At 43.5% G+C, this 72,089-nt stretch overlaps 2 long non-coding RNA genes across 7 annotated transcripts; one reads left to right on the forward strand and one right to left on the reverse strand.

The window, feature by feature from the left end:
* Positions 1-18,834: 18,834 nt before the first annotated feature.
* Positions 18,835-47,157, reverse strand: LOC140639108 (uncharacterized). 6 transcript variants are annotated; one of them, XR_012035961.1, is made up of 7 exons: positions 47,008-47,157; positions 41,170-41,341; positions 40,921-41,080; positions 37,503-37,687; positions 22,522-22,642; positions 22,204-22,289; positions 18,835-19,764 (listed from the first exon to the last, which is right to left on the reverse strand). It is a non-coding gene; the product is annotated as an uncharacterized lncRNA (long non-coding RNA). The 6 variants fall into 6 exon arrangements; XR_012035964.1 differs by adding an exon at positions 42,783-42,968 and having other exon boundaries at positions 22,204-22,642; positions 47,008-47,148; XR_012035965.1 differs by adding an exon at positions 43,209-43,338 and having other exon boundaries at positions 22,204-22,642; positions 47,008-47,148.
* On the forward strand, positions 35,631-37,763 carry LOC140639109 (uncharacterized). Its single transcript, XR_012035966.1, has 3 exons — positions 35,631-36,133; positions 37,350-37,419; positions 37,512-37,763. It is a non-coding gene; the product is annotated as an uncharacterized lncRNA (long non-coding RNA).
* Positions 47,158-72,089: the final 24,932 nt, after the last annotated feature.

Below are 72,089 nucleotides of genomic sequence, written 5' to 3' on the forward strand. Positions count from 1 at the left end.
CATCTGCTTCCCTTATTTTGCAACCCCCCCCCCACCTCCCCTCTGGCAGCCTCCTCTCTGTTTTTAAGCGTCCGTTGGGGGGTGTTTCTTTGTTCTATTTTTTTATATTTCACATATAAGTGAAATCAGATGGTATTTATCTTTCTCTGACTTATTCCCTCAGCATTAGACCCTTAAGTTCCATCCATTTGCTGCAAACACCTTAACTTTTAACCTAGGGGCGCCCGGGTGGCTCAGCAGTTGAGTATCTATCTGCCTTTGGCTCAGGTTATGATCCCAGGGTCCTAGGATCGAGTCCCACATCGGGCTCCCCGCAGAGAGCCTGCTTCTCCCTCTGCCTATGTCTCTGCCTCTCTCTGTCTCTCCTGAATCAATAAAATCTTTTTTTTTAATTTTTTTTATTTATTTATGATAGTCACACACAGAGAGAGAGAGAGAGAGAGAGAGAGGCAGAGACACAGGCAGAGGGAGAAGCAGGCTCCATGCCCCGGGAGCCCGACGTGGGATTTGATCCCGGGGTCTCCAGGATCGCGCCCTGGGCCAAAGGCAGGCGCTAAACCGCTGCGCCACCCAGGGATCCCAATAAAATCTTTTAAAAAAAACTTTTAACCTACCTGAATCTCTGTATTAAAAGTGGCTTTCTTGTAAACAGCGTAACTGAGACTTTTCTTGTTTTATCCACTGTGACAAAACCGTCTCTTCATTGGTGCATTTAGATCATTCACTTTTTAAATTTTTTTTGGCCATTGGACATTTTTATTTTCAAAGTTCTTGGATTACATTGCCACATTTTTCCCCCAAAGATTTTTGCCAATTAATACATGCATCAGCAATTTAACATAATAAGTGCCTGCCGCAAGCCAATCCCTGCGAATAAATGATGGGTCCTTGTATAAAATCCGGTTTCTCCACATCCTTACTGGCATTGGGTTTGGGTTTTCTTAGACTAAATAAATATAAGATCCATTTTAGTTTGTGTCTCTCTGACGTTAGGAAAGCAGAACTTTCATGCATGTCCGCTTACTACTTGGAGCATCTTCTGATTGTATGTATGAGTTGTCCATTTGTATCTTGAAGTGTTGATGGTTTTCTTACCTACATTCTTTGTATTGTAGAGATAGTTGCCCTTTGTCATTTTGTGCCAGAGACTTTGCGAACTGAGCAAGGCCTGGAGTTCATTTGGTCTAAATCCCTTGTCAAATGCTGGCCTCAAAAAAGATATGTCTATGATCTAATCCCCGGGACCTGGGACATGACTTTCCTTGGAAAAAGGGTCTTATTCGTAGACGTAATTAAGGTTAGACCATCACATTTAAAGGGGTTATTGAAATAGTTGGATTATTGCCATGCTTGAACTATTTTACTGTTTTTTATTCATTATATTTGTTCTTCAGGTTTTTTCTTCCCTCTTTTCTACCTTCTCTGGTTTTAATTGAACATTTTAGATGATTTCATCATATCTCAGCTCTTAGCCTATCAATTATAATTTAAAATAAAAATTTTAGTGGTTGTCCTAGAGTTTCCCGTTACATTTTTAACTATTCTAAATCCGCCTTCAAGTCACACTCTATCACTTCACATGTAGCCAGAGTGTGCCCAATTTGTCCCTTACGTTCATTATGACATTGCTGGTATTCATTTCACTTCTCTGTATGCTGTGTTTACCCAAAGAGTCTCTCCACTCAGGCAAGTCCACACTCAACCTCCAGCGACTGGTCAGAATTACCACTGAAGCGTCCCCTTTCATGGCTCCCAGTGGCTTCAGGTTCAGATGGATAGGTCTTGACCATGACCGTCTGGGCTTGCCTGTCTCCAGATTTCAAGGTGATAATTTGCCCTGCAACCTCAGTTCTCTAAGGGCTCCAGGAAAAGTCATTGGTTTTCAGTTTGTTCCACTTTTTCTTGTGGTAAAGCAACCAGAGCAATGGCTTCCAAGCTCTTTACATGTACGGGCTGAGCTAGAAGAAGCCCAGCAGGTTCTTTCACATCACGGAGATGATAGCTGTGTTTGCTGGTTTTTGAAAGCATCCAGCACCATCAGCTCAATGATGCTCTAGCCAGCTGGCCAGTTCTGTACTAAAGACAAAAAGCAGTTCTTAACCCAGATGCCAAGGGATAGCTCCATCTTCCAATCTGATCTGAGGACCCCCTGTGCATGGTATTACTGCACAAAGCAAGAACAAGTAAGTTTCTGCCCTGTGCTAATTTACAATCTTAGGGGCGCTGGTATGATTATTCCAGGATGTGACTGCTATCTTTCCATGCCCAAATGTCAACTGCCCTCCATACATAACCAGTATGTATGCAGGAGCTCATCTCCCAGAGAACCACTATTAATTATACTCTCGTCCACCCAACAGCTCACCAGAATTAAACTGCTCTGTCAAAAAAAAAAATCTTTTTAATCAAGGATTTGATTATAGTATGTACTTTTCAAACACTTAAGCAAATTGTTGCTTTAAAAAAAGAAGAATTCTCATTTCTCCAGAACTATCAATCTGAACTTCCCAACTGGCAGCTCCATACAATGAGAATTGTGCTTGTATGGACGATCCTGCAGCACTACAGGATTCTGGAGGGCTTTTGAATCTTCCAAAAAAGATTAAATTATGTTCAGTAGCGCTTTCATGTTAAGTGCATCTTACTTATACCGTATTCCACATCGATGGGATCTGACCATTCATAGAGGCACAAGGTGACTCTCTTCTTGCCCAGAAGCCAATTCACTTTAGTTCAATTTGAATTACAAAGGTTTACTGAATACCTACCTCACATCCTGCAGCATGGTACACAGGGAAGGTATTTCCATTTATTCACAGGGCTCACAATCTCATGGCTAAGGAAAAATAAACAACTAAGCAAATAAACAAATGAACAAACAGACCCCAAGACTCAGCACGTACAAGAATTGATTGAGTGAGTGTTTACACAGTGACCTGTAGACAAAGCCTACATACTGGCAGAGACCTGAGCCATCTGGGAATGTGACAAAGGGAAAAAATATTGAGCCCAGCTATGGAAGATTCTCATGAATCTGGCAGTCAGTAAAGGGGAGGATAGTATCTAGCCATGGGGAAAGTGATGAGAACTTTCAGGAAATGGAAGGAAGTCCAGGATTTCTGGAATAGGTAGGTGGAAAATGCCAGGAGATGATGCTAGGAAAGTAATCACAGAAGGTCTTGACCATCATGCTAAGAAATTTGAATGTTTTTCCTGTGGGCAATGGGACGTCAGCAAGAATTTTGAACACATGTGTTTGGTTGGGGATGCTTTAGAAATATCACTCCAGGGGTGTCTGGGCAACTCCATTCGTTAAGCATCTGACTCCTTTTTTTTTTTTTTAGACTTTATTTATTCATGAAAGACACACAGAGAGAGAGGCAGAGACACAGGCAGAGGAAGAAGGAAGCTCCTCGTGGGAAGCCCAAAGTGGAACTCGATCCCAGGACCCCAGGATCACGACCTGAGCCAAAGGCAGATGCTCAACCCCTGAGCCACCCAGGTACTCCGTGCATCTGACTTTTATCTCAGCTCAGGTCTTGATCTCAGGAATATGGGTTCAAGCCCTGCATTGGGTTCTGCACTAGATATGGAGAAAGAAAGAAAGAAAGAAAGAAAGAAAGAAAGAAAGAAAGAAAGAAAGAAAGAAAGAAAGAAAGAAGAAAGGAAAGAAAGAAAGAAAGAAAGAAAGAAAGAAAGAAAGAAAGAAAGAAAGAAAGAAAGAAAGAAAGAAAGAAAGAATCACTCCAGAAGCACCTGGGAAGCTGGAATGGATGAAAGAGGGAGATGGAACACACTCCAGTCAGAAAGCTACTGCACAAGGTTAAACAAAAAGCTAAGGGACAGAAGTAACAGAAAATGGAAATAGGTACAAGGTTTGGGAAATAATCTGCAGAAGTAGCGTCAATGGCACTTGGCAACTCATTGCATGTGACAAGTAGGAGTAGAAGATAGCCCTGAATAGTTCGTAGAAAGAGCTGTGTTCTCCCCTCCTATATCGCCAGGTGATGTTGCAGCTCCTACCATGACCAAGAGGTGGAGTCTATTCCTTTACCCCTTAAAACCAGTTCCAGCTCCACACTGTGTGGGTCCTGAGCCAGAGCCGTACAGTTAGGCTGATGAGGGAGAGGATGCTGGAACCAGGTACCTTAGTTTGTGTTCCCCCAGCAACAGGCCTGTCACAAGGATTCAAATGTGCATAATCCCATGAGGAGGTGGTATCAGGAAGCATAGGTAGCAGAGCAGGAAGCCAGACCACAAAGGAAACCTTTGTTTGCAGACGGCTGTCTTCTCCTTGTAACCTCCTGTGGCAGAGAGACCGGTTTCTTGTCTCTTTCTCTTCTTATAAAGGCATTAATCCCATGATGGGGGCCCCATCCTCATGACCTCATTTAATCTGTTAAAACCCAAAATTCAACCAAGTAAATTTGAAGATCAAATTGGCTTTACGAAGCAATTCATGAATCGGGCAGCGTGCCATCTAGCAGGTGGTGAGCTGCTCCAAGGAGCAGTACACACAATGGAAGGTTTATGGAAAGAGAGTGGGAAATGCAGGGTATTTTATCCTGTAGATGACCTCTCCAGTGGAAGGAAATTTCAGATTGACCTCGCTAAAAGTCACATTCCTGGGAGTGGTTGAAACTGTAAATAAGTCTTGGTTTACTGTCATGAGGAATAAACGACTCCAATTTTGGCTTGTCTCTTCTTTTTTTAACAAACCGTAATCTTGGGGATCCCTGGGTGGCTCAGCAGTTTAGCGTCTGCCTTTGGCCCAGGGCATGATCCTGGAGTCCCGGGATCGAGTCCCGTGTCAGGCTCCCTGCATGGAGCCTGCTTCTCCTTCTGCCTGTGTCTCTGCCTCTCTCTCTCTCTCTCTCTCTCTCTCTCTCTATCATGAATAAATAAATAGAATCTTTAAAAAAAAAAAAAAAACATGTAATCTTACCTCCCACAGGTCTTGCCTACAAATACCATCACCCTGGAGACTGAGGTGTCAACATGTGAATTTAGGGGACACACACATCTAGTCCATAGTAAGCCCTCTCCTTGAACTCCACCACCATAGCTCCACCCTCCTTACCTAACATTTGCCAGACCCATATTTCTGAAGTCAGGACTCTGCCCTGAACCTTACTACCACCTACACCCCTGCAGGTGGAATAAGAGTCCTCTATAACCCAAGCCCCGCCACTCACCCAACTTTGAGAAATGTCACTCTCCAGAGATTCCTCCTACAGTCCCACAGATCCTGCACATGAGCATTTTCGGGAACCAAGAGGCAGTTTTAAGGAGCCAGCATTTCCCCATGTCCCTGTTGCTCTGTCATTTGAACCTCAGGCTCTCCGTCCCCCACCTCCATACCCAAGTGGGGCCAGTTCTGTGGTGGATGTCTCACAGCTAACCCTCTCCCCCAGTGGTCTCCACTGTTTGCATCTCCACTGTGGTCTGTTTGTCAGTGGAGCCGGTGGTTGTGCACACGTCCATCCAACCAAGGGGCACTGGCACCTCTCCCATGCCAGGCGCTGCTTTGGATTCAGCAGTAGGATAGCAGAAGCCCCTGTCGCCTGGACAAGGCAGGAGAACGCACACAGGAGCATTTTCTGCATGGAGAGAACCTGCAGGCTGGCTCTGCCCCTCGCTAAGCAGCTGGCTCTGGGCAATTGTGTCAGCATCCTTACCTAGCAAAAAATTAAAAAAAAAAAAATTGAAGCCTTTCTACAACCCAGGATTGTAGGAGACAAAACGAGGGGCAAAACTAGCCCTCGACTTGATCATGATTCCAGGCTCATTAGTGGTTCTGGGACACCAGAGGTGGCAGGACAGCAGGGTCCGGCTTCCCAGCGCCGGATCTGAGGACAGGCGCGCCTGGGGAGCCTCCCGGCGAAGTGCTCGCAGCACCGGAGCGCTCTCAACCGCTCAGTGGGAGCAGCTGCCAGGTCTTATCTCAAGGGCCATGTGCTTGGCACTAGGTCTGGTTCATAGGAACCGCCGAGCGCTCTGGACAGGGGCGTTTACAGACCCAGAAAATCCTCCACACTCTTTTGGATTTTTTTCTTCTCTCTGGAGAAAAGCAGGAGTTAAGAGATTTATGGGGCCCCAGCCAGGCCCTCTCCCCGCTCTCCTGGCGATCCCATCGGCTCTGGCGCAGTCCTCATCCCTGCCACCGTCCACAGCCAAAGGGCAAGGCTCACAGGGGAAGGCAGCCAGAGCTGCCCGGCCAGTTCTCTGGAGAGAAAGAAGGCGCTCCCCGAATGGCCAGAAATCATCGGCGGGCTCTAAAGCCACAAGCAGTGGTGATAGCACCCCGGAGCTTTGGACAAGCGCTCCAGCCATCCGGGATCCCCCCTGGCCTGAACCAGCCTAGCCCGGCCCCTGCCCTGGGGGTGCTCGAGTTGGCTTCTCCTGTTCCTTAAGGAATCCCCCACTTGCCGCCCCAGCTTAGAACATCATCAGGCCCGATTTGCCTATTCCCAACCTCTGGAAAGAGCTTAGAAATTAGACAAAAGATTTTGAGCAGCATTTGAGTTTGCTTCTGAACAGCAGAGGTATTGCCATCCGGGACCTGCAACCTTGAGGCAACCACAGGCAAGTCTGGAGAACAGAGGAGGGCATCCTTTTATGGAGGGGCGGTGGGAGGTGGGAGGGCTTGTTGGGAACAAATTTCACTGGAAGAAAATGAGGCCTTGAAGTGGCTGCTTCTCACTGGCTGCGGAGCTGCTGGGCAGAGAGGAAAGCGCACCTGTCCCTTTGGCGTCCCATGGATGGTGGTGCGTGATGCTCTCTCTTCACCACTTGTCCACTCTCCAGCCAACAAGGTTTCCTTTATCCGCTCTTACAGGGCCAAATACACACAGGTGCCACGTCAGCCTGTGAGTCCTACCTCCCCTTGCAGATGCCTGCAGAGGCACAATGTCAGGCAACACAGAAGCTCCCACCACGAAAGACCCACATGGGACTTCCCTGACTGTGACAGCAAACATGCTCATACGTCTGGCCCTGCTCTCATCCATCACTGCTATGCTGTAACTCACTTTTTCCTCACAAACACCCAACGGGGGATGTGTTGTTACTGTGATGTGGGAAAGGAAGCACAGATGGTTCTGGTTGGTCTCGTCCAGTGTCACTAGCAAGTACAGAGTGGGGATCCCTCTGCGGTCCCTCATTTCCCATCCAGAACCCTGTCCCCTGCTCTGCAGGACGATGAGTCCCAGGGCCCTCACCTTAGACTCCAGTGAGTATGGGTCTGACGGCTTCCGAGGGCTTGCAGGATCCCCTTGCTAAGGCTGTGGGATGAAAGGACTTGGGCTGAGCATGAGCATTTTTCTCTGGTTAGACTGTCCATTCTTCTCTTTCAGCACATACCCTGTTTCTGTCTTTCCTCTTCCTTTCCAGACCCCCAGGAGCCAGAAATGAACACACAGTCTTTGCACCGATGTAAATAACCATTGGTTCTATTGAACTCATCTGCTCAGGCTGTTGGTTGAAATCACAGCTCTGGAGTGCTCACCAAGCCCCCCTCAGCCATCAGGAGGTCTAGCTGCTTCCCTATCCAGTACGTTTGCTGTGCTCCCTTCCAGAAGGACCCACACTACAGAAGCTGTGTGTTCATTTTCTTGGTAGCCTTAAAACCCAATGTCTACCTATCTTGTCCTCGCTAACAATCACTTTCTCTCCTCTTCCCTCCCCCATCACCCCAAAAAGCTATCTCCTTCCTCCCAACCTGGCAGACCGCGTGGCCCCATCATTCTGTCCTGGGACCTTAGGTTTGAAGGCAGATAGAAACAGCAGGTACAGCCCGTAGCCATCACCCTTGGAGCCTGCCAGCCTCCCCCTCCCCCCTTCTCTACCTTGAACTGGAGCTCCCCTCACTTCTAATCGCTGTAACAATAACAGCTCAATGGACCAGGCACTTGTTATGTGCTAGGTATTTCTAGAAGCCTCTGCAAGTATTCTTTTGTTCATCCTCATAACCACCTCCAAGAAACAGGCACAGATAGAGGTGAATAATCTGCACAAGATCATACAGCTGGTAAGAAGAGATAGACTCTGGGGTCTCATGTGAAGCTTGCGTGGCAGATCTTTTGTCTTCTGGTTGAGTTGCGTTTTGTTTTCTGGGCTTTGCTGTGTTCTGTTTACATCTCTCCCTTATCTCCAGTACCCCCAGTATTGCTCATGATTTGATGCTTTATTATAGTTAGTGGCCTTAACCTTACTTTCTCTTCTTTCTCTTTCCCCCCGCATCCACTTAGTAGTCAAGTCCTGTGGATTCATTCATTTCAGAAGTATTTAGTGAGAACCTACGATGTGCCAAGCATGTAGTAGGTGAACATGATAGATGGAGTCCCATGCAAGTGGCTCTTTCAGGCCAGTTGTTCTGCGTCTAACCCCCAAATCTCCCACCCTCTGCCTAGGCCCTCATTCATACTGATTTCCACGCTCATCTGTGGAATTGCTCACTACCCCTCCCTGCTGAGCATTTTATGTCCCTCTGCTCATGACTGACAAATCTCACATAAGCCTACTTCAGATCAGGTTTCTGCTAGTGGCCTTTGCCTGGAGCTCAGACTCCAGTATTACCCACAAGATAACATGCCAGATCCGCAGTCTGGAGCTCTGGGCTCATCTAGGCTTGTTGGTTTCTACTTGCCCAAACATAATCCCCACTGCACTCCTGGGTTCAGGGACAGGATGGCATTTCTCAGTGGGCGACCCCTCTGAGCGCTGCATCAAGTCACTTCATGTGCCCCAATGAGAGTATATTATACTCTCCCCCCACCTTCCACATCAAAACCTCCAATGGTGGGATCCAGGAGCCTGGCTCTGAACCAGTTCCCTGGTGATTGGCATGCACTCCGCAGTCTGATACCCACTGGCCTAGGGGACAGCCCCTGGGCCCCACAGCCTGGCTTGCTTGCCAGGCCCAGGTTCACTCTATTGCATACACTGGGACCCACATGCCAACCCTTCCACCAAAACTCCATCTCCAAATCCTGTCCATCCTTCAAGGTACACCTCAGTCCCGCCTAGATTCCTACCACCCCTCATCCCAGTTGAAATCTTTCCTCTTTTGCTGTAAGAATATTCATAGGATTTGAGAGTTTCTTTGCATTTTCTACTTTCTAGCTTATGTTATTGTTATGTAATGTATGTGCCAGTCTTCTCTCTGTGATGAGATTGTAAACATTTCAAAGTGCTATTTCTTAATCAACTGACCAGGGTGTCTAAACACTGCAGCCAAAGCAATCCTTTAAAAATGTCTCAGTATGCCATTCTTCTGCTCAAAATCCTCCAATGGCTCCTCACGGCATTGGGAGTAAAAGCCACGTTCTTGTGATGCCCCATTAGGCCTTATATGGTTTGGTCCCCTTTATCTTTGTGACCTTCCTGATCACCACTCAACACATTGCCTCCTTGCCAGTCCACCAGCGTGCTTCTGCCTCAGGGCCTTTGCACTGGCTGTTGGATCTACCTAATGCCCTAATACCATATAGCACCTGGCCTACCACCTTACCTCCTTTTAGAATTTGTTCAACTGGCATTTTCTCAACAATACCTAACTTGTCTACCCTCTTTAAACCTGCAACTCATTCCTACACTCCTGTCTCCCTGCTGTACTTCATATCTTGTCCATAATAATAAGCATCATTGACTTATTATAAGTGGATTTATTATTATGTACTGTTTCTTTCTTCACTCCCCACTGTACTATAAGCTCCATGTGAATCTTCATTTTGTTCCCTGCCACATCCCATGCACTGAAACAGTGCCTAGCATAGAAAAGGTGCTCAATCCATATTTGGGGAATGAATGAATAAGTGAGTGGAAGAATGAGCTGTACATCTTCAGCCCCAGTTTAATGCTTTGCTCATCATAGGTGTTAAATTACTGGTTACTAATGAGAAGACCCCAGCATAGATCCAGTGAACTTTCTGGTGGCAGCTGCTCTGGACCCACTGGCACAGATTTGGACCTCATTCTTTCGGCTTGCATTTTTAGGACCAAACAAGAATCCTGGACAGACCCTCTGTGCGGTATAATAATAACAAACATGCTTCTCCCTGATTATATCGCAGAGGGTCCATCCGGGATTCTGGGGAAGAAGGCATGTTCAGGGCTCACCTGGCACCCTGTCCTCATGTCCATCCAAGCCAGCAGGTGGGGTGTTTCCTCTCTACTTGTCCCCACTCTGGGAAAAGTTCTCACTGCTGACCAGGGCCCTAGCTTTCAAACTTCAGTCTGATCTGGCTTCACATCTTGCTCTAATCTTAGCAACCATACCTCTTCGTGGCTGGTTTCAACTTCTAGGCCCATTCAGCAGCTGCCTTCTGCTGTGCTGTCCCCAGAGCCCATTTCCAGGCATTAGTTCCAGTCTTCCAGGCCTGCTCCTGCCCTTCTCTCTTCTTCCCAGTATCTGACCTCTGATTCCATTTCCCTGGCAATTGTTGTCTGAAACACCAAGACCCATAGCTCAATAGCTCCCAAAGAGAACCACCAGTCTGATTTGCAGTAGGCTCCCTGCACTGGACACCGTAGCTGCCTATCTCATCCCAGACCACGGAAAGAACAGGGCTCCTGGGCTCTGCATTGCCCACAGCTTAGCCTGTATCCAGGCCCTGCCTTTCTTCCTCCATTTATAATAATCAATCGACCACTAATCTGCTTTCCAGACTCACACTTCCTTGGTATCCTTACCTTCCTGGTGTGCTCCTGAATCTAGAATCCCAGCCTTAGCCTGTCCTGTGGATTCCAGACTTCTGTAAGTTGGGTCTCAATTTTATTCTGATTCTATTGTTATTCAACACCCACATGCATTTGGATCCTGGGAAGCTGGAGGGAGGTATGGAGGCAGAAAATGGAGTTGCAGGCCTGGGTGGGGCCTGCTCAGTGCTTTCCAGGACAAGAATCAGGACCAAGAACAAATAGAGTTTTGTGTGCTATTGGTAGGAATATAAATCAGCACAGCAACTCTGGGAAACAGTATATAGAGTTTCCTCAAAAAATTAAAAATAGAATTATCGTATGATCCAGTAATTCTGCTACAGGGTATTTACCCAAAGAAAATAAAAACACTAATTCAAAAAAAAATGCAACCCTATGTTTATTGCAGCATTATTTACAGTAACTATATGGAAGCAACACAGTGTCCGTGCATCGACAAAAGGATAAAGAAGATGTGGTGTGTGTGTGTGTGTGTGTGTGTATAATGGAATATCACTCAGCCATAAAAAAAGAATGAGATTTGCCATTTGTAACAACATGAACAGATCTAGAAGGTATAAGGCTGAGTGAAACAAGTCAGAGAAAGACAAATACCATATGATTCCACTCATATATGGAATTTAAGAAACAAAACAAAGAAAAGAAAAAGACAAAAAAAACCAGACTCTTAAATACAGAGAACAAACTAATTGTTATCAGAGGGGAGGTGGGTGGAGGAATGGGTGAAGTGGATGAAAGTGTTAAGAATACACTGTGAGGGACAACGTGGTGGTGCAGTCAGTTGAGTGTCCGTCTTTTGGTTTTAGCTCAGGTCATGATCTCAGGGTCATGGGGTCGATCCCGGCATTGGGCTCTGCACTCACTGTGGTGTCTGCTTAAGATTCTCTCTCCCTCTCCCTCTGCCCCTCCTGCTTGTGCTCACTCGCTCACTCTCAAATAAATTAATTTTTTAAAAACTTTTTAAAAGGACTACACTTATTGTGATGAGCACTGAATAATGTATAGAATTGGCAAGTCACTGTGTTATACACCTGAAACTAATATATCACTCTGTATTAATTATACTTCTATAAAAAAAAGAAAGAAAACTGGGGATTTACCCCAAAGATAAAGATGCAGTGAAACGCCGGGACTCCTGCACCCCGATGTTCATAGCAGCCATGTCCACAATAGCCAAACTGTGGAAGGAGCCTCGGTGTCCATCGAAAGATGATGGATAAAGAAGATGTGGTTTATGCATACAATGGAATATTCCTCAGCCATTAGAAACGACAAATACCCACCATTTGCTTCAAAGTGGATGGAACTGGAGGGTATTATACTGAGAGAAGTAAGTCAATCGGAGAAGGACGAACATTATATGGTCTCATTCATTCGGGGAATATAAAAAATAGTGAAAGGTATTAAAAGGGAAAGGAGAGAAAATGAGTGAGAAATATCAGAGAGGGTGACATAAGAGACTCCTAACTCTGGGAAATGAACAAGGGGTAGTGGAAGGAAAGGTGGGCAGGGGGGTTGGGGTGCCTGGGTGACGGGCACTGAGGTGGGCACTTGACCGGATGAGCACTGGGTATTATGCTATATGTTGGAAAATCAAACTCCAATTTAAAAATATACAAAAAAGAAAAAAGAAGAAGAACAAATGGAGTTTCAGGGTATAATATGAGCCACATCTTTTCAGTCCTGTCCTAACAGGTTAGAAAGGATGAGAGTGGGCCTATACCTGAAGTAGTGAAGGTAACTGTCAGCATCTTCTGAATCTGATGTCATTAGACCAGAAAGCTATAAGTCTTCACCTGCCTCTGGCCAACTTTCCTTGGGCTTTGCTAAAGAAGGGAAAGGGGACATAAAGTGTCAGCATTGGTGGGGAGAGGCAGAGAGTGGCCTGGGCTCCCAGAGTCAGAGTGCTATCTGCATGTATGAGCTTCCTGTTTGCCGCTCTAACAAAATACCACAAACTTAGTAGCTTACAACAACAAAATTTGTCATCTTATAAGTGTAGAGATCAGAATTCTCACCGGCCAGTCTAGATGTTGGCAGAGCTGGTTCCTTCTGGAAGCTCCAAGGGGAAAATTGTGTTGTTGTTGTTGTTGTTGTTGTTGTTGTTGTTGTTGTTGTTTTCAGCTTCTAGTGACAATCTGTAATCCTTGGCCAAAGCACCCTGCTCCAACCTCTGGTCCATTAGCACATTGCCTTGTCCTCTGATTCTGACTGTTACCTCCTGCCTCCTTCTTATAGGGACCCTTGTGATCACATCAGGCCCACCTGGATAATCCAGCATCATCCCTCCATCTCAAGATCCCTAACCAATCACATGTACAAAGCTCCTCTGGCTGTGTCAGGTAACATTTGCAGGTTCAGGGATTAGGCCATGGACATATTTGAGAGACCATCATTCAGCTTCCCACAGTCCCTGTGGGGTCAAGGCCCACCTCATCATATAGCTGGGCCCACTCATCCTTCCCTAGGTTTATCTAGGAAATTCATGTCAAGGTGAACCCCCGGGTTGGAGAGGAAGTGAAGTCCCCTGGGAATCTATCAATAAAGGGATCCATGAGAGAGACAAGTGGCCATCCCAGCCCTCCTGCTCAGGTCTAGGAACATCTCACATGTCACTTGGCCCTCCCACTTCGGAAAACCTCTGGAAGGATCTTCTCTGGTCCATGTCCTCCCCTGGCTGCTATGTGATCCTGATGGAAGAGGAGGCCAGAATTCAAACCCGGGCAATCTGGCTGCCCAACTCCAGCACTAGGCCATCCCACCTTTCCTGCTCAGGACTTAACACCAAAAGATCATTCTGTGTGTGGTTGGGAAAGAGGAATGACTAGGAACACAGAGGATTCTTAGGGCAGTGAAAATGCCTAGCATGATACTATCTGATGGATACATGTCCTTGTACATTTGTCCAAACCCACAGAATGTACAACACTGAGCCTGAACCTATGGGTGACAAGCACATGTCCATGGTGGATCATTGATGGTAACAAATGTCCCGCTTTGGTGGGGGCTGTTGATAATGGGGAGGCTGGGCATGTGCAAGACCAGGAGGTAAGTGAGAAACCTCTGCGCCTTCCTCTTAATTTTGCTGTGAACCTAAAACTTCTTGAAAAACATAGGAACATAAACTTAAAAAAAAAAAAAGTCAGGGCAACTGGGTGGCTCAGTGGTTGAGCGTCTGTCTTCGGCTCAGATTGTGATCCTGGGGTCCTGGGATCAAGTCCCGCATCAGGCTCCCCGCAGGGAGCCTGCTTCTCCCTCTGCCTGTGTCTCTGCCTCTCTCTGTGTATCTCTTGTGAATAAATAAAATCTTGAAGAAAAAAGAAAGTAAAGTAGACACCAATGAAATGAGGCAGCCTTCAGTTCCTAAGTAATTACCCAAGAGAAGTGAAAGTGCACATCTATAGAAATACTTGTACCTGAGCGTTCTTAGCAACTTAGCAACTCGTATGTGTCTGTACTTTTTCACAATAGCCAAACAACGAAAACAGCCCAAATGCTCATGTCACAGGAAAAGATCAACAAACCGCAGTATATTCAGATAATGGAATATTACTCAGAAGTAAAAAGAAATGGACTATTGTAATGCAGTAATATATATATATACATATATATATATATATATATATATATATATATATACAATCTCAAAAATCATTCTGGCGGGAGGGTGGATGGTGAGGGGGAGCAAGAGAACAGAGAAGTGAATCAAGAGGATCTTGTAGCTTCAAGGTAAAAGACGTGGGTGGCAGGCCTGCAATGGGAGCAGCAAAAACAGAGAAAAATGAATGGTCTTAAGGTAGACTTGAGATCTGGAAGAAATTCGGCAGATTCCTCGGTTTTGAGCCTGAGCAATAGAGTAGATGATGCCTTTCCTAAGAGAGGACCAGGGTCCCTGGGGCTGGTCCCGGAGCCCCAGTATCCTGGCCCCTGGGTAGCCCCTGAGGCCACACCAGCCCTCAGCCCCATTCTCGAGAAGGCCCAGCACCCGGACGCCAAGGTTAGCCTGTGTTGGCGGGCCTATGCCAAGAACCACAAAAGCCTCATTTTATTTAAAACACAGGGCTTGGCCGAATTCCCTACCTAGACAGAGACAAGCCCATTACTTCATCTTGTGAGCTGCATTACAGCCTCTGTTTCCGTGTATCTATTAGCCAGGCCTCTGAGCCGAAAATCCAGCCAGTCCATCAATCACTCCTCCCGATGCCCACAGACCCGGCAGCAGAGGCCAGGATCCCAGCTGACATCTGACATCCGTCGACGTTGGCGCATGGGACCGAACCCCCAAGACTTTCCTGCTGGCGCGGAAGGGGGCCTCGCTGCTTTATATTTTTAATTAAAAGCAGATTTTTATCAAACTCCCCCCAAATCTATTGGGGGAACTGTAATTTTGCTTCCAATCTTCCTATTTAATACTCCCCTAATGCCCATAAAAAGCTTTGGAGTTTCAGCTCATGATTTGAATCTTTACAGATAATTAGCTGGTAGGATGACTTGGAGAGAGAAGCAGGTATATATTTTCACAACTTGGTCGGGAGTGGGTGGGTAAGCTGTGGGAAAAGCGTCCCCAGGCAGTCTTGGCACATCTCCGCTCCTGAAACATAAACATGCAATTCATTTAAAGGCACATTCATTTAGGTTCCTTAATTGTGGCCATAAAAACTGCTTTCCCCTCTTACTTCTGCGGCTCCTTATTATAATGCCACTTGGCTCTCCCTGCTTCGACATCCCCCTGCACGACCCTCAGTATTTCACCCACCCTGCCCCTTGCCCCCTCCACTCACCCCTTGCTCCCTGTGGCCCCTTAGCAGTGGACAGGCCTTTCCTGTGTCTCCCTGCCCTCCTGCTCCTCCAGCCCCCTGCTCCTCCCTCATCTCCGTTTCTCTCCCACACCACCCAGCGACGATCACCTTCTGCTGACCGCCATCTCTGTGGGTCAGGAACTATGCTTTCACACATGTACTTACAAGCCTTACCACAATCACATGAAATGGTAGTGCTACACACACACACACACACACACAACCACACATGTACTCACACCACACACACACACACACACACACAATGTGCGCATATATTTCTTTGACATTTGAAGAATTTGAGGCTCCTAGAAGTGGCATGGGCCCCTGTTTTCTCTTTATCTTTTGTCCCTTTCCACTCCTCTCTCTCATATTCTTGATAAATAGATGATAGATAGATAGATAGATAGATAGATAGATAGATAGATAGATAGACACAGAGATACATAAATAGACATATGCACAGACAGGTACACAGATGGACAGACAGACTGACAGAAGGGTGAATATGAGGATAGTTAGTAAAAACAAGACAGGTATAGACACACAGACATAGACATAGATGATGTAGAGATAGATGATGGATGGATAGATCTATTAGACTAGATAGATGATAGATAAATGGATGGGTGGATGGATGGATATATCTATTGGTGGATGGATGGATGGATGGATGGATGCATGCATGCATAGAGAGATAGAGAAAGAGAGAAGGTAGGACAACAGCAACTGGGAAAATTAACCCAATACTTCATTTCCCCTTTCATACATCTTCCCATGCAACCTTCTCAGTCACATTTCTCCTTCCACTTGCCAGCCCTCTGCTCTTCTGCTAGCTCAGTGAAAACTCCATGAGGTAAATGGTAAAGTCTGGAAACAACAAGAAAGTAACTAAGAGGCTGCGTGGCTGCCCAGGTGTGAATCGGGACACACGAGACAGTGGGTGTGAAGGCTCTATCTTGACACACAGTAATTGAATAGAGTCAAGGTCCCAGGGAAGGTGCTTACCCCGTGGTTTCCCACCTTACTGTGCATTTGAATCACCCAGATGGCTTCTCAAAACACAGTTTGTTGATTCTGATTCAGTAAGTAGGGCTTGAGAACTCACATTTCCCACAAGTTCCCAGCTGGTCCAGGGACCTCACTTGGAGAAGCTTTGCTGCAAAGCAATGATCAGAGGTTAACGTGGCTATTACGGTGATGTTAAATCATGTCTCTTTTAATTAAACCATGTAATCTGGCATATTTGAAAATGAAGGAAACAACAGTGGTTTGATTGTTTTCAAGGGTGGGTCAAAATGTCAGAGGATAACTGACTTGAAACGATCAACTGAACACCCCGCCCCATGACACTATCTGTAACTCTCATCCCCGCTTACTGTGGTCCTACCCATCTGCGTCCTTGTCCTGCACAATGAAAACAAAACCTTGCCTGTCTCATTTTCCACTGGAACTCTGAGGCCTAAAACTCTGTCTGAAATTCTGGATGTGTGTGTGTGTGTGTGTGTGTGTGTGTGTGTGTGTGTCCCTGTGTGTATCTGTGTACCTGTGTATGTATGAGTGCTGCGTCTGGCGAATGAGCCAGTGAATGGATAGGTTGCCCTATAGAGACTGCCATGAAATGGGCAGGAGAGTGGGCACAGAGCCCGCCCACCCGGGCTGGAGCCCCAGCTTCACCATGTGTACCAGCTCAGAGTCCTGAGCAGGAAATCTCTGAAATATCATGCTCCTTCCCTAACAAGTCCTCCTTCCCCAGGCAGAGTCCTGAGCAGCTCGCACAGCCTCTGGAAGTACACTTAGCTCCTCAACTGAGGCATCTGACTTCCCCAGCCCTGTTCTCGTCGCTGGCACCAGCTCAGAAGAGACCCAGTGAAGGGGAAAGTCCTTCCATCAGTACTAAAAATAATCGCATTGATCTCCTTCTTACTGTGGCATCCTTCCCCCCACTTCGGGTTTTTCTTGCTCTTCTTATTTAACATACCCTCCTCTGGGCTTTACACTTGGTACGAGATCCTTCTGGCTTTGATAAGAGATCGTATGACCCTCCCTGCGATGTCACATTCACAACTGTTCCCCTCAACCAGGACCTAACTTGCACGGCCCGATGCAAAATGAAAATGAGGGCTCTTTTGTTTAAAAAATTCTTAGGAATTTTAAGACAGGGACAGTGGAGCATTAAACCACCATACAGAACCCTGTAAGTGTGGGATCCTGAGCTACACGACACAGTTTGTACAGAACCCAAGTTTCTAGTAGATAGAGCCCCTCACCCACTCCAGAGGAGTTCTGTCCTCGCTTGACATTTTGTCTGTGGGATTATGAGTGATCCCTGAGTTCGCATCCCTCCTGGGCGTTCGTCAACTCCAAGGCAAATATTCTATGCCCTCTACTCCGGTGGGGTCCCTGTAAAGTAATTTCTCACGTGGCCTTCCCTGACCCAAAAGAACACTCAAACAGGTGGGTAAAAGAAACCCCTTAGGGAACTGCTTGCACCCCTTTCCTTCCCCCATCCCAATCGCTGACTCCTAGCAGAAAGCAGGAGTATTCTCTCAGCAGAGCAGTGAGCACTGTGCAATGAACTTGCATGGAGTTGCACGCAGGTGCCTGCAAGGATGGGCATTTCCTCTTGGAGTGAAGGAAGCAGTGAAGTCTTAGGAACCACACCCTGATTCTAAAAATGGGTCAGCTCATTATTGGCAGGCGTTCTCAGAGGCCTCGAGGGCAAAATAAGTCAAATACAAAACGGCTATTAACTTCCTCAAGTTTCGAACCAGCTGGGGAAATTAGAAAAACTAACATAAAAATAGAGCTTGCAACCCTGACAGTGACTTAACTGAAAAGCATAAAGAGGACATCAGTCACAGGGGAAGGGTCCTTTCCCTGGCACAGCATCTCTCTAGCGGGACTGAATTTAGAACTCCGCTGGGGCAAGGTTAAAGGAAATTAAAGGAGTTTTTGGAATTTGGGCTGTGTTTTAAAATCACGGCAGGAGCTTTTAAACCAAAACAAAAGCAAAACAGCCCAGGCGCTATGGAGGGCAATTCAATAAGAATTCCTTCTGGAGGAAAAGTTACTTTTGTAACTTTTTATGTAGAATATTTTAAGAATATACAACATAGAACTCTATGCTCAAGGCTCATCCAATATCAATAATTAATGGGTCAGGACCAATCTTGCTTCCCCGCCCTCACCTCTTCCCACCTCCCTCCTCAAAATACAATTTTTTTGAAGCAAAACACCAGATGTCAAACTTCAGAATGTATCTCTGAAAGACTCTTTTTTTTTCTAAGATTTTTATTTATTTATTTATGAGAGACACACAGAGAGAGAGAGAGAAAGAGAGAGAGGCAGAGACACAGGCAGAGGGAGAAGCAGGCTCCATGCAGGGACCCCAGTGCGGGACTCGATCCCAAGACTCAGGATCACGACCTGAGCCGAAGGCAGACTTTCAACCACTGAGCCGCCCAGGAGTCCCAAGAGATATTGTGGTTTTAAAACATAACCACAATATCCTATCACACCAAAAAAAAAAATAAAAATAAGTAAATAAACTCTCTGTAATAGTAATTCTTCAAATGATTCCTCAAATAATTTTTCAAAATCTGATTCTCCCTGTTTGATATATTTCTTTACCATTGACTTCATTCATTCATTCATTCATTCATTCGTAAGGGGATAGTTTATTGAATACACCACAAGGGAGCAGTGGGCAGGACAGCAAAGGAGAGGCTGTCTGCACGCTCCTAAATTCTTTTAATCTGTAAGTTCCTGCTCTCCTTTTTATTAAGCGATTTCCTTTTTACTTTTTCAAATGAAGAAATGAAGACAGGCATCCTGTGGAGTTTCTCACTGGAAAACATACTGTCCTCTCCTTTCTTAAATTAACGTAGAGGACCACACTTTTACCCTGTTTTCTCTTTAGATAAGCTCTATGCCCAGCGGAGGGCTTGAGCTCAGAACTCCAAGATCAAGAGTCACATGCTGTACTGATTGAGGCGGCCACGTGCCGCCCCCAATATTTTTAGCTTTTTTCACTAACTCCTGGAGTTTGCTTCCTCCTGCAATGTAGAGAGGCTCACTCCCTCCCCCGGGTGCCTGGTACTCTATCATGAGGATGTGCCACAGCTCCTTCTGGGTTATTTCTAGTTTGTCGCTATTACAAATAGAGCTGACGTGTAGAGCCTTCTGTGTATGACTTCTCATAGTTTCAGACTCCTTAGTAGATCCAGGGTTGAGAACTTCTGATCTAGAGAGAAAAGCAGATGGTTAAGAGACCTAAGTTTGGGTCCCAGCTCTTATCTCACCTTCCTCCTTGTAAGATCTAGATCATAGTATCTGGAAAATATCTGGATAATAAGCTACCTCATAGAGGGTGGACAGGGTTTAATGAGATAATGTATGCAAGGTAATCTATCCTCAGCACAGTTTAAGAGGCTCGTGTTGCTGTTATTGTTGCTGTGAATCTTTAAATTTCTTATTTAGCCTCCCTGTTGGGTTCCTCGGCTATCCTGACCATCTCAGATGTCGGCACAACAAAATCACATTGTCGCTGCAAAATTTCTTGCAACAGCTATGATCTCTGAGAATGCAGAAAACGGTACTGTCTGCATCACCAGGATCACAGAGGGGGGCCCCACGGGAGATAAGGAGCTTCAGGGTGGTGGCACCCTCACCCCGGGAGCTGTCCCTACAGGGCTTCTTGCCTCAACTGAGTCAGTAGGACAACCTGTCAATTCACTCAAACCACTAATTTAATTGATTTTTTATTTTCTACTAAATTGACAGACTGAGTAAATGGACCAGATTGATTGGCTGTTTTGATACCATTTAGATCCAGCTTGAGTGGAGCTAATCATGAAGAGGGAAATAATTATTATTGACATTGCTGCAGTGATCAGACACCCTGCGAACAAGGACCAACAGAGGAGCGCTGGGACCCTTCCTGTGTCAACCTCTTCACGTTCCACCCGGTCCAGGCTCGGAGGACAAACCCTGCCCAATGCACTGTACTGCGTTACAGAGGAGACCAAAATAGGGGGCAGATGGGCAGGAGGGAGGTGCTTTGGAAAGGATCGATCAATACTTACATGTGCATGATTATCCAATTCTGCATGAATAGAAGAGCTAACAGATCTGAGGGGACACAGACACTCCCCACGACAGGGTGAATAATGGCCCCCATAGTCCCGGGGACCAGTGAGTGTTATTTAACTGGAGGTGTGATTAAATTAAGGATCCTTAGATGAGGAGATTTTACTGGACTATGTGGGTAGGCTTAATGTACCCAGCACTGTCCCCATAGGAAGGAGGCCAGGAGGGGATTTGGCCATGGACGAACAGTAGGACAGATGAGGATGGAAGCAAGAGGTAGCAGGGCCGTGAGAAGGCCCACCCACACTGCAGGCAGACTCCAGAAGCTGGAAAAGGCAAGAACATGGATTTTCCTCTAGAACCTCCGGAAGGAGCCAGCCCAGCCGATGCCTCGCCTTTAGCCCAGTGACACCAATTTCCGACTTCTGGCCTCCAGAACTGTGAGAGCGTGAATGGGTGCTGCTTGAAGCCACCAAGTTAGTGGTGTTTTCTGACAGCAGCCACAGAGAACCAACACACTCCCACCAGTGGTCTGCTGGCTGCAGTCCTCAGCGGGACACTGCAGGGCAGGAGGGGAGGCGGAATGACCAGCAGGGGTCCAAAGCCATGCTGTTTTCTTTTCTTTTTTTTTTTTAAAGATATTATTTATTTATTTTAGAGAGAGAGCGAGAGAGATCACGAGCTGGGAGGAGAGGGAGAGGGTGGGATTGTGACCTGGGCCAAAGCCAGATGCTTCACTGACTGAGCCCCCCAGGTGCCCCTGCCGTTCTGTTATCAATGTGGGTTCCATGTAAGATTACATTGAGGGAAAAGAGATTCTTCTGACCTGGGGGGAGACAGCAATCTGAAATTGAAAAAGTTGATATTTGTGCATCCAACATGCGGAAAACTCTTGGATCGGTGCCTGGCACACCGTGAATGTACCATGACTGTTTCGCGGCAGTGGCCGAGGCGGTTATTTCCTGCTCCGACTCCTTCATGGCACAGATGATAATACAGCTCCGAGCAGCTGGGTGACTTGCCCATTGGCAATCGGCTCTTAGATGCGGAGCTGATACTAGAACCCTGGTCTGTGTAACCACAGTGTCTCCTGCAGCACCCCCCCCTTGGGGTTTCTCCCAAATAGTTAATGCCACCAGCTGACTGTGCCTTACGTGAAAATTAAACTTGCTGCATAAAAGCTGTTTTTCTCCTATGCCTTGTGTCTGTATACAGAGCCACTGCCAAATTCCAAGGAGGGCTGAGCACTCCGGGAGCTCCCAGTGTTGCCCATCCCTTTGGTGGGCTCCAGGGCCAACAGGTGATCTCGGATGAGCAAAGGGAGAGCTGCTTCTGGTCCTAGCGCCCCCCCAACCCTGTACCCAGCAGCCAGAGAGGAGAACGCGGTCTGCCTGCAGAGCAGATTGCTGCGGAGATGGGAGCAGCCAGGCCGGGGCTGGTGAGGCGGTGGCAGGGACAGCTGCCGGCCCATTAGGAGCACCCCAGTGCAGTCTGGGCCCCACCACAGCTGCTCACAGCTGGGACGCCCCTGAGCAGCGCAGCAGAGGCAACAGTCTCCGGCCTCTGGAGCGGGGGGCTCTCGCCGCTCAGTCACCTGCTCTGATGTCCTGCTGAGGAGGTGTCCTGTGGGCCAAGCACCAAGCATGAGGAGGAGGATCTTTCAGCCCAGCCAGTGCTTCTCTGTCATCGCACCGCGGAGCATAAGGGAGAAAGAAAGCACAGGTGCGTCAGGAAGACACAGCCCGGTGTCATCCCACTCCCAGGGCGCTCGTGGCTTCACCTAGAGACGCATGGCCTCTTCTTGAAATAAAGCTCCTCACCTGCGATCAGGGTTCTCAACTAGCCGGTCCCTACTCACCGCGCAAGCCTTCCTTCTACTTGTCCATTCTGCCAAACGGGATGGGTTACTCACTGGCCCCCAAACATGCCATCCCACTGGAACACAAGCTTCATGACGGAGGTGACTTCGAGTGTCCTTTCATTGCTGTGTCCCATTCACTGTGGGCCTGGCTCACAGTGGGCCCTAGAAATATCTGTGGAGGAATGAGCACCACTCATTCGGTGCCTGCTAGGATGTCCCTAAGGCTAAAACTCAAGACAAATCTACGTAATGCCCTCAAGGACATCTTCTACCAGTTAAAACATAAAATATCAGTATTTGCTGACTATAAGAATACCCTATATAACATTGGGTTAATAACATGTTTGTAGTTGTCACATCGGGTATCAACTATACTTCAATAAAATAAGCTCACAGGGTAGATGTGAAAATCAAATGAGATACTCTGTATAAAGCACTGAGCCCAGTCACTGACAGAGTACAGCCCGGTCGCTGTTAGCTATTATTATATTGCTGTTTTTACAAAGATTACTAAAACAGCATTCAACGCAGGAGACAAGTCAACAACTTCAATCCAAAATGAGAGGTGTTGTCACAAAAAGGTATGGACAAGGCTCTGTGTGTTCTCAGCCTCTCTCTCTCTCTCTCTCTCTCTCTCTCTCTTATTTATTATTTGACAGCGAGAGACAGAGACAGAGAGAGAGACAGAGAGAGAGAGAGCAGGGCGAGGGGCAGAGAGAAAGAGAGAATCCCCAGCAAACCCCTGCCAAGTGTCGAGCCCCACACCGGGCTTGATCCCATGACCTGAGATCACAACCTGAGCCAAAATCGAAAGCTGAACACTCAACTGACTGAGCCACCCAGGTGCCCCAGACTCACACTCTTAACATGTATCTAGAACCACAGCCTTGTCACACCGTGTCCATCAGCCCCATTCTAGTCCAGGCTGCCCACGTTTCTCACTTACGTGATTTCAGTGGCCCTCCCAACTCTTCTCTCTGCCCACCCCAGCACCCCCAGTCTATTCTTAACCCAAGAGCCAGGGGTTCTGCTAGAACTTCAGTCGGCTCAGATTGCTCCTTTGTTGAAAATCTTCCAGTGGCTGGCAATCTTTCTCCAAGTAAAAACCAGTTATTACTGCCTATGGCAGTGGTTAATTTTATGTGTCAACTGGGCCACAGGATGCCCAGATAGCATTTTGAGTATGTCTGTGAGGGTGTGTCCGGATGAGATTAACATTTAATCAGTAGACTGAGTCAAGCAGATAGCCCTCCTTAATGTGGGTGGGCCTTGTCTAATCTGTCGAAGACCTGAACAGCCCCAAAAGGCTGACCAAGAAGGAACTCTACTTGCCTAAATTCGAGCTGGTACATTGGCCTTTTTCTGCCTTGAGACTCAAACTAAACCACTGGCTTGGGCCTCAAGCCTCCTGGCTTTCTGACTGGAACTGCATCGCCAGCTCTCCTGGGTCTCCAGCTTGCAGATGGCAAATCGTGGGACTCCTCAGCTCCATAACTGTGTGAGGTAATTCCTCACAATTCTTTTAATTATATATAAATACATATAACATATACTTATATGTTAATATTATATATACTAACCTCTTCCAATATAAACATGGATTTATATCCTATTGATTCTGTTTCTTTGGAGGACCCTGCCTAATACACCTAGAGAGCCATGGGTGGTCTGCCGCCTGCCCCAACTCTGACACTGTCCTCTATACTACCATCCTTCTACTTCCCCCTCCTCCTCGGTTTTTCTCCAGCCATGTTGGACTTGCTGTTCCCCGAACATGAGAAGCCCTCTGCCTAGAATGCTCTTCCCTCCAGGATATAAGGGCCTCATGTCTTCTTTCTAGTCTCTATCCAAATGTTATATGACTATGAAGTTTTTCCAAACCTACTTACTTGTGTATGTACACACACACACAAACACAGTCTTTTTACTTTATTTCCTCTAAATTGCTTTAATGTTCTCTATAGCACTTATCAATATCTGACGTGCTACATGTTTACTCATTTGTTTAATACCAATCCATCCATCTTTTCCAACTAGAATACAAATTTCTTGAGAGTAGCAACTTTGTCTCACTCATGGCTCTGTTCCTATCACCTAGACTGGCACCCAGCACTGGTACCTAGTCATGCTTTATTGTCTATTTGTTGACTGGATTAATGAGTAGATTAAAATTTCAAGCTCCACTGTAGAAGGAGAGAAAGGTATTCTACATCGGTGGCAATAGAGGATATATAGAAGGTTGGTAGAAGATCGGGGTTTTGCTGAGCGCTGCTTGGGAACCAGACAACAAAGGATTCAGGGGTTTGCCCTCCAACAGGGACCTGGAGGACAGTCATCCATGCTGCTGATTAAAGGCTGATCTTTATGCTTTAACAGCCTGCAGAGCAAAGAGCATGTTTGACATCCTCGCCTATAAATTAGGGAGCCCAACCAGGATATAAGCTTGAGGTGAGCTGAGTGAGTAGCCCCATGAAGGGCCAAGATTGTCCTCAGAAAACAGCTCTGGGCCTGCTCCAATACCAAGATAAATTAGAGGCAGAAGCCCTAAAGTTCAATGCCAATGAGAACAGCTGCAATATTTTTAGTTGGAAATAGCCCACCAGAGTCATAAAATCTCAATGAAGAAATCAAACATAGAAGGCCTAGTTTTAAGCAATGTGACATCCTGGTAAAATCTCCAAGAGAAGCTGCTGGTGAAATATTGCCCCAAGTAAGTAAATGAGTTGTCTCACAAAAAATGGTTGTCAGAAGAAAGAAGTTGAGAAAGCTAAAGTTACAATGTACTTTGTGGACAGAAAGGAAAAACAGGTGCTGGAACTGGAGAGCGCTGGCCTGGCTGTGCTAGAGGAGTAACCAACCGGGGGACCCAGCGCGCGCTAATCATCGTCACCCATGAAATGAGGTATTAATTGCTCTACCCTATTCCATAGGGTAATAAGAGTCCAATGAGAAAAGTTTGCAGAAAAGACTTAAAGAATTATGAGCCCCATTTAAGTGTGAAATAAATAGCAGTGGTCTATCAGCAAGGAGTTTTAAACGAGATGTTCCACAGATGGAAGTTAGGTGGACAAGGATTCCTGCAATGGATTAACTACTACTAGGGAAGCAAGAGTAACTTAATACTACATCTATGACACAGCTCGCATCATGAAAGGGCTTCCTTCCTTCCCGTCTTTGCTACCCATCCCAGTCTTGTGTCAATCAACATCACATTGTCAAACTAGACATGGACAACAAGACACCTCCTAGAGTCCTGCTGGCAGTTGTAATCAGCAACCACTGATTATAAATATCATACATGTTCAAAATGACGTGTGTTCCAGGATATTTATCACAGCCTTGTTTATAACAACAGAAAAAGATCTATTACGGTTCAGTGTTGATTTAAAAACACAAGATACCTCAAAGAATGAAATTCTATGCCACAATTCCTAAGCTCTAAGAAGCTCTTTCTATACTGATATGACATCATTGCCAAAATACATGAAGTTTAAAAAAAAAAGGAACAGAATGGTGTGTGTGTAGTTTGCTACTATTTATATAAGAAAGGGAGAGGAAAAGAAGATACATGTGTGGGGGTTTTTGCTTGGATCCACAGAATATCTCTGAACATATACCCATGAAACAAAGAATGCTGTTGCCTCCAGGGAGAAGGACTAGACATGAATGAATTAATGAATGAATGAACGAACAGGAGACAGGTCGAGCGATAGATTATTCATTATATATCCCTAATGCCTTTTGAGTTTTGTCCCACATGAATGCATTTCCTAAAAATTTAAATTAAAAATAAAAGGCCAATGTAAAATACACGAGATGTGCTCATTGAAGAAAATTTCAAAGCAGCAAAATATACAGAGAAAATAAGTATGACTCCATAGTCTCATAACTGGAAATGCTTATTATTAATGCCTGATATATTTCTTTCCAGCTGGGTTTTTTTTTTGCATATTTTGCATAACTTTGATCACTTGGCCTATAGATTTATATCCTATCCTAACATCATATCATAAGCATTTTCCCATAACACTAAAATGTTTAATGGATGATTTCTACTCCATCTGATGCAAGTAGCATGATTTAACTAGTACCCTCAAACATTTAAGCAGTGTTCAATTTGTGGTAATCATTTTTGGGCATTGATCTCTGTGGCTCTGATCATATCTGCAAGCTGAATTCCTAAAAATAGATTTACTGGCTGGAAGGATATGAATTTTTTTTCAGTTCCTTCATACAGATTGCCAGAGTCCCTCCAGACACTTGTACCAATTTACACCCTAGCAGCAATATACGAGAGCGCCCTTACACGATGACCCAGGGCTGGCTGATGTTACGGCAGGATGCCAATTCTAGCCATTCATTCTCCAGCTTTGGATCGGAAACCAATAGAAAGAACAAGCTTTCTGAGAGCCTGCCTGCAGGCATAAATTATACAAGTTTGCTGATTTCTAAAACATCTTCTCTGGATTCCTGAGGAAGGTATCCAGAATTGATAGATATTCATAAAGAATGACACTGTTCCAAGTATTTTTGGAAACACTTGCTGAAAGAAAACACTATTTCATAAGGCAACTTTCTCTACCTACAACCAACCACTCCCAGCTTTAAATGAAGCCACACAACTGTGCCTCAAAAGGATACCAACAGTACATGGATTTCAAGTGGTTTGAGAAGCCAGACTCCTGGTATGAACATGGCTACACCAATAAGGATCCATCTCCTGCTTCTCATTTTACATCTTCCCTCACTAAAAATCACACAAAAGCCAAAGGAGCATTTAATCTGCACAAAATGTAGTTTCTACAGAATTCAGAGATGGATATAACCCAGATTCCAAAGGGCATACAAAGGACACCCAGACTGGGGGTGCTTGGGTGGCTCAGTGGTTGAGTGTCTGCCTTTGACTTAGATCACGATCCCGGGGTCCTTGGTTTGAGTCCTGCATCAGGCTCCCTGTGAGGATCCTGATTCTCCCTCTGCCTATGTCTCTACCTCTCTCTGTGTGTCTCTCATGAATAAATAAATAAAATCTTTTTTTTAAAAACCCCCAGATTGGCTGAGGTTGGGCTGTGAATTGGGGGAAGGGAAGAGCAGAAGAAATAGGGGTGACAGGAATGCCCAGTGGGATAAATTTCAGAAAGTACCACCTAATTGACATGCTCAGAAGGTAAGGGCTATTTACAGGGACCAAGTGAACAGAACTGGTGACTTGGGCCCTCTGGGGCCCAACTGTCCCACTGCAGCAGACAGGAGAGAAGACGCACAGAGAATCACGGGCTGAGCCATGGCCAGTGGGAGTCCGTCTCCAAGGAACAGAGAGGCCGTCTGGACCCCTCCCCACACAGGATCTTCTAGCAAATAGTCGGCCCAGAAAACCCAACCCATTCTGTGGTGAATTACATGAATGAACAGCAACAACAAAAGCATTATTATTACCAGTCATTCCTGGAATATAGATAATAATACAGTTGCCCCTTGAGCAACATGGGTTTGAACAGCTTGGGTCCATTTATATGAGGTTTTTTTTTTTCCAATAAATTCAGCACAGTACACTCTAAATGTATTTTCTCTTCCTTATGATTTTCTTAATAACATTTTCTTCTCTCTAGCTGACTTTATTGTAAGAATACAGTATAGAATACATGTAGCACACAAAATATGCGTTCATCAATTGTTTATGTTATCAGTAAGGCTTCTGGTCAATAGTAGGCTTTCAGTACTTAAGTTTTTGAAGAGCCAAAAGTTACAAATGGATTTTTGACTGCCTAATCCCTCCATTGTTCAGTGGTTAATGTAGTAGTCATAGTATATATAACATCAGATAGATTATAAGTAGATAACAACGGCTATAATAATAATATAAAAAACTGGTTTGGGGTGCCTGGGTGGCTCAATCGATTAAGCATCTGCCTTTGGCTCAGGTCATGATCTCAGGGTCCTAGTATCAAGCTCCCCCATCTGGCTCCCTGCTCAGCAAGGAATCTGCTTCTCCCTCTGCCTCTGCCCCTCCCCTTGTTTGTGCTCTCTCTCTATATATATATCAAATAAATAAATAAAATATTTTTAAAATAATAATAATGTAAATAAATGGTTCAGCACCAACAGAGACTCTATAAGAAAAAATATGGTCAAAGGGCAGAAAAATCACTGATTTTCAAAAAATTCTCAATGAAATGTGGCTGGCAAAACTCAGGAAAGAATTAGAAAAAAATAGAACAAACATCACAGAAGCCTGATCACAGGAGTGAAGTGAACACAAAATAAAGAGGTACAAAAGGGAGAAGATGCTGCAAAAAACGTAAAAAGGGACATGATGGATTTGCCAAACTTGAATAAAGCCACAAAATGAAACAAGGAGTCGCAGCACCCAAGAGATATGAGCACAGATATAAAAGACAGGAGAGCCAATATTAGACTCCCTTAAAAAAAAAAATAAAGTGAGCCAGAACAAGGAAGGAGAACAAATATTTAACAATACAACTCAAGAAAACTCTTCTGAAATAAAAGGCTTGACACTGCTAGCTGAAAAGGAATACTGTGGTCAGGGAAATCAACCCAGACGAGTCAACACTGACACATCTCCTTGGCAAAGCCATTGGACTTTAAAGGTAACTTTGATCTGGTGTTTAAAAGTTTGATTACAAGAGAGAGAAAAAAAAAACAGGTTGACTTCAGATTTCTCCCCGGCAAGGGTGTCGTCCACCCTTGACGACACCAGAGAGCTACCGAAAGCTCCCCAGGGAATCTCTGTCTCAGCCAAGAATTTTCTATTTATCCAAATAGTCCTCCAAGTATAATGACTGCAGACAAACAGTTGTGACCCTGCACACACCCCAGGATCACTGGCCTGCAGCCCTTTTTGAGGAAACTTCTAGAGGTAAATTGCAATCATGTGAGCTATGTCTGAGGTGCCAGAGCAAAAGAATTGGCTGAGTCTTACATACACACAGCTCCGAGCAAAAAAATGAAACACACACAGATTTGGATGACAGAGGAGAATATGAGTGTCATAAGCCCTGACGATCTAGGAACGATACAGGAACAAAAAAGTGGACAAGAGAAGACAAAGACAAAAGGCGGTGGATTAGGAAACATAATGTTACTGACCAAATTTAGGAGAAGTCTGAATTAAGGAGAAGAAAGGAAGGACAAAGGGACAGAAACACATTAGGTTTATTACATACTGGGAAATCATTAGAGACTGTAGAAAAATCGGGGCTAAGAGAATTATATAAAGCTATAATTAATTTTATGAAGGTAACAACTAGAACAAAAATACCAACCCTTCTAAATATCAGAACTACACACACACACACACACACAGCAAAGATCACAGAGTAAAATACTTAAGAAGGAGCAATTATAAATACTTGAGAAGAAGGACACATAAAATATGAAAAACTAAACCCAAACGGACCTATCTGTATGTAAATGAGTTTCAATCATTCTTGAGAGTAAAAGTTTTTCAGGTCATAGCACAAAGAAAATCCAAACTCCAAGCTGAAAAGAGGCAGATGTAAAACAAAGTAATTAAAAAAAAAAAAAAAAGCCTGGGGGCTCCTGGGCTACTCAGTCAGTCAAGTGTCTGACTTTTGATAGTGGCTCAGGTCATGATCTCAGGGTAGTGAGATCGAGCCCAGCCCTGCGTGGGGCGTGGAACATGCTTAAGATTTTCCCTCCCCTTCTGCTCCTCCTCCCTCCTCACATTTACTTTCTCTCTCTCCCTCTCTTTAAAAAAAGAAAAAGAAAAAAGAAAAGCCTGGACAAAGGTATACCAAGCAAAGGCAAACAAAATGAAAGCCAGGTTTGTGATCTTAATATTAGACAAAGTGGAATTGAGGCCAAAAAGCATTACATGATTTAATGCTAAAGAGTGCAATTCACAATTAAAATATAACAGTTATGAATATGTATATATCCAATTACCTAGCAGCAATATTCCTAAAGCAGAAGTTACTCAGACATATAGAAAAGGAAGCAAAAACCTGCCAGCAGCAGAAGACTTTAACTCAATTCTCTCAGTCCGTGATAGAGTAAGTCAGCAAAACATACGGTAAATCGTTGGTCCTTTACACCCAGCCATGCCAACTCTGGGGTGTATCCTTCAGATATCCTTATGCCCACACAAAATGACATGGGCACAGGCCATTTAATTCAGCAATATTTACAAAGGTGTGACTCTCCTTCTCACCAATAAGGGACTAGTTAAATATTATGGTATAACAACTCAATGAGCTGTACCATAAAGAAAAAAGGGACGAGGGTCTCTATGTATTGATAGAAAGAACTCCAACTCCACTATAGGTTTAAGGGAAATAGAAAAATCACAACGTACTGAAAAGTGTGTGTGATATACTACCTGTGGTGTAAAAGAGAAATAAGAAGAGAATTTCACATTTGCTTTTATATATACATGAAGGGACTCTAAAAGGAGACCCAAGAAACTAGTACTAGTGGTTAGCTATGTGTGGTAGAGGGGAGGGGAGGGGAGGAAGTGAGCCAGGGAAAGGGGGGCACTTTTTACTGCAAACCACACACATACACACACACAGAGACACGTGCACGCGCGCGTGCACGCACGCGCACACATACACATGCACACATACACATGCACACATACATACGCACACACATAGGCATCTGGCTATGAACATGACTGCATTACCCCTTTATTTAAAGGCCACAAAATCCTGTGTGCAAAAGGGCTCTCGGCATAGTTTCTATCTGCTAATAGATAAAAAGTAAAATCAATGTCAATGTAACCCTCTGCTTTGTTTATAAATACTTATCATTCCCCTCTGAAACGTGAGCGGGCCCAATTAAACAAGCTGTAGCAAAAAAGCCTGTGGCGTCCCCTTAACCCTGTCCCTAGAAAGCCAAGTCTTATTCTCGAGGCCTCTAATCCGGGCTGTACAATTTGGCTATGATTTGAACGGTAGCTAGCTCCAATTGAGATGTGCCGTCACTATAAAATACACTCCAAAGTTCAGAGGCTTTGGATTGGAAAAAAGAGTATAAAACACCTCGTTAATTTTTGACATTGATTACATGTTCAAATAATAATATTCTAGATATATTGGGTTAAATAAAGTATGTTATTTCAATTACTTTCACCTGTTTCTTTTTACTTTCTTAACTGGGCTGCTGGAACATTCACCATCACAAACGTGGTTCAGTGGGTGGCACTGCTTTTGTGGGGGAAACGTAAGCAAACAGGCTAGATGAGATCATGCTGCATAACAAGCAACCCTAGAAATCACACTGACTACGACAATGCTCATTTCTTAGTCCTAATACAGGAGCAATGTGAATCAGCAGGGGACTCTGCTTCTGCATCGGGTGAGGTACCCAGGCTGACAGAGGTGCCATCCCAACACATACGCTCCTAGTCACAGCAACGGTGAGAAGGGAGCTCAGTGAATCACACACTGACTCTCAAAGTTTCCTCCTGGAAGTAACACGCATCACCAGTGCTCATATTTCATTGGTCAAAGCGAAGCCCATGAAAATGTCTGATTTCATGGTGAGCGGAGAGGTGTGATCTTCTTACATGATGAGAAGAAAAAGACAGAAATACCTGATGACAGAAATACCTAATGAACCGCACACGTGACCAGTCATCTCACTGTATGTCCTATGCAAGGCTAAAGATGATGTCTACTCAGCCACAGGTGTTGATCCCAAATGACTTGATCCTGTTTTTTAGAGTTGACTTCCATTCAGAAAGAAAATAATTTGGGGGAATGCACAATGACATGAAGCCCTCCTAAGTCCTCTCATTTGACCTGCTAACACTTAAATACTTCCAGTAACTGGGGTGTCCACTCAATCAGAAAGAGATCCAATGCCATGTTTGGCAGCCTGTTTTTACAAATTTATGCTGAGCCGAATCTGCTTTGTGCTTTGGACGCTAATTCAGAGCCATGCAGTATATATTTCATCCACCTGTCACCAAAGAGCTTTCAAATATGTGGTGACATCTACCACTTCAGAAGCTCTCCGGGCTATCTCAACTGTTCCTTGTAAAATGGTGTCATATCTTCCCACTACCTTGGTTCTTGTACTAGAAGGCCCCCATCTCAGATAGGACATTGTGCATTCAGGTCCACTGCCATGTGCTTTGTCTGGGCCTAGCCACATCACATGCAAATAGAAGCTTTTTATGCGATTGCAGAGGTCTGCTCAGATCACATGATCTTCCCCTCTGTCAAAAGCATTGGACACATCTACACTGGGGCTACCTTCAGCCTGGGCCCCAGAGTGATAAAATGCACGGAGCAGAGACCCACAGACCCACAGCAGCACACCTAACACATAAGCGAGAAATCACTATTTGCTTCCGGATGCCACTGAGGTTTGAGTCTGTTTATTGCATGGGCAAAGCTTCCCAATACAAAAATAATCCCAGAGTGGCTGTGTTAAGAAAGGTTGGATTTTTACTATATGTCCCACTGGAAGGAGATTTTCTCCAAATGATACTTTGAACCGCAGTGCAATACCTAATTTTATTTATTTATTTTATGAATATTTATTTTATGAATATTTATATAGCAGTGACTATATGCCAAGAACTATTCTAAGCACTTTATGAAATTCATTTACTCAAGCTTCAGAGAACCCTATCAGGTGAGTTCTCTTATTATCCTCATTCACAGATGAGAAAATTGAGATAGAGAGAAGTCCAGATCACAAAGCAGGTAGGCACCAGAGTCAGAGTTCAGACCCAGGCTGTCTGGCCCCAGAGTCCATGTCCTTAACCACTACATTACGCGATTATCATAACCGTTAATATTTATTGAGTTAATTTACACTAAGCACATTCAATCTTACTTGATTCCCATAATAACCCCAGGAAGCTGAGAGAACTGAGGCTCAGAGATACAAAGTTACTGACCCAAGGTTACCGAGTGACCTTGATGGCAGTAAAGCCCATACTCTGCGGAGAAAACTCTTTTTCTGTAAAGAAGAAACTTCCGAATACTAATGGAGGCAATCAGATGAATTCTTTCTGTTCAAACCTGGCTGGGGGCACAGAAGAATCCACCAAATCTTACTACCTCTACATTTCCAAGAATTCTCTTTATGTGTATCACCGTCACTGTCACAGATAAATGTGGCTGTTGCTGGCTGTCTACCCAGGGGAGGCACTGTGCTAGGCTCCCTTGCCCCCATTAAGACTGGAGGAATAGGCTGGTGCTAATTAGGCCTGACCTGGTGACAGATGAAATAAACAAACACCGCCGTGGTTGGGGAGGCATCCAGCACCCCGGTCAGGTGGCTCTGGTTTTCACAAGATTGCACAGCAGCCAGCTGCCCCAGACGGTAGCAGGAACAGAAAACACAAGATTCCCATCCTCCTCCTATTATTATCTCCAGGGAGGGCCTCGGCATTAACAGAGCCGTGTGAAATGGACAATTCACACATCTTCCGAGTTTCCCAACAACATCGGTCCCCGCTGTTGCCACAGCCACCTCCAAGTCTTCTAGCAACAAGAAGAGTATTAGACACAGACCAGCAGGGAAGCTCATGCAAACAGGCGGTGTGCATGTGTGTGCATGCATGCACCACACACACACACACACACACACACACACTCCCTACAGTCCTTTATCCGCTCCCCAGAAATGGCAAGGGATATGGAAAAACAAGGAAAAAGGCAAACATTCGAGGAAGGGCTCCTCTTTCACTGGTGGGGGCTTCAGAAGAGCAGGTGACGTCTGCAGCCCAAGGTGACAAGTCAACAGCTCAGAGAAATCTCCCTTCTCCAGACTCTTTCGTCAGGGTCAGACAGACCGCTTCTGAAACCAGGTGGCACAAGGCCTTCCGAGACCTTGACCAGTACACTCACCACCTGCAGACAGAAGAGAGCCTGGGAGAACTAAGGCCCACCTTGATGCCTGCCCTCCTGGAGCCTCCTGGTCTCACATGAAGGCTCAGCCCCTCCCAAAACTCTGAGCTACTCTTGCCTTTAATTAGGGAAAATTAAGGAACTCTGGTCCCATACTCTGAGCGTTCAGACTTCAGACAGTTCTGCCCTGATGATGTACCCTAATTCCTAAAACTGAGTATTTTTCCCCATTGGCACCTATATTAGAGTTCTCCAGAGAAACAGAACAAATAGGATGCACACATACGTATCTATACGGAGAGATCCGTGATGAGGAACTAGCTTATATGGTTATGGAGGCTAAGTCCACCATCTGCCACCTGCAGGCTGAGGAACCAGGAAAGCCGATCGCATGGTTCTAGTCAGAGAACTGGGAACACGGACCATGTAAGTCGAGGTTCAAAGACAGGAGAAAACCAATGTTGCAATCGGGCAGACAGGAAGGAAGCAAAAAGGGTGAGTTCCTCCTTCCTTCACCTTTTGGTTCTTTATGCAAGCCCTCAAAGGATTAGATGATGCCCAGCCACATTGGGGAAGGCAATCTATCTTGCTGAGTCCACCAACTCAAATGCTAATCTCATCCAGAAACATCCTTACAGACACACCCAGAAATAATATTTGATCTGGGCATCCTTCACCCCATCAAGGTGGCATATCATATTAACCATGACAACACTTATACCCCAGCCTCTGGCCCCCAGACACTGTTGGATAAACTGCACCACCAGTTCCTCCAGGTTGGAGACCCACTGTGTTTTTGCCAAGCTCTCCTCTCAAGGCCAAGTTCCTCGTCATAGAAATCCACCTGATTACTTCTTGCTGAATCACTGGTTGCCTGCCAGTCATTGTCATTTTATTGGGTCCTGGGGAAGCACATTTCATACTGTAATAAAACTTTGAGGTTACATGTCCCCCACCAAACCCTAGAGTCTCTAGAGCAAGGGCCATGTAGGTTCTGGGTCTTATTCATCTATGTATCCCTAACACCCAGCCTCCCCGGACGCCTCCAGCAATTAGTTACTGAATGAGCCCCCTTCACCAGCCATGGCAGTCCGGCATTCCCAGCTGGGTGGCCAAGATGCAAAAGGTTGGAAGGTTGAGGTTGGCTCAGGAGAGTTACCATCAGAAGGCAAAAGACACACCTGCCTCACAAAGCCCAGCTGAAAGAGACTATAAGTTTTGCCATTTCTGTCACCGTTGCTATGGGAATAGAATGCCTCATATGTGGCGCATCCATGTAAGTGGAATATTTCTTACAAGCATCATCCTGAGTAGAATTTCCACCCCTGGGCAGCATCTGATGCCGTTATAATTATAGGCCCTTAAATCTCAAAAAGGGGGGACACATCTCCCCCCCCCCCACTCTTCTGCTCTCTCCTTTTCCCCCTCAGTCTGGTCCCCTCATCTCTGTCTCCCTTCCTCTCCAGCCTAAATGCTCAGATAACTAACTGGCTTCTCTGAATCTTCTTTCATAAAGATCAGCATCTGATCTGTGCAGAGGAGGTAACAAAATCACCACCAGGTCTGGGGGACATTGCAGGCAGTTTTATCTGCTCCGTAACAACAACGGAGGCGATGCTAACATAGCTGCCCTCACTAGCTACGGCCTGGGTGGTGGACAGGTGCAGAGAAGGGAGGAAGCAAACAGTCACGGAGCAGCTACTTGGCGCTACTCTTTCCAACGGTGTATTTTCTTATTCACGTAGCAAGTCCAGGCAAGAAGTATTACTGCCTCCATTTTTATGGATGAAGCAACTGAGCCCTAAAGATCTCAGGTAACAAGGTATAAAGAAAGCCAAGACTTGAATTTAACTTAGAGTCTTTGTGTCCCCATCGGGTACTCTTTCCACGAAGCTTGAGTTGCCTCCCACAAGTAATGAGGGAGGAATATCCCCACCAATACTTTCCCCTCCCATTCCCCTTCCATTCCATCTTCGGATCTTCAAATTCGGTGCCTTCGGTTTAACCTCTGGCCTCCCTCCTTCCTTCCCTCTGTATTGCTGGGATAGCCAAGGGTTGGGAAGGCAGAAAGTGAGGGGGAAAGGATTGGCCACACCATGTTATGGGTTCCCTGGTCCTCATTTATTGGCTGGTGTGAGGTCATGTTTCCAACCCACCTGCCGTGTCTGGGAGGTTTTGATGGACACTCTGTACTATTTGGGGGTCCCTGCCTCCCCAGCCCCATTCTCTTGTTCTGGTCCCTGTTTCTGCTCTGCCCTATCTAAAGGCTAAGATTCTCAAAGTGTAGTCCCAAGCCAGCAGCCTCAGCATCACAGAAGAACTTGTTAAAAAGACACATTTTCGGGGCGCCTGCGTGGCTCAGTCGGTGAAGCATCCTACTCTTGGTCTTAGCCCAGGTCATGATCTCAGAGGTCATGGGATCAAGCCCCATGTGGGGTTCTCCACTCAGCAAGGGATCTGCTTGTCGCTCTCCCTCTGCTCTTCCTCCTGCTTGCTCTCTCCCTCTCTTTCAAATAAATAAATAAAATCTTTTTAAAAAGATTTTTTAGACCCTACCCTGGACCCAGTGAATCAGAAGCCCTGGAGGAGGGGCTTACCCCCCAGCAAACTGTCTTTTAACAAGTGCTCTAAGGGTACCTGGGTGGCTCAGTGGTTGAGCGCCTGCCTTAGGCTCAGGGCCTGATCCTGGGGTCCTGGGATCGAGTCCCACATCGGGCTCCCCACAGGGAGCCTGCTTCTCCCTCTGCCTGTGTCTCTGCCTCTCTCTCTCTCTCTTTCTGTGTCTCTCATGAATGAATAAATAAAATCTTAAAGAAAATAAATAACAAGCACTCCAGGTGATCCCCCAGCACTCCCAGGTTTGTGAGCCCCTGATTTTAAAGGCTGTTGTCCTGCCCAAAGAGCACAGCCCTCCTTTCAGCCCTCCCTCCACCCCTTTATTTCCCACAGGACCCAGTTTGAGAGGGGTGGCATTTCGGTGGCAGGTGAGATTTAAACACTGCTAAAACTGACATTTTTCCTCATTTCCAGTTCTGTCAGATACCTGATTGCAATTTTATAATACTCCAGAGGCCCCACCCTCGGCAAATACCGATTCAAAGTAAGAACAGATTATTTTAAAATGGTTGTTGGCACATTGATGGCACTGGCCGGTTTTTACTGACTAATTAATCCTTATTTGACCTGAATTAGTGCCTAATCCATGTAAAATGATGGAGATTTGCTGGAATGCAGTAAATTTGAGAATTAAAAACGAAGGCATGGAGGAGTGGATTCAGCATCAGACCATCGTGAGGATTAAAGTGCTTCTTCAACTGGTACATTATTTGAAGTTTGATTTTTCCTGCTTTCTCCTCCTCACACACCTCCTTCAAAGAAGAAAAAAAAAATTACCAGAAGACACAAGCATATTGTCTCCCCTTCTCCCAAATAAAGGTAAACTGACAGCGCTTTCAATGAAAGGCTCTGCATGATTGGAATTAAATGTCAAATACGATTTTCTGTTGGCAATTCAAAGTGTTGGTGTCAAAACCATAACTGACAGTACGACTGCAGATTAGGATCTGTCTGGAATGGCAGCATCACACTGCGGGAAGGTTTATGATTTAGTAGATTAACACAGTTCTCTTCACGCTACCACTTAAGAGATAATTTGTTCAAGCAGGAGCCGATTAGATTGTGGCTGCCCACGAGCAGGACCCCCTCCCCGAGGCTCTGTCAGGCATCTGATGGCACACCCTGCCCCCCGTGGGGTCTGCCATCATTACGGGTGACAGGCAGCAGAGGTGAGTGGCCACAGCTGCCAGCAGCCCGGCTGTCAGGAGCCACCAGTGACGTCTGCTGGCGATATCTCAGGGAAAATGGAGTTCCTATTGATCCAACCAATATGAAATGGCCTTCCAGGTTGGAGATTTGATTTATTTAGCTTCTGTGCCTCAGGTGGGATGGAGGGAGGGGTGGGGGAGGAGGGGCCTGCTTCCTGGCAGGTCACTGATTCATGCACTCCACCACTAGGTTTCTTGCAGCTCTAGAAAAGACATGGAGTTCAGAGCCCAGAGAGGTTAGGAGAATGGCCCAAGATCACAGAGCTTGGGAGGAGAGGGAAGCGTAGTTCATATCGCTTGAGACTCACAAAGTGAGAGACACCGTCTCAGGCATTTTTATCTCCAATGCCTTGAGTAATAGTCACAAAGACTTTGATGTTCTTAGGAACCCCCTAGGTTAGGGGTGTAAGTAATGTGCATAGGCCACAGCAGGTGCACGGCAGACACGGGTTAGGGCTAGGTATCTAATTCCCCACCGGTGCTCTCTGCAACATCTCGCAAAGTATCCCTAGAATAAATATTCCAACTGAAAAGGGGATAAAGGGGCTTTGGAAACTGTGCTTCCATCTTGCACGCATTGCATGTCATTTCTGCCGAGCGACAGTCCATAGGACCCAGATAATAAAATAAATAAAATGGATGTTCTGTGTCTTGACCGGCCATAAATTGTAACCAGTCCTCTGCAAGCCTGATTTAAGAGTTTCATCTCGCACAGACCATGTTTGCTCTTCCTTTTTTTCCCCCCTTTTGTCCCCACTTCTAGGCAAGAAGGAAAAACAGTGGAAGCCGTCAGTTCAGAGCAGCATTTATATTATCCAACAATGGCAGGATGTGACAGCATAGGAGCCTCACAAGATGATGTTGAGACTCTGGTTTTAGAATGTTTACTCTCTTCTGGGTGAACTCTGACATCCAAATGCATTAATGCAGTGCCATTTGCAACTCTCATGCCAATCTCTATCCTTGTACGTATCAGAATTTTAATGCCTGCTTCCCTGTTTGAGTTATGGTAATTTATTGTAATAGTGTATTTTGACCTTTTCAGTATTTTGTATTTTTATTGGATAGCTGTTTCACCTCTTCCCTGGAGGGTTAGCCAGGCTGAAAATGAGAGAGAATGGTAAGACCAACCAATCAAAATACAGAATATTAAAAAGGTCAACACACAAGAGCAAACTACTAATTTGGCAAACACAAACATGAAAAGAATGAAAGCTCCAAACAGCATGGTGGCCAGAGCAAGAACGAGTGGTCAGGAGAAAGCTAAAGCCGTCCTCTCAACTTACAGCAGAGCAGTTAGTTCAACCACTGAATGTCAACTAGGCCATCTTCAGAACCAAAAAAGGGTAGAAAATCAGGGCAAACTCCAAACAGTGTAAATTGTACTACTCTTTCTGTCTCTACTGGTCAATGCAAATGGCAAAGCAATGTGATGGGGTCTTAAAGTCCGAGCCCAGAGATGCCAGGGCACTTGCAAATATAACACACAAGAGCCAAAGGATGCACCAACTATAACATTTAACCCTCCACCTGCAGGGAGATGAATGTGTCAGGAGTCTGGAACTGAGGTTATCTATTTTTCTTTTGAAACTTTCTAGGAAGGCAATTCTTCAGTCTCCCTAATTGATTCTTTCCAGTTGAACTATATATTAATTAAATAATAATAATAATAATATCTTGACAATCAAGATTAATACTAACATTAAAAATCATAATTTTATGTTATTTATTTTAACATAAATTTCATGTTAAAATTGTTAAAGCAATTTTATGTTATGTTCTGTTTTAACATAAAATTCATTTAACATCAATTTAACATCAATTTAACATGAATTACCCTTCACAATCCCTTGGAAACAGCATGGAAAGCCTAACTTTTGCAAAATATTCAGAGGACCTAAGATAAGTACTTCTCTAAATTCTTTTAAATTCCAATCTTTTCTGCTTTCTGCTTGATCTTCATTTTCTATGATTCAGTTGGTTGATTTCCTATCATTGAATTGTAGCTCATGAGATCCTTGTTTGTTGAGGTTTTCAAGCAATATGAGCCATTCTACTACATACATCACTTTCGTCAACTTCATGAAATCCTGTGTTGCTTACACATTGTGCAATTTCCATTTGCTTTTGATTCACACTCTGCTGCCAAAACATCTGAAAATCATCTGCAAAACTGGCCAAATAGTGATGTCATACAGGTTTGTGTTGAGCAGAGTTATATTTGAGTCGGGTCTAATTTTTAAAGTCTGCCAGCGAATATTTAATGACTGTACATTCCCTCTGTGAATTTTTAGCTACAGGTACTCTGATAATGAAAACTCAAGCACATGGACCTCAGACTTACCTAGGTGCAAACCAGAATATTTCCAATATAAAACATTCCATAACAGGTATTAAAAAGGGATTGTTGGAAGTATATCCAATTATTAACACTTTGTTGTCTGACTCTTATGAATGGCTGCCCAAGCAAGTTACATTGTAGGATAAGAAGTTGGGGCTAGAACCACATTGTAGATTTGCAACGACCATTCATTAAGAGTATTTCATATGTACCATACTCAGATTACACTTCTAAATTTAAAAACACTTAAAAATATGGCACATGATCCCTGTTTTCAAAAAAACGATCCTTTATTAAACATTTACTATGTACCCCAAACTGTACTTTGCATTTTATATGCATTATATTATTTAACTCTTATCATAGCCCAAGAGAAAGATAACAATACCTACAAGTTATAGGTACTGAAATAAGACCCAGACATTGAGCAACTTACCTGAGATGAAATATGTAATTAGTGGCAGAGGCAGAGCTCAATTCTGACTCCAGGCCCACACTTCTATGCACTCCATCACAGGACATAGAAAAGGCATCCAGAAGAATTAAGCTATGTGGTGAGACTGTAGTATCTTTATTCCCGTCTTTGTCCACATTTTCTAAATTAAAAGTGACTGCTTTTTAGAATCAGAGGGGGAAAAAAACTAGTTTTTATTAGAAGAAGTTAAGGTTAGAGACTGGAAATCACCTTATTGTTTGTGGCTAAAGGAAAAAACTTTGCAGAGACAAGGGGAAGAAAGTCTGGCCGAGTTTCAGCTTCAGGGAAGATTCCCAGCTGGCAAGGAGCCTTCAGATGGAGGGTATGGCACGTCCTGTAAGTTCCTCTGACAAGGACACTGCCCACTCCACCTACTGAGGAACTTGAAAGAAATGACAATATGTGGTGGAAAAGAACATTGATCATAGTCAGAGACAAGGCCACCCACCACAACCTATGAAGGCCTATCTGCCTCCCTGTCCCCTCATCCCCTGGGTCCCACCTACTGCTCAGTCCTCTCCTCTGCTGTGAGGCCAACTCTGGCTCAAGCCAGAGCACTGAGCACCATGGGAGAATGACTACCATCTCCAAGACCTCAATTCCCCAAAGGGGGCTCCATCTTCCCACAGGCCTCCCGGAGACTGCCCAAGGCTGCCCCAGCTTACCTGGACCCCCTGAAGGCACCCGTGGTCTAGCCCTGCTCAAGCTGCACTCCACAGCACAGCCAGCCACAACAGTGAGCTTTCTGGAGCTCAGTGACACTGCCAACCCAACGCCTGAGCCATCCCCGGTACCAGCCACCACCTCCCATCAGACAAGCTCTCCATTCAATATCAGCCTATTCCCGACTGCTTCACTCAGGCTTCACACTGGGTGTTACAGGGAGCTGAGATTCTGATCTCCTAGCTGCCACAGTGTCAGGTGAGCCCTGGACCCTTCTTTGTCTCAAGCAAGTTGAGTGTACGAGATAAACAGGACCACCCTGCAAATGTCAGGGCATGCAAAATTTGAGGAGCACTGACTTTGAACCACCCTGGTGGGTTTTCTTTGTGCCCATACACCATCTGCTTCCAACCTGGTTCATCTTAGACCTCCTGACCTCTTGCTTCATCCCTGGTATCTAAAAAATTATAAACAATGGCATTGTTTGTTTACGGTCTGTCAGTCATTCTTCTGAATGCTTTACATTTATATAGCTATGACAGGAATTATCACTTCTCTGGGCCTCTTCTGCTGCTCTGGACCCCTGAAAAACGGGGACAGTGGCAATTTCTCTGAGACCCCTTACAGTCTTCTTGGGAGCTCCAGGGATTACTGCAGCCTCCTCTCCCTACATGGCTTGAGGGTATGGGCACCTTTCAAGAAAACAGTCTAGAAACGGAAAGGAACACTTTCTCCAGGATGTTGTCTTCAAATCCTTAACCCAAAAGAAATTGTTGGAATTCCTAGTAGAAGTGAGATTATAGGAGGAAGAACAGACATCTGGCTGGAAGAAGCAGGTTGGTAATGAAATGGAACCCTAGACTGGTAGATGGAATTGTGGAAGATGAGCCAGTTGGAAAATGAAGTTCAACAGTAATAAATCAGCTTCAGGAAATTGTAATCACAGACCCAGGTCCAGAAACATGATGGTGTGCAGTAGAAAAGAACACTGACCAGAGTCAGAGACAGAGACAAGGCCACCCACCACATCCTATGGAGGCCTATCTGCCTGCCTGTCCCCTCATCCCCTGGACCCCACCTGCTAACCAACAGCTAATATATAGTATTTATTCAAGGAAGATGATTCCAGAATAAGGAATGAGAGTTACTGTAACACATACCATTTCTTGGAGCTCCCAGTACCCCTAAAAAAGAGCCATTCTTCTTTTTCAATATATGCCTGCTGTTCACAATCTCTTGGGTTATCATCAAATGGTTTCCATTTACTTCAAATGACATTTTCTCTGCCTTGAGGCTTTACCTATCAGCACTCGGTGTTGATATCCATTGCTGTGGTGTCACAACAGCTACCAAACCATGCACAGGGGTGACAAGCACAGCCTGTCATCCTCACCCAAAAGTAGCTCAGCATACACCCTTTGCAAACATTGGTTTAAAAAATTTTTCAATAAAAAATAAGATAAATATCAAGTCTTATCTCTGGTGAATCATGGATTCTCCCCCTACCACACACACACACACACACACACAAACACACACACACACCTTTTTCCAGGCTAAATCATTTGTGATCATTATTTCTTTACCTTGACTCTTCTGGTAATAGATCATCAAATCAACTTTTGTTCTAGGGATTTTTTTTCAGCTAGTTGACACCTAGAGGTACTGAGCTTGACAGTAAGGATCTTTTTCTTTATATTAATATAGCACCTTACTCTAGAGAGAGTTAAGCATTTGCAAATACCAACTAATTATTTATCACAGGTATTTCAGGGAATTAGACAGCTCCAAGTTACAGAAAAAAGTAAAATCAATAACTGTTTCTTACGTGATTACTGTCCATGCAATGCTTATGCATTTCCATGCATTAGTCATACTCCAATTATGGTCTAAAGTAACTACTGACAAACCAAGAGCTAGTAGTATAATTATAGGAGGTTTTACAAACAGTATGTGGAAGAAGACTAATAGATTGAGGGTCAGAAGCCCAGGGGGGTCTGTGAGCTTATACCATGAATCTCAGTTTTCTCATTTGTAAAATGAGAAAGTTGTAGCTCTCTTAAGTCAGCAATACTGAGCTTATTCTAAGTCATGTGGGCACTCTGCTCCACAAGCAGGCCTACATCAGGAGTGAGGGAGACAGATGAACATTTCCTTTATGCAGAGAGTTGGTTGCTATCTTTCTCTTGCCCCTCTAAAATCAAGGCCAATTCCTGTCTTTACTTCTCTAGGAAGATTTCTCTGACTCCTCTGGAATGCAGTGAACTTGCCCCAAATGAACCCTGATACTATTTTTTTAAAGATTTTATTTATTTATTTATTTAAGAGAGAAAGGGAGAAAGAGAGAGCACGAGCAGGGGAGAGGCAGAGGGAGAGGGAGAAGCTGACTCCTCACTGAGCAGGGAGCCCAATGTGGGCCTCAATCCTAAGACCTGAGCCAAAGTCAGACAGTTAACCAACTGAGCCACCCAGGTGCCCCAATCTTGATACTATCTTAATACTGTATACCAGCAGGGATCATATACTGCTGTGTATTTTTCTTGTTGTTCTTTATAGCTTGTCCAGCAAACTAAATTGTAAGCACTTAATGGAAGTGCTTAGGTTTTCAAATCCTAATTTCCCCTAAAACAGAGCATAAACCCAGAAGGGAAGGAATCCTTTGTTATATTTTTTAATCCTTTGTTATTTTACCTGTTTATGTCACTAGTAATGAATTAGGAAAGAGGCCCTTTATGAATATCTAGGGTCCCAGAACATATAATTATGTCAATAGGCTCTCACTTCCACCAGGCAACTTATATGTAAGCCAAGACTTAATTTTAGTCTTATTTTCCCCATTCTTTTGTCTCTTTCCTGCTCTTTCCCTCTGCTTCCCTCTAAGTGTGCCAGCATTACCACCATGATGTCCTTTTCTTTGAAATTCCTCCTTAAAACATCCCTGCATGAATAAGCAAGGGGCAAATGGTGTTACCAAACTGATAGGAAATCTCAGACCAAGACTTCAAACTGCCATGGAAGAGAAAATCATCACACATTAAAAATAGAACTTGGAGAGAAAAGAACATGAACCTTCTTGCTTCTCCCCAGGGTGAAGAGCTATAACTCCTCCTCATCAAGAAGATGGCAGACCACTGGGTATTTCTGAGGACTATGTCTTACTCCAGACCTAATAAATAGAAAAGTGAGAAGGGACAAAAGGGATGAGTTCTACCTATTTTCTCAGTAAAGAATACCTAGAGAATTCTGCTTCTGGCAATATGGTGCCCCAAAATACTCTGAAATAGCCTTCTACCACAAAATAGTCAAATGATGGAAGAATTACAATGAAAGTAAATGCATTCCTGGGCTCACAAGAAAATAAGTAAAATCCTCAAGGGCAAAAAAAAAAAGGTTTTATAAACATCACATCACACATCCAAGCAAACACCAAAGTTGAGTTGCCTTGGGAAAATGTCGATTCCAAGAATCTAGAATTTTGGAAATGAACATCCACTCCTAAGAGCATAGGAGACTGAGCTTGGCATCCAAGCAATGCAGGAAAGGAGAAGCTAAGAACCCTACATTAACCAGAGTATCCCAGGGACCACACTCTTAATCAAAGGAAGGGCCAAGAAGGAAAAGGATATAAACATGTTAACACATTACACAAGTTAGATAGAACATATAAATGTTGTTCTCTAGAACACATGCACTATTTACAAAAAAATAGATATGTACCAGTCCACAAACAACTCTAAAAATATTTTCAAGAATTGGGTATCCTGCATACCATATTCTCTTGCTACAGTACAATTGAGATAGAAATCAATTTTTAAATTAACTTAAAATAACAATTAATTTGTAAATTTGAAAACATACTTCTCCATAACTCATGAATCAAAATTAAAATGATAGAAATGTTTAAATATTTATAATTAAATAGAATGAAAATACTATGTATCAAAACTTGTGGCATACAGATAAAGGAATATGTAGAAGGAAATCTATATTCTTTTTTTAAAAGATTTCTCTATCTATCTGAAAGACAGAGAGTGTGCAAGGGGTAGGGACAAAGGGAGAGAGAGCCTCAAGCAGACTCCATGCTGAGTGCAGAGCCTGATGCAGGGCTCAATCCCATGATACTGAGATCACGACCTGAGCCAAAACCAAGAGACAGATGCTTAACCAACTGTGCTACCCAGGCACCCTGGAAATCTAAACGCTTAAATTCTGACCTTGAAAAGGCAAGGCTAAAAATTAGTGTATTAAATTTCCAACTTCAGAACTTGGATGGTGTGGAAGGTAGGCAGACAAGAATATAAATCTAAAAAGAGTGAAAGAAAAGGATGACAAAAAAATAGACATTAATGCAATAGAAAACAAAGATAAGTAAAAGGAACAAACAAATCCAAGAGTTGATTGTTTGAAAGGATCAATAAAATACACAAATTTCTGATGAGGTGTAATGAGGCAGAAAGAGAGAAGTCACAAAGAAATAATAGAAGAAATTTTCTAAATGACATAACTAAGGATAGAACAGGAGATAAAAAGATAATACAAGAGTATTATGAAAAACTAAATTGGGATCATTCCAGAAAAGCTAAACGAATTCAATACTTAAAATCCTATTTATGTTCATCTTCCCCACTTCATTCATTCAAATCAATTCAGAGCAATTAAAATCTTACTGTAATGTCACATAGCCACCTGATTCCTTTCCTTCTGGATCCACTCAACCTTGGCCAAAGTAAGTGCATTTGAGGTCTAGGTTTCTTTTTCAGCATTTTCACAGACAGAGAAATTGCCCACAGGAACATTAACACCTTCAAAATGTGATTATTCCAATCTCTCGAATGTCTGATCTTTCCAGAATTTCAGGGAATCATAAGGAAACAAAATAGCATGAGGTCTGTTTCCAGAATATTGAGGAAAATCACTTAATACCCAAACCAAATATGACCATGAGAGTAATTTATAATCTTAACATCAGTTCCCAACCAGATATGTCTCCTAAACCCAATATCTCATATAATCTAGATCCATGCTGCTATCACCCATCGTAAGTAAGGAGCTCATATTCGTTCAACATAAACAACAACAATAAACCAAAGGAATGTAAAGGAGTAACAAAAGAATTCCCACATGGTTCAGCTTTTCCAGCATGGCAATCAAGCCATGCCAGGTGGTCAAAGTCCACCACCTACAAAGTTAACACTCGTTTAAAGAAAGAATCTCATCGAGACACCAGATTTGCGCTAAGAAAACACCTCTTGGAAAGTGAATAAAGGACCAGTCCACCATGTCCTTCCTCAAGACTTTCTTTTAAACTCACTCAATAAAACTTATTTCCCTCAACAATTTGTGTATGACTCCCTCTGTTCTGTCCCAACCCTGAACACTTGGCACCTGAACAGGGCTCCGCCTGGTAACATAGTGGCTAATCTCCATCAAAACCGGTGGCCTCGCATCCTCCCCTAATCCCAGGAACATGCCAGACCCCTCCTTCTGTATTTCTCCAATTCTGAAGGCTCTCATTTGTGCAACATTTCAATTTCTATGGTGACTGCATCTTCCTTCCATTCTAGAATGCCTTAGCTTTGTCCCATATTGTTTGCCTCCAAGGAGAGCACCCCCCTTCGTTTCCAAATTTCCCCAGCTGGAGTAACTACCCACTTAAAAATTTTCTGAATGTCAGCTGCCTCTGGGAAATTTCCCAAACTGGCTCCCAGTAATGTCATAAGGTCCAAAATCCCGTAACTCTTGTCTTCTTTCAACATTTGAATTCCCCAAGTCTTGACAGCTCAAACTCTACTTTCCCAGCACACAGGTTCAGATGCATTTTTAAGCCTTTGACCTGCCCTTAGATGAGCATCTTGGTCCTTCCCAGCCCCTTCTGAGCTAAGACATTTTTGACTTCTCAATGTTGATCTTCTGTTCCTCTTCCCAGAGATTCCTCCAGAGCTAAAAGACTGAAAACTTTTAAGTTGATCCCATTTCTTCCTGAGTTACCTCCCAAGATCTGAGCACTTTCTGTTCACATACCAGTTTCTAAATAATCCCACTCACTTATCTCCTTCTCCACCTCCAGTGAGTGCACTTGATGCTTAGCAGTGGGAAATTGCTTGATTGTCGCTTGTTTGCTTCATTCTTAACCACTCACATTTGGATAACTCCATTAAGTTGTTCCCCTGACTCAATCTAAGAAGATTACACACCACCTGCATACAGAACCCTCATCCCCATTCAACTTAATCTGTTCTTGGATAAACTCCACCAACTCCCAATGCTTAAACCCATCCACTATGTATTTCTAGGGAATATCCTTGCTGAATGGGGTAAAAATCCAAAATGAAAACAAATGCAAAACTCAACAACAAGACAATAAGGTGAAATTAGAGTCTATTAATACTGAGTCATGCCACAATCCAGATAGTAAAGGAGTTTTACACCCGAAGTCTGCTTATTTTAAAGTGAGCTTTTTCAAGAGACCAGAAGTTTCCATCCCTGCCAAGCTCAGATTCTTACTAATCAAAATCAAGGCACAAACTCTCTCTCTGAGTTTTGCTAATGAAAACCAGAGCTTCTCTTAACAATACAAGTTTCTTCAGGAGGCTAAACCCAAACCCCCAACTTCTGTGCATAAACTCACCTCTGCCAGAGAACAAATGTTCATTATTATAAAGAGTAAATGGACCAGATCCGGAATGCTTGGCCAGCACTGACCATGGCTGCCCTCATCCCCGTCCCTGCTGTATTCCCAAGGGAGTCCAAGGCTGAAGCTTTGGCTTTGGATCCCTACCTGGCCAGAAGCCTGGTGAGCTAGGCTGAGCCCCACATGGGATTAAAAGGATCCTCTGGTCTCTTTACCTTAAGATGTCTCTTGGAGCTCTTGAGGAGCTTGTTAGACTGTTCTGTGTCCCCTTCCCAGGGGTCCCTCCCTGACCCCAATCAGGTGAGCTACTTCTCAGCCTGGCCTTCTCAGAGCCTGTCTCATCATACTATCTGCTTCACCTTCTCTGTGGAAGAGAGAGAGAGAGAGAGAGACAGATCCAATCCTGGGAGGAGAACTTGAATCCAATTTCGCTCCTCCATTGAGTCCTTGAGGTCCCCAATCTGTCTTCAACCTCCTCCTGCCTCAAGTCCCAAATCACTCCAGCAACAATTTGTGTAGCCAACCTACACAGTCCTCACTTCAAGCATCAAACAGCAAAAATAATGGAATAAAACCTTTGACAGTCTTCCCCTCTCAGAAGTTCAAAGGAAATAAGGATGAGATTATGGCCACTAGAATCTGTCCAGCTGATTATTGGTGCCAGTGGTGACAGGCTGCTGTTTACTGATTCATGGAGTGATAAGTAGAAAAGGAGAGAGTCTGCAGAGAGCAGAGCTATATATATTCCTGGAGCTGTGTTCTCCCAATGTAGCCACTTGAATCAAGCCATATGCACTGTGGGCTGACTTTGATTCTCGTAACAACTGTTTAAAAGCGGACAGGGGCAAGGCTTCCAGATTTGTTGACTCGTGTTGTTCTTGGGGAAACAGGGGGAGGGAGGGTTCTGTTTCCAGCACTTCCCATGGGAGGCTGTTTCCAAAGGAACACAAATCATTCATTGGAGGCAGGATATGTTAGTAGTAGTTTTGGGTTAGCAGCAACATATGCCAGGGCCTTCCGAGAGGTGTGGGCTTAAACAGAAGGAATTTTTTTTTTTTAACTTATATTCGCCAAAAACGAATTCCTCTTCCTGGCATATTATAAGAACTAACAGTACTCAGATGTAATTATAACATATTCTGAAAGATTTATAATGTCCCATGAGTGCAAGAAGAATTTTTAACAGAGAAATTCTGGAATAAGACCCTGACATGGATAAGATAAGCAATGCTAGAAGCTTGGACTCTAGTGATGATTTTTTCCTTCACAGAATCATATATTCATACACTCATTCAACAGGTTTTATGTGCCAGAGCTGCACTAGGTTCCCAGGATGGGGTGAGGACAAGGTCCTTCCTCACAGTGCAGGGGTGCTTCTGCAGACAGGAATGCCCTTCTGAGGGCTCCACATGCATATAAACCACCTCATCCCCATTCTAACTATTCAGTCCAAAAAAAGATCCATTTTTCTTGTGGTCAAAAGACCGCTGGTTCATTCCTATTCTAGAACCACCCAAAACTACAGATCATCACATTTCAAAGTTAGCAGAGGATCCCTGGTTGACCGATTGCCCTGCTGGTTGAGTCCTCTCCTCTGACAGACCCAGCAAGGCAGCAGCAACCTGAGCCTCCCTCATTATGTCCAGTGACAGGAAGCTTGCTACTCTATTAGAAGCTCTTCTCAAGAGTCCTGGGACTCTCAGCACACTTGAGTTGAGCTCAGTTCCACCCCCTTGCTACTTCAGATCGTTGGGTTCTACCCTTTGGAGCCATGCAGACCAAGACCAATCCCTCTTCCCCAAGACCCTAAACATGGATACAGGGAGCCCTCCACCCTGGCCAAGGACCAGCAGCTCTTTGATCCATTCACCACATAACAAACACCAGCCACTGAGGCTTGCTGTGTGTCATAGCACTTGCCAGAGACATTACCTCTGTTTTTGCCATTTAACCCTCATAAACATGCTATGAGGAGTTCATGCCCGTTTCATAGATGGGAATACTGAGGCTCAGAGAGGTTAGGTATTTTACCCAGAAGTACGCAGCTAGTACGGTAGAACATGGGCTTGAATCCATGGTTTTCTGACTCTGAAATTCATATCATGTGCTCTTTCTCCTGGTCGCTCTCTTACACTTCAACTTCAGTTTGTCCATATATTATAGGTCTGTCCATCAATCTTTCATGTTCCTTCTTCCTCTAAAAGCACACCCAACAAGGGTGCCTGGGTGGCTCAGTCAGTTAAGCATCTAACTTATAATTTCGGCTTAGGTCACAGCCTCAGAGTTGTGAGATCGAGGCCTACATTGGGCTCTGCACTCAGTGGGGAGTTGGATTGAGATTTTCTCTCTCCCTTTCCCTCTGCCCCTTTCCCTGCCCATGTGCTCTCTCTCTTTCAAATAAATAAGTAAATAAATAAATCCTTTTTTAAAATTAAAAAGTAAAATCACACCCATGCTTGTCTTGGCATATCTACCTCAGTTTTAATTATTCCCTTATAGCATTAAGTTATTGGTAGGTAAGGGACTAGTAGAATTATAAAATGGATATCTATAATAACCCAACTGTGTCCCACAGGAGTAGAATAAGGACTTGCACTTGAACTATTCAACAGCCTTCTATTCTGCCCAACAAAAGTTGGAATGTTCCCAATACAAAACACCAAACTAGGTAAAAGGAATACAAAGAAGATCGCAAAAATGGCCATCCCATCAAGGGATACAGGGCAGTAAATGAGTAGTCATGAGACATGAGAGTGGGTCTCTGTATGAAGAGCCTTGTGGTCCTGGTAGAGGGAGGAATAAGTCCTGCCAGGTGCTGGAATACAGAAGTAGAAGTTAGGAAGGACTTTGCAGAGAGACATTCTCCATTCTCTCTCAAGGGATGGAACTTTTTAACAAAGAGGTCAAGGGTTGAGAGGGAGGGAGTCCAGGCTCATTCCAGAATAAGCAAAGCCATTATGAAGTGGCCTGGTGTCTTCCAGGAACACAGAATTTTCTGGTAACACCAATGTACCAGATATACTAGGGGGAGGTAGGATAGACTAGGAGGTCAAAAATAAGCTTTTGGGATGAGATAGATACACTAAGCCTTGACATTTGGACCTTGTGGGGAGTCATCAAGAATATTTCTGTGATACAATGAGATACCACCTCACACCAGCGAGAATGGGGAAAATTAACAAGGCAGGAAACCACAAATGTTGGAGAGGATGAGGAAAAAAGGGAACCCTCCTGCGCTGTTGGTGGGAATGTGAAATGGTGCAGCCACTCTGGAAAACTGTGTGGAGGTTCCTCAAAGAGTTAAAAAATAGACCTGCCCTACGACCCAGCAATTGCACTGCTGGGGATTTACCCCAAAGACACAGATGCAATGAAACGCCGGGACACCTGCACCCCGATGTTTCTAGCAGCAATGTCCACGATAGCCAAACTGTGGAAGGAGCCTCGGTGTCCATCGAAAGATGAATGGATAAAGAAGATGTGGTCTATGTATACAATGGAATATTACTCAGCCGTTAGAAAGGATGAATACCCACCATTTGCTTCTACATGGATGGAACTGGAGGGTATTATGCTGAGTGAAGTAAGTCCATCGGAGAAGGACAAACAGTGTATGTTCTCATTCATTTGGGGAATATAAATAATAGTGAAAGGGAATAGAAGGGAAGGGAGAAGAATTGGGTAGGAAATATCAGAAGGGGAGACAGAACATGAAGACTCCTAACTCTGGGAAACGAACTAGGGGTGGTGGAAGGGGAGGAGGGCGGGGGGTGGGGAGTGAATGGGTGATGGGCACTGAGGGGGGCACTTTTTGGGATGAGCACTGTATGTTGGCAAATTGAACACCAATAAAAAATAAATTTATTATTAAAAAAAAATATTCCTGTGATAGAAGCCAATCTATGGGGCAGCCCGGGTGGCTCAGTGGTTTAGCGCCGCCTTCAGCCCAGGGTGTGGTCCTAGAGACCCGGGATTGAGTTCTGCATCAGGCTCCCTGCATGGAGCCTGCTTCTCCCTCTGCCTGTGTCTCTGCTTCTCTCTCTCTCTCTCTGTGTATCTCATAAATAAATAAATAAAATCTTTAAAAAAAAAAAAAAGAAGCCTATCTATGTCTTACAAAGATATATCTGACAACATGGTTGCAAATTCTAGAACCCTTGTGCTCGCAATAACACCAGCCAAGATCACACTTACTCTTTTTCAGCCGTATTACATCGTTTATTCTCAACTAACACTCCCTTTCACATATGGTGCCGTCAGGCCATGTCTTTCTAGTCATGAGCAGTTGAACCTGTGTTTGGGATCTTACATTTATCCCAATGCATTGATCTGCTTAAATTTGGCTCTCTCCCCCTCTCATTTACACCCTTCAGGATATTGATCTTTATCTCCATCATGCTTACTAAGCTTCCAGCCTCAAGTTGTATATGAATTTAATAAACTTCTTTCCAAATATTCATGCAAATCACAGATTAAAAGGGAAAAAATCATAGGCAAGGGCAAAGCTCCAAAGCATGTCACTAGACACTTCTCATTGGATTAACATTTACTTTTAAATCAGTCCCTTTAAAAATAAAAGCTCTTTAATCAGTAGCTATTCCACTCACTTGTCCTTTTCCTTGCCAAACGCCTTGCTGACTGTCAGCATTCTGGATGAAGTTAATCGCGCAGAACTTGCTCGTGGTGAGCCCACGCTGGCTGTTAGGTCTGTGGTTTCCTTTTCTAGGTGCTCACATGCCAGGCCTTTCATCTTCCATGAGGCACTCCTGAAGCCTCTTTTGTTGCAGACCTCATCTCCTTACTTGGTTGGAAATCCGACCTCCATTTACTTCTCTCCAATTTTCCAAACCACTTAAGTTCTCCATGGTTCAGAGAGACCACCCATAGCCATTTGGGTGATCTAATTTGACAGGTTTCTTTCAGTAACATGGTATATAATTTTCCAGCCTAGAATGCCACAAATGTCTATTTCATTGTCTATAAAATCGAGACTGGAATAGCAGTGCCGTATAGAGTGCTTTGCTAATTAAATGGCATCATGCACATAAAGAACCACTGTCTGGCATATAGGAAACATTGCCCCAAAGAGTGTAGCAAGCCACCACATGGTTTCCTCCTGACAGCACCTCCAGTTCAATTGGCCTAAAAACCCACCTCTTCTAAAATCTGCATTTGCTTCTAAATTTCCTAATTCTATACATGATGTCTATTCTGACAATCACTCAAGCTTGACACTCAGAAACATCTTTGATCATCACTTGCCTTCTCCCCCACATCAATCATAGACTTTACCCCCACAGTGCCTCAGACAGCAGCCTTTATTTCCATCCCATGGCCACTATTATGGACTGAATGTTTATGTCTCCTCCAAGTACATCCATTGAAGCCCTAACCCCCAATGCCACTTGTTTGGTGATAGATCCCATGAGAAGATAATAAAGGATCAATGAGGTCATAAAGGTGGGGCCCTAATCCAATAGGGCTATTGTCCGTAAAAGAAGAGGAAGAGACACCAGAGATCTCTCTCTCCACCATGTGAGGACACAGTGAGCACACAGCCATCTACAAGGCAGAAGATAGTCTTTGCCAACAATCAAACTGGCCAATACCTTTGGCCAGTCTTGGACTTGCCAGCCTTCAGAACTGTGAGTAATACATTTTGGTTGTTTAAGCCACTCTGGCTGTGGCTTTTTATAGCAGCCCAAGCAGACTAAGACAGCCACCAGGTTACTTCAGGTCTTCCCTACTGTTTGTACCAACAGCCTCCCGATTCTTGGCCCAACTCCTACCGTTCTCCACTCCAAATCATCTCATCCACTGCTGCCAGCTGACATTTCTTAAATTCTGCCCCTATATCACTGGTAACTTCCTACTGTTTACCAAATTGAGTATAAATTCACCACTACTTTCAAGATAGTCCAGGTAAACTTCACATATAAACCCTCTTTATGATCCAAATCTAACCCTAAAAACTCCTACCCCCATTCCTGTTCCAGCCAAATGAAACTTCTCATTATTTCTAAGAAACAGCTTCCATCATTTGCATTTTCTGATTGATCTCTACACTCAAACAGAAAGACTAGCTGACATAATAATGACATAATCAAGTAGAAGTTTATTACTCTCATAGAACAAATCCAGTGAGACTTGGGAAGTTGCTGCTCTTGGTTTAGTGGCTCTATAATGCCACAGAGACCAGGAACTCTTTATTGTTGCCCTACCTCAAGGTTAAAATATGGCTACCACAGCTCCAGACACTGAATCTATGTTCAGTGCATGAATACAGGAGAAGAAGAGAATGGACAAGGCAGTCAGGCCAGTCCCCTTTACTAGAAAAAGTCAAAATATTCCCAAAGTCCCCATAGATTCTCAAGGTAACTCATTGACCAGAGTTGGCCCTTACCTGCAAAGGAGGCTAGCAAAGTAAATTATTTCATCTGAGCTAGGTATACACAACAACACTCACAACAAAACTGGGATGCAATTAGCAAAAATAAGAGTGGGCAGTTGATAACTGGGTGAGTGACCATTGTAGCCACAGTACCTGGCACTCAGCTGAGATGGGAGAAATTTTATCTTTATTTCTCTTCAAACATCAACCAAAATTTCCTGCACACAGTTTGTGTTCAATACAGACAGACAGACTTGTTGTATTACCAGTTCATGATTGCCTACAAGTGGTTCTGCAATCAGGAAGTATTTGCTGGTCTCTGTTAGGTATATTGGAAGAAAACAAGAGTTAAAGAAATTATACTTGTCCTCAAGTTAGAGATACAAAGTGACTGCTGCTAAAATACTTCCCCAAAACACAGTCATTTTGGGGTCCATTTCACATACCGGCACCAACACTCACCTTTGCTCGGTGATACCTTTCTTCGTGGGTTAGTATATAGAATAATCTTCAACCAGAGCTTGGTCAAATTGCTCTGACATCTGCATTTTTCTGACTTGATTGAACAAGAGTTTCCTATAGATAGGTTGAGAAAACTTTGTTCTAAAGCAATATAATGAAACATTGCTACATAAAGAATGTTAAAAATCAGGAGGCAGCCCTTAGATACAATGCTACAGAGTAACAATGTATAAGTAAATATTTAAATTAATCCAGATGATCAAAGAGTGCACAGTGTACATATTTTAATCACTGGTAAGATATGGTCTGTGCAGGGGTGTTTATATATAGATAGTGATGGGTCTGGAATAAAATTAGGATAAAACTTGGGCAGCCCCTGTGGCCCAGCGGTTTAGCACTGCCTGCAGCCCAGGGTGTGATCCTGGAGATCCAAGATCCAGTCCCACATCAGGCTCCCTGCATGGAGCCTGCTTCTCCCTCTGCCTGTGTCTCTGCCTCTCTCTCTCTCTCTGTCTGTCATGAATAAATAAATAAAATCTTAAAAAAAAAAAAGAAAGGAAAGAAAGAAAGAAAGAAAGAAAGAAAGAAAGAAAGAAAGAAAAGAAAGAAAGAAAGAAAGAAAGAAAGAAAGAAAGAAAGAAAGAAAGATTAAAAATAAAAACAAAGAGAGGTTTTTAAAAAATATTTACCCAAATCTTCATAGTGGTGATCTCTGGGCACTGCACTATAATTGGCTTTCTGGTTTTGCTTGTCGGTATTATCCAGATTTTCTCAAATGAATCTGCTTTGCTTTTATAATTAAAAGAAAAAAAGGGGTGTTTTTGTTTTTCTTAACTTTGGGGAGTTTTAGGAGGCAAGCCAGCCTTCAGGTGCCTCAAGTGATGATCCAAATTCTATTAGATGAGACAAGGGCTGGTGAACTTGCGTGGCCACAAATTTGAGAGAGCCTCTGTTTATGACCTCAAACCATTTGCAGTGCAGGAATGAGACACGAATCTTTATTTGCAGCTTTAGAAACACAAGGAGCAAGATATAAAGACAGTTTGAACCTGGAAGTAGGTGGTGCACAACAGAAACTAATTTTCTATAGAGGTTTACTTATGCATTTCATATCTTCAGAGATTCCCATTCACTGCAAAGTGTGACCGGAAAACAATGAAAGTGTTCAGCAGGGAGGAAGGATCTTCAATGCTGTGAATGCTGCCACCTGTACTTTGAGCCTCCTTGAATAAACAAACGCTGGAAAGCTCATTGCTCTTCTTCTTTTGTTTTAGTAATGGAAAACCTTTACACAGGATGGACTCACATCAATTTGATGACAATGACCATGACATTCAAGTGATTCCTATTTTACATGCAGTGCTGAGCTGAGTGCCTGCTTTATCTTACTATTCACATGACAAAGCAGCTGCTTATCAGTTACAACTGGAGCAGAAAAGGCTGGGAAGTCTAGGCAGCCTGAGCTAATGGTACTATTGCTGCCGGATCTGGTGTTGCTTCCCAAATTAACCCCTGGAAATCTCAGCAAAATCATGACCTGCCCTGCAGAAGACTGGTTTCAACAAGTTATTCTTTCCATTTATGAGGTGCTATAATTAAGGCTCACATCATATGTTAGTTACTATAAAATAATAGTACTGAATTAAAGGCATACTATTACTTTTTATATAAAAAAAAAGACATGGAAAGGAGTTCAAAGCTATACTTCTGACCCAAGGATATACAATGAGAGAGCCCAAGTAGTAAGAAAAAAAGACCTTGAAGTTATAAAACACTACAGGTCATCTAAGTTTCTGGCTGCATTAGACATGTTCTGAGCTTGAAGGGGAAAGAATACAGGATTGGATTTTCTTCTAGGTTGTCCTACCTGGATCCTAAGTCAGGGAGGAGGAAGGGATTCAAGAGAGCTGCTCAACCCAAAAATGAATTCAGTGCTTTGGGCTGTGCCTCTTTGGAAAGTGAATTTCCAGGAGGATGAGGGTCTAATGCTATAGAAAGGCCAACTTTCCGAGAAAAGGTCAACTATAAAAAGGTTGTTGTCAACTCAGCACGACCAGCCTTTTGGAATGTCTCCTCACCTAAGTATCACATTAGAAAAGCATTTCCCAGAATCCTTTTCCCCATACAGTGCTGAGTTAGAATTTCCCAAGGAAATCCAATTATGTGGAGGGAGATTTGGAAGCCCATCGTTTTCTGGGGGCAGATGAAGCAACACACAAAGTCAGAGAAGAGATCCATGGAAGCTTCCCAGAGAACTCTTTTGAACTCCGCATCTTTATATACAGCAGGCTAAAATTATTGATGATAGATTACCATACACTTAAGTTCCCTGTATCTTCTGATAGCTAAATAAATCCCTAAATCCTACAATAAAATTATTTGTACCTGGAGCACAGAGCATTTTCTTGGGCAGTAAAGCTATTCTGTATGATACTATAGTGGTGCATACATGTCATAATACATTTGCCAAAACCTATAGATTGTCCAACACTAAAAGTGTCCCCCTAATGTAAATCATGGACTTTGAGTGACAGTGATGGGTCAATGTAGAGTTACCGGCTATAACAAATGTACCACTCTGGTGTTGGATATGGGAGACTCTGGGGGTGGAGTATAGGAAGTATATGGGAACCCACTGTACTTTCTGCTCAGTTTTGCTTTGAACCAAAACTGCTCTTTAAAAAAAAATCTATTTTAAAAAAATTCCTTGTACACAGAGTGCGTGGACTAGCTTCTGCTTTCCAAACCAAACCTGATGAACCCATGGATTTGCTAATTGAAGTATATTGGAAATTTTAGAAAGAACAATTTGAAGACCATAATAAAGGTGGAAACCAGATTGTGAATACAAATCTGAAGCATAAATCCTTTCTAAAGAGCATCTAATCAGAGTTGTTACTATATCCCCTCCAACCTTGAAAAATTGCATTTTTTTTTGTTTTACTATTTTACAGTTCTGATATTTTCCCCTTTATTACATCATGTTATGTTAGGCTATGTGATGATGTTCTGTTTTATGTTATTTCTGGGGTTCCTCTCTCTTTCCATGCCCTCCACATTCAAATCTTGCCAAGAATACATGAGGGCTCCCAGCATAGGTCCTGGCACAGAACAGTGGCTCACTTCCTGTGTTATTAACCATCTATGCTATACCTGTTCTTAAAGATAATCCCTGCCTTCAAGGAATTTGTAATCTTTTAAAGACAATACTTGGATAACAGAAGAATAAGAGAAATTTTAATAGTTTAACATAGCAATTAAAGAAACATCCCAAGGTCACGTGTGGTTAACTGCCAAAGAGAGAACGCGGGTAGGACAACAGGAGTTAAGAGGTGGCACCAGCACTCTTGAATATTCATCATCTTGGAAAACCTTGAGCACTTTGGAAGACCAGACAGTAGGACTGAGCCAAGGAATGGGAAAACTGCTTTTCCTTCTCAACATCTCTCTCCAGAATCTTTTATATCCAGAAGGATTCTCCAGGTTGAACGGAGCCAGATATCTAAGTGGATTAATTGTCATTTATAACAACATTTTGAACCATGAAGCAGGGGTTACCTCTCATCATTCACTCTCCACTAAATTGTGCAACTGTAATAAACAAATAAATGAAACCTACCTCCCTGCCAAGGATGTGCTGCTGTCATCCATCCGCCACGGTCATCAATTAAAGGATTAAATAATGAATGAGCTGGCAAAGTTCAACTATAATCTTCAGACCCAAACTCCAAAGACGCTCCATGAACAGCAGTGTGGAATTTATGGATTTCATTTTCTTCCACCTCACTCTATGAGGGCACATGGCCGTAAGCACCCCCCTGCTCTGTTGCAAGCACACACACACACAAACACGATCACAGGCACATTTGCACAATTGTGTTCCTCCCACACACACTCTCCCATGGCTTCTCTTGCCATTTGCGTGGCTTTTTCATTTAGGTAATGAACTTATTAATCATGGAAGGAAATGTATTTATCTTGGAGGGAAGTTTCTTTAATCCTTTAGTTTAGACCCGGAGAGCTCTGGTAACCTTGGCCAGCCATCCCTACCTGGAGTGAAGCCAGGAGAGGAAGGCGGACACTCAAAACATCAAGGAAGCATCTCTCAGTTTGACATGTGGGACAGTCACTTGGAAGAGAGGCTGTGGCGCAAAGGGGCTTCCAGCTGCCCTGGAACACCAACCTGGGATGCATATTCTCCAAAGGCCGGTAAAGCTTAAGTATGCATGAGTTCAGCAAAGATTTAAAGACACGAAGCCCATTTATAATGCAATACTGAGAGCTTGTTAGAGATATTGATTAATCATAGTAGTAATTTACATTTATAAATCCTTTACAGTGGGATAGGCACTGTGCCAAATACTTGCCACGGATTATCTCATTTAAGCCTCACAATAACCCAGTAATGTAAACACAGTGATCAACCTGGTCTTTGAAATGAGAAAATCTGGTACTCAGGGAAGTTAAATAACCAAAATCACAGAGCTGGTCTGTGAAGAATTGAGATCCAAAACAATGGATTCCAGAGCCCATTCCATATCGTAGCCCCATGCCTGACTGCCTGCATTGTTTTCGCCTTCCTAAACTTTTGAGATTCATTGTATAGAGGAAAACACCCATTACTATATTCTCCACAAACTCTTCCTTCATAACATAATGAGAAGCAGACATGTATATGCAGGCACGTGTACACATGCACACATATAAATGTGTGCACATACATGCATGGATACACACATCCATGTGTAGCAAAGGAGGGTGATTACATCTGGACACAAATACACATGCATATGCACACAGACATACAGCCAAAGAAGGTGACCAAGGGCAATACAGAGTGCACCCTTAACTCTCTATGCCTACTGGGCAGGACAATCAGATTGATTCAAGCTTTCAAGCACAGTCTCTTGAAACATTCCTGCTACACCCCAAAGCATGAGAGGAGTATCCCAGACTTGTTACTGCCCTAACACTAGACAGATAACATCATCTGGGAGTGCTTTGCATTTTAGGAAACAGAAAGTTCCTGATACAACACACACAGAACTACATATAGACCAAAAGTGGGCAAAGAGTGTCCATCAGAACCCACAAATGAGTGATCAGCCATCAGCAGGCTCTCTCAGAACTCACCCAAGGGAATAATGATTAGGTCTTGTGCTTGGCAAACATACTGCAAGGGCCTTAGTAAAGATAAAGTGTTTCCACTGAGGCCATGTCAATGCTGTTGCATACCCCCAGCCCATGCCCTTCCACTCCAGCACCAGGACAAATAGGATCATCCGACCGATCCATCCCCTTCCCTGTCCCCCCTGACAGCTATCCTCCTGAGACATCAATCCTTCCTGATTGCTATTGTCGGCAGCACTGGCTGAGGCTGGTCCCAGGCAGAGGGGTATAAAAGGGAGCTCTATGCCTTCTTAGGAATGATCATGGCTCCCAAAGTCCTGGGGCAACTGTGGTCCCCATAGCTCCTTGCAGAATTTGCCTTTGTCTTCCAAAGGCACATGTGGCATCTGGAAACAGTCCTATGCCTTAAAAGCCCCATCTGCTCCCTGATGGAAGCTGCCTGTGTGAAGGCTACCCATCCCTCTGTTGTTTTATAAAGAGCAGAGCCTCCTTCTCTCGTCTCTAAATAAACTTCTCTCCTAAACACAAACACTGACATCCAAATGTCTGGTTTCACTGAGGCTCTTATCTCAATTTACTCGCTAGGGGAACCAAGTCCAGTGTGGTGTTTTATCAAAGTCCCTGCACCTCCCAGAGGCATCACTTCAAAAGAGCAAAGCTGCAGCCTCCCTCACCACTCATGGCCTGGCTGAGGTCAAGAGGACCAAGGAGAGCAGTCTGCCCCTCGAGGAAGTTACACAGTCTGAAGGGGAGGAGACCACAGGACAACTTGGCATTTGTGCCAATGCTAATCATGCAGCTGGGTTGCTGAGCAGAGCTGGGCTTGGTCATAAGGTCATAAAGGCAGGAATAAATATTCCTTCCAATGTTGTGATTCAACAGTTAAAAAAAGTCATTTTTTTTTGTTGTTTTGTTTTGTTTTTTAAATGATAGGTCTCTGTGCTGGATGGATTCTTGAGGCCAGAGAGTTTGGGACACTCTTCCTTAAAGCAGAAGGCTGGCTAGGAACATGCTTGACTGGAAACAAGAAAAAGAACACCCAAGATTCAGATATCCTGGGTCCATCTAGGCTCTGCCAGGAAGTCCTGTGCCAACTCCAACTCTGACCCACAGGGATATCTCCGCTCTGTGCTGTGACCTCTCACCAGTCCTTGGTTTGCTAACGATGCTCAGTATCTCCTCTCTACTCACATTCTCATTTTAGAGGATAACCTCCTGACCCCATCCCCACCCAGAGCCTGCAAGGGTCTTGCATGCCACATCCAGGACTGGTTATCTGCCCCAAACCTCTCTCTGGATCACAGCTAGTTCAACTGCACTCTTCAAGAGATTTCACCTTAAAGCTCCAGAGCTGTGGATAGGCAATTGATACAAGACACTAAGACAGTAGTCATGGATTCAAGCTAAATTCATTAGCTTTGCGGCTCTGGGCAATTACTTTAACTACTCTATGCAGTTGAATGCCTTGAGAGTCTCTGATAACCTTACAATAGAGACCCTCTTTCACAAATTAGCGTGTGTCCGAGTTTCTGTTCCTGGTGAGTATATGATGCTCAGCTAGGTCTCAGAGTCTCCTCCACTATCGGTGCCACATGGAATTAGTTCTGCTTCCTATCAACTGGGGCCAACCCCTCCATAGCCCCTTCAACAGACCACATGCAGGACAGGCTGTCTGTGAGGCTCTGATGCCCTGTGACTCCTCTTTTGCACAAGTCCACTCTCACTACTCTGCCCATAGCCTCTCCCTTCCTATCTGTACTTCCTAGTAGGACAAATTTGAACATAGCAAGTGAATAGAAGAAGGAAAGCAGCTGGCTTTATGTCACTGTACATTCTGGATCATTTCTGTGGGAATCTCCTACAGCAAGGGCAGTAAGAAAAGCCCACAGAGCTCTGAGATTGGCAGTGGGTCCTCAATGCTGGTATCCATTCCTCCAGGTCTTACTGCAACTTATAAGTCTATTACATGGCTCCCAGTCTGCACAATTAGCCCCAAGACAGTAACTCAAGCTCAAGACACACAATGCCAAGACAGTGTTGTCACTAGGGTAATGACCTCACTATGTCCTTCCAGCCACTGCCAAAAACCACTATCCCAGGAACACAAAGTCATCCTGGGCATCTATAACAATCTTAGATTGGAAGAAGACCAGTATAGAAAAAAACTCTTGCTCATAAGCTACTAAATACTAAGGATTTCCAGATATGTTTCCCCGTGTAATCCTTGCAACAACCTTCCAATGTTGGTGTGTGCTCTGGTAGGGATACATTACAAATGATCCTCTAGATTAGTGTATGAAATAACAATTGGATTTTGCTCATGATTTTTTGAGTTAGGAATCTGGAAAGAGCTTGGCTGGGAAGTGCTCATTTGGGACCTTTTACACAGTTGGGTCAGGTGTCAGATGCACTTTAGTCAGGAGGGCTTGACTAGACTGGATGTCCTACATTGTTCACACAGATGGCTGTTACTTTACGCTGCTGTCAGCTGGTTGCTCAACAGGGTCTGTGGACATGGTCCCTCCAATGTAGCCAGACGTTTCATGTGGTGGTTGACTTCCCCAGAATAAGTGTCTCAAGATACCAGGCAGAGGCTAAAGCCACCCTAGCCACAGAAGCCACTCAGCATCACTCCTGCCCTATTTTTTGGCTGAAACAGTCACAAGATTCACCCAGATTTGAAGAGAGGAGACATACACACCTATCTCGCAATGGGAGAAGTATCAGAGAATTTGGGGCCAGTTTTTAACTGCCACTATATGGTTGTCCCCAGTGTGAAGTTGGGGGAATTCAAGGAAGATGGCTAAATTGTCAAAAATCGTATTCCTAAGAATTAATGGAATGGAAATTCCAACCAAGCCTTGCCTGATCCAAACCAAGCGTCCCTTTGGCAAAGTCACAACTGTCCAGTAAGCTGTGCAGTCCTACTTTCTTTGCCTTGCCAATCCAAGGGGGAGAGAGGTCTATACATGCATTCTATCTTCAGAAACTATAGAAATTTTAGAAACCCCTCTTCTTTTCTTTTTTTTTTCTTTTTTTCTCTTTTTAATGTAATCACCAACTGACCATCTGGTTGCCTTGCCTCCCTGAGTTATTCCAAACCAACAATTAAATTCTACCACCCCCACCTCCATGTTGCCCCCCACCCAGGGCTGTAGAACTGAAGACATTAGGAAGTGATGTCACCAGGCTGAGGGCCAGAACAGAAGGGAGCTCTCCAACTTGTCACCACTCTGCCTGGAAATAGTATCTTCCTAAGGCTGAAGCCATATTGTTTCTTGCTCTGAAAGGATGGATGTAGCTATTGAACTAGAAGCTCTAATGTGTGCAAGATTCTAGAGTTTGAGAGCTGAAGGAGCACTATGACTCCTCCAATTGTTCATTTTGAAGATACTCAGAGATATTTCCTGCTTGTCCATCTGGAATGATAAGCACAGACGTTATGAGTATCAAACATGAACACCTACATCATCTGAACTGCTCATTGGAAAGAGTTCTCATTTCCAAATGATCCTTCAGGTAATCATAACAGATTATAGACTTAATTGCATCCTGTCCATAGATACTGAATGTTTCAACTGAGTGGCTTCTGTTGCCAATTTTTCCCCCTCAAGGATGAAGGAGTCCCTGCCCTCGCATGCTATAAGAACAGCCTTCGGCCAGTCCAATGACCAGGTGGTACTGAAAATGCTTTCTAGATACCAGGTAAGCCCTGGTTTTGCAGTCCTGTAGTCCTGGACTTGAATCCTACTTCTGCCACTACTTCAGCCCACTACTCATCCTCTTCAAGTCTCAAGTAGTTGACAATCAGATGTAGACTAGAAAAGCATTTTCCTTATTTGGGTTGTTGTAAGATCATGCCCAGTGAGACTAAGTGATATAATGCCTAACACCTGATAAGCACCAAATAAATGTTAGCTGCTGCTATGATACCAGAACTCCAGAACTAACTAGGAAATTTCAGGGTGATGCTGAAGCACAGGCTGGAAGGAAAGATTTCAGGGGCCTCACAGAAGTTTGAGGCAGGCAAGGAAACAAACCCCATGAGACCAAATAAGGGAAAGAAGATGCAGAAAATCAGGCAGGATCTGGCATTTGGAAGATTAAAGTCAACAGAAACCACAAATAAGCAAAAATCTTCTACTACTATGTCAGAGGCCCTGTGTCTCACAGAAACTATTCTGAAATGTTGGACAACCCAACATCCACATCCAGAAAGAAAAACTTGTGAGGTCAAATAATATATGATGTCTTTAATCTGGATGGATAGTGACATTAAGAAGTAACATTTATTGGGGTGCCTGGGTGACTCAGTTGGTTGAATGTCCAAATCTTGGCTTCAACTCAGGTCATGATCTCAGGGTCATGTGTCAGGCTCCACGCTCAGCATGGAGTCTGCTTAGGAGACTCTCTCCCTCTCCTTCTGCCCTTTGTCCCTGCTTGTGTTCTTTCTCTCTCTCTCTCTCTCTAATAAATAAATCAATCTTTTAAAAAAAGGAGTAGGGGCATCTTGGTGGCTCAGTGGTTGAGCGTCTGCCTTTGGCTCAGGTCATGATCCCAGGGTCCTGGGATTGAGTCCCACATTGGGATCCCAGTAGGGAGCCTGTTTCTCCCTCTGCCTATGTCTGTGCTTCTCTATGTCTCTCATGAATAAATAAATAAATAAATAAAATCTTTTTTTAAAGTAATACTTATTGAGCATCTACTATGTGAAAAATCTGGTACAGATACTTCTGCATACATTAGATCATGGATTCCTCATGTTATACTGAAGAATTAGAATCCTTGCCCCTATTTGTTTAAAGGTAAAGAAAGCAAGGCTCAGAAAAGTTAGTGTATTCAAGGTCATGGAGTTAGGATGCAGATGAGCTGGAAGCTGAAACCCAGCTAACTCAAAAATTTGTATTTTTTTCACTCTATCTTGAAGTTTTAGAGAAGACCAGCATGTATTGAAGGTCTCTGAGAGACGTTGGCTCCTCTGTAGTGAGAAAGCATAAGAGAGTTGTCCAAAGTTTCCTTGTCACAACTCCTTATTTTTTCCTTTCAAATTCCATTGATCATCATCTCCTTATTTTTTCCTTTAAAATTCTATTGTCAGATTCCAGTTGTCATTTCCTGCCAAAGAAGCAAAAACATGAAGATTTGACTTTGAATCTGCATTTTCCTGACCTTTGCATTTACTTCCTCTGTAATCTTACTTTTGCACTTCCATTCAAGCACATGAAGGAGTTGCTAGACCTTTGCTTAAGCAGTTTGTTCTCCTGAGAAAGCACTGTATTGTCAGCACCTAAAACAGAGGCCCTGCTCAATTGAGAAAGAAGGCTGCCAATTGTGCAAGAGATTTTAACAAATGGAACGCAATTACAGATTGTTCTTCCAGATTTTAACTTGCATGAAATAAAATATACACTAAAGTTACCCACTGAAGAGTGAAAGTTAGATCATGGGAATGACGAAGAAGTAGCCTAACACATGGTATTTTTAGTGCTGTGCTGAGAAGCCAGTGGTGATTTTCTGTTTCAAAAAGCAGCATTGTTCTATATTACATTCAGAACTGTGGTTTGTCCCATGGAATGTAGCTGAACATTTTGTCCCCTGTACCTAAGACGCTTGATGACAGTGTTTGCGTGCACTTCTTATCCAGCCCCATATATGGCACCAATCTGGAATTATTCTTTGAAGGGGATTTGAGCTTAGCATTGCATGGGAAATGCCTGTGTCAAGAATTCAGTAACATGTTAGTACACTGTGTCAAAGCAACTATGCTAGTGAAACACTTCATATTGCACCATCAGAGAATAATAGCATTACACACATATCAGCATATGCCATCTAATCGAGTTTTCAGAAAATACTGTGATCAATTTACCGGCAGTCATTGTTTTTCTTTTCTTATGTGAAAGATTGGAGTTTCTGGCATTCTGGATCAGCTATTAAAACTTTCTTTTCTTCCTGCGTTTTCCCCAAAGAAACTGAAAGAAAAAATATCTGCTTCGGGTATGATCATATAGTTCCAGAAAGAAGCTTGCTTGTCTACCCCAAGTATTGCCTTCTTCAAATAATGAAATGGAAGTCGAAGGAGTATAAACAATGTGCACAAATTTGCCTAGATAGGGAGTGGTGGAAACAAGTTTATTGCTGACTTATAGACAGGTGTGGATAAAGTAAGTATTCAGTTAAGGCAGGGCATAATTCCAAGGGCAGAAAAATGAAAGTTAAGGGGATATCTGGTTTTTAAGTAAGAAGATACATGAAAAAGCATATGGTACACATAAGTGCTTAATAAATATTTGTTTATTTAAAAAAATAAAAGAATAAAATAAATCAAATTAATGAAATGCGAAAAAAATATTTCATCTGGTTTGTATCTGGTTTAAATTACATAGAAAAAAATACATAGTTTCTCATATTTAAAAATAAACCTTTTTAAGTAAAGGCAAGGAAAGTACTATGCTCTTGGGGATAGGACAAGAATCTCTAATTTTATGCCAACTCAACATACAAAATCTCAGATTGATATTTTATGAAGCAACATCTAGTGATATATAATTATCTGAAAGTTCACATTTGTAAAAATCCTAAATGTCTAAATAACAAATTATAAAAACTATCAATAACATGCAATATTGAAGCATCTTATGTATCTTCTGAGACAAATTATATCTTGGCACTTGCTGCAAGAGAAAAATCTCTTATAGAAGTCAACAGACTTTGGGTTGGGTCCTATATTAGCCAATAACCAGCTCTGTGGCCATGGGAGAGTCATTTAACTTTTCTGGGTCTCATTCAGTTTCTTCAACTGTAAAATAAAAATGATCGGTGATGTGATCATCATGGTCCTTTCTTGATCAAAAGTGCATGATTTTTTTTTCCCCAAAGGACTGAGAAGAAGAATATAGACAGTGATAGATATGACCATAGCCCCAAGGGTTGCTAGAAGCCTTGCTTAAAGGAAGAAGCCACCATCCAGGGGTCCCACTGAGAACAAGAGACATCCTGGGAATCCAACTCTTTGCCATTCTCCTTCCACTATCTTTCTTACCTCCTCTACCCCTTTGGGGAATTCAATACATTGTAGGAGTTCAAAGGCAATCTCGATTTGAAATCTCTGCTCTGCTTTTACAGTCTGAGGTCTTTCCCAAGGACCTCTGGCTTTCCCCTACCTAACGCATTGTCTCTCTACATTCGTAACTTGTAATTTCTGGAATGTCTCAGCATAAACACCTTTCAGAAAAGGCACGTGCAATTTTGCAAGGGAAGGAAAGTGGGAAATAAGATTCCAAAGTCAAAACTTCAACTTAGAAAATATTGTAAATGTTAAGGGAAAAACTGAAAATTTAGCTGGAACGTGACAGTAGGTAGTAGCCAAGATAGGATAACTATGCCCTACCAGTAACTGGGGATGGGGATGTTCTGTTTTGCATTTTAGGAGGTCCCAGAGCTTCACATCAGCATTTGACTTGTAACCAGTCTTCCAGGTTAGGAATTTGGGTGACTATGAAAACAGAGTTTCAGCTTCTTAAAAGGATGTGTATTTTGGGTGGATTGGCTCTAATTTCCTTTCCCTGACTCTTAAGTGGGTTGTCCATTATTTCCTCCCAATATATTCTTTCTCCCATCACGTCAACTCTCCCAACCACTATTCAGTGCTTTGACATTTATTGCTAATAAAAATAATACTACTTATCATCTGAAAGTTAGTAGTATAGTTTGAAAGTTTTATGTACATTTATTTTTCCTTGGATTTATGTCACTCTCTCCTCTAAGCAAAGAATAAATAAATAAGAGCACTTTATCAAATTTATAACCTACTCAAATTCAGAGATTTCTGAATAGGAAACAGACCAGGGACACTTAGCCAAGATTAACTTAACTAGAAAACCAAAACCTTGCATATGGTGCTTTGAAGAAAGATGTGAGTCTTTAAAGGTTGTGTCCACACATGAAACGTGAAGTGGATAACTAGGACAAAACTACCTCTGTAACAGAGGACTTCTAGCTTTACCTTTTCCCAGAAATGCTCAGGTAACAAAGGCAAAGGAGGTTTCCTGGTCTCAATTATATCCTAATAATTGTTTCAATTCTCTGCTTCCTTCTGAGTGTGAAGATCCAGGCTAAAAGGCTTTAAAAAACAGGCTGAGAAGGTTTCCCAGACGTGAAATAGATTTTACAAAAGAAACTTCTGGCAAGTTTAATGTAAGTAAATCAGAAACATATGGACTATGTTTCCCTCAAAATACCCATGGGCTTGAAAGCCCAGAAAACACATAAAAGTAAAGGGAAACTGTTTTCCAAAGCTAAGCTTATTTGAGAAACTGCATGCTATAACAGGAAGTCTGGCTCAGCTCCCCGAAGCAGGGATGGAGCCAGTGGCCAGGCAGCCCACCAGCCCCTACCCCAGTGCTTATGCTTATAGTCCTCATTTCTAAGGATGATGTGATTGATAGCACTGTGACCTGTGCCTGTGGGTGTGACTGAGAAAACCATTGCTTAGTGCTTCCCATACTGAAGACATGACTTCATAGCTCCTTTGCAACCATCTGTAGTGAATGTTTACACAGCCTGTTTCTGTTCTTGAGGGCTTCTCATGCTAAATGATCAGGCTGGTGGTAAGTGTACATTTACTGAACACTTTAGTATGTGCCCCATGGGGAAGGATAACAAAGAAATGGACAATCATGCCAGTTCTAAGACATGAATTATGGACTCATACTTGGAAGAGACTTTAAGATTCCTGAGTTCCTCTCTCCACCCTGTATGGCAATTTGGGCTACCACTTGCAGTCCAGATAGCAGGAAGAAAACAAAACAAAACAAACAGCTTGCATTTGGAGAGTGAGAGAACCTGATATCAGGTCCCAGCAAAGCCATGACCACAGACTTGTCATCTGACCACTCAGAGTCTTCGTTTCCATCAATTAAATGGGAATGATAGTCAAACCACTTGAGGGGTAATCTAGGACACCTCTATAAGGATTATGCCTTTTCCTCGCCTAGCCTCTAGATAAATAGAAAAACCGACAAAGCAAAGAGGAAGTTGGAGACCAGAATTTTCATCTTTATTCCTGAAAGAAGCCAGGTTGGAAAACAGAGTAGAGTGATTGATAAATGGGACTGCCACCTGAACCCCAGAATGTGGCAGATGAGCTGCTCAGTCCAAGGCCACGCTGGGCTGGGGCAAGTCTCCACACATTGAGGGGAGGTCAAATTATGGCTCAGGGCTTGAGAAGTAGAGGAAATCTCAGATTCTCAATAGTTAGTTCACTCCCAAAAGGAAATAGGAGGGCTATGCTGAACTCAGCATGTCCAGGCCATTCTTTCCAGACTGCCAATCAGGTAGATCCCTCTGCTCCCATGAAGAGGAGTTGATGAATGGGCAGGGAACAGCCAAAGGTGACTCATGAGATGTGTTCTCTTCACCAAAATGGAAACACCAGGAGAAGATGCTAAGCAAGGTAAAGCATGTGAAAGCCCTCATGCAAACTATAAGATATTGTGTGCATTCTGCTTTTGCTCAATTCTACATTTGTTAAACATCTATACTTGCTCACTTGCTCAGTTCTGTCAAATTTAGTTTGAACATTGTTCCTTTACTTAAGATTACAGTCTAACAGGAGAAACAGACATGGAAGCCAAAACTGACAATACACAATAAGTGTGCTATGATATTGAAGTCTGCATAAAGTGTAACAAAAATGCAGAGAAGGGACATCTAATTGAATAGACAGAGAAGTGAGCCTTCTTTGTGGAAATGGAATTTGAGAGCTATGTCTAAAGAACAGAAAGGAACCAAGTGGTAAGAAAAATCAAGACTTGGGGAGATTTTCAAGGTAGAGAGAAGTCCAGAATAAGCCACAAAGGAAAAGGGTAGGACATTTCAGAGAACTGAGTCATTATGCATGATTATAGGAGAAATCATCCTTATATTATGGAGAATCATCAGAAAAGAGTATTACAACCAAAAACAATAAAGGAAGCTCTACACAATCGTGTAAGAGTAAGCCTACTCAAGGTCTGAGAATGACCTACAGAAGGTGAAGGAACACTAGATCATTGTTTGAATGTAGCCAAGTACAAAGATAGAAGACTGAACAAGGAGATAGATTTTTCAACTAATTTAAGTGAATTTAAAACTAATTAGAATTTTAAAATTCTAATTTTTGTTTTATGTAAAACAGAAATGGGATTATTCGACAAAGGGAGTGTGTAAAAAGATAAGAAATAACAAGGGTTGACAAGGATGTGGAGAAAAAGAACCCTCATACACTGTTGGTAGGAACGCAAATTGATGCAACCACTCTGGAGAGCAGTATGGTGGTTCCTAAAAAAATTAAAAGTAGAAATACCACATGAGCCAGTAAATTCACTGCTAGGTGTTTACAAAGAACACAAAACACTAATTTGAAAAGATATATGCACTGCTATGGTTATTGCAGCATTTTTACAATAGCCAGGATATGGAAGCAACCCGAGTGTCCATCAATAGGAGAGTGGATAAAGATGTGAGATATATATAAAATGGACTATTACTCAGCCATAAAAAAGAATGAGATCCTGCCATTTCAGTGATATGGATGGACCTAGAGGCTCTGTGAAATAAGTCTCACAGAGAAAGGCAAATACCATCTGATTTCACTTATATATAGAATAAAAAAACCTAAAAAACAAAGAAATAAGTGAACAGAAAGCAAAAACAGACTCATTAATACAGAGAACAAACTGGTGGTTGCCAGAGGGGAGGGTACAGGGGGGATGGGCAAAATGGGCTAAAGGAGTGGGAAATACAGGCTTCCAGTTTCAAAATGAATAAGTCATGGGGGGCAAAATATACAGCATAGAGAATATAGTCAATGATATTATACTAGCATTGTATGGTGATAGATGGTAGCTACACTCGTGCATAAGGTATAAACATGTTGAATCACTATGTTGTACACCTGAAACTAATGTGACAGTGTGTGTCAACTATACTTTAAAAAAATTAGAGGGCCTAATTTAATTAAAATATATGACATCTGAAAACATTATTGATCAAAATAAAGAAAGGGGTATGTGTTTATATGTATATGTTAAAGTGGAGACAAGAAGGATGAATCCTAAAATATTAACAGTGGCTATATCTGGCTAATGGAATCACTAATTATTATTTTTTACTAATCCTTATTTTCTATCACAAACACTTATAAATTTTTTAATAAAATAACTAATAAAACTGACCTGATCACAAGAAGTTGTCTATGTAAATTACTCGTCAAATGGTGCCAAGCATTAGGTTCTTTTGTATAATATTGCTGGCTTTCCAGCAATCCATAATCAGGTCATATGGTCCCAGGTTGTATGGGTGTGGCTCCTGCTTCTCTATATGACAACTGAGATCTTCCAAACTATCTGTAGTGAACATTAGGTGAATACAGTGGTACAGGAGCTCCCTCATTACCACTGGCAGGATTTATCCAGCTGCAAGCTCAGGAAAGAGGTCAAGTTACCTCATTCATTCATTCACTAGCATTTACTGAGATAGACTCTGTCCTCGGTGCTGAGAGCAGAACTGCAAAATAGCCTCAACTTGGACCCGTGTAATACACCAAAGAGGCACACATGGATGGCTCAGTGGTTGAACACCTGCCTTTGGCTCGGGGCGTGATCCGGGGTCCTGGGATCGAGTCCCGCATCTGGCTCCCTGCAGGGAGTCTGCTTCTCCCTCTGCCTGCGTCTCTGCCTCTCTCTGTGTGTCTCTCATGAATAAATAAATAAAATCTTTAAAAAAAAAAAAAACACACCAAAGAAAAGAGCTATGGAACATCCATGTTTCACACCTACAGAGAAGACTGCATGTCATTGTACCTTCCTGCGG

The sequence above is a fragment of the Canis lupus genome, chromosome 8, assembly GCF_048164855.1.
Source record: "Canis lupus baileyi chromosome 8, mCanLup2.hap1, whole genome shotgun sequence".
In the NCBI taxonomy this organism is placed as follows: Eukaryota; Metazoa; Chordata; class Mammalia; order Carnivora; family Canidae; genus Canis; species Canis lupus.